The 66364-nt window shown below is 37.1% G+C and overlaps 5 protein-coding genes and 1 long non-coding RNA gene across 11 annotated transcripts in view; 5 read left to right on the top strand and 1 right to left on the bottom strand.

The window, feature by feature from the left end:
• The first annotated feature begins 6281 nt into the window (after positions 1–6281).
• Positions 6282–11622, top strand: LOC148550211 (uncharacterized). The gene is made up of 6 exons (XM_088494371.1): positions 6282–6354; positions 6511–6529; positions 8299–10147; positions 10458–11049; positions 11246–11322; positions 11416–11622. Exons 1-6 carry the CDS (start codon positions 6282–6284, stop codon positions 11620–11622), a joined length of 2817 nt encoding a protein of 938 aa, XP_088350497.1.
• A 47-nt stretch (positions 11623–11669) lies between these two features.
• Positions 11670–12083, top strand: LOC148550210 (uncharacterized). The gene is made up of 3 exons (XR_015892144.1): positions 11670–11712; positions 11841–11903; positions 12000–12083. It is a non-coding gene; the product is annotated as an uncharacterized LOC148550210 (long non-coding RNA).
• An 8593-nt stretch (positions 12084–20676) lies between these two features.
• On the top strand, positions 20677–23133 carry LOC107608824 (vesicle-associated membrane protein 711). The gene is made up of 4 exons (XM_016310562.3): positions 20677–21080; positions 21706–21896; positions 22315–22478; positions 22658–23133. Exons 1-4 carry the CDS (start codon positions 20864–20866, stop codon positions 22743–22745), a joined length of 660 nt encoding a protein of 219 aa, XP_016166048.1. The 5' UTR covers positions 20677–20863; the 3' UTR covers positions 22746–23133.
• A 10517-nt stretch (positions 23134–33650) lies between these two features.
• On the top strand, positions 33651–42145 carry LOC107608826 (Rho GTPase activation protein (RhoGAP) with PH domain-containing protein). Of its 2 annotated transcripts, none has more exons than XR_015892087.1 (22): positions 33651–34311; positions 35620–35656; positions 35839–35915; positions 36232–36302; positions 36388–36466; positions 36575–36719; positions 36932–37051; positions 37275–37352; positions 37437–37492; positions 37722–37791; positions 37905–37992; positions 38074–38317; positions 38416–38637; positions 38931–39269; positions 39472–39521; positions 39704–39764; positions 39844–39927; positions 40113–40226; positions 40318–40484; positions 40615–40777; positions 40881–41084; positions 41592–42145. XR_015892087.1 is itself a non-coding variant. In XM_088492998.1 (22 exons), exons 1-22 carry the CDS (start codon positions 34258–34260, stop codon positions 41778–41780), a joined length of 2619 nt encoding a protein of 872 aa, XP_088349124.1. In that variant the 5' UTR covers positions 33651–34257; the 3' UTR covers positions 41781–42145. The 2 variants fall into 2 exon arrangements, 1 of the variants encoding a protein (XP_088349124.1); XM_088492998.1 differs by having other exon boundaries at positions 40615–40684.
• An 8133-nt stretch (positions 42146–50278) lies between these two features.
• On the top strand, positions 50279–52359 carry LOC107609853 (Phospholipase A2 family protein). 5 transcript variants are annotated; one of them, XM_016311903.3, is made up of 3 exons: positions 50279–50422; positions 50905–51563; positions 51935–52359. In XM_016311903.3, exons 2-3 carry the CDS (start codon positions 50951–50953, stop codon positions 52057–52059), a joined length of 738 nt encoding a protein of 245 aa, XP_016167389.1. In that variant the 5' UTR covers positions 50279–50422; positions 50905–50950; the 3' UTR covers positions 52060–52359. The 5 variants fall into 5 exon arrangements, with proteins under 5 accessions (XP_016167389.1, XP_016167385.1, XP_016167384.1 ...); XM_016311899.3 differs by having other exon boundaries at positions 50281–50422; positions 50900–51563; XM_016311898.3 differs by having other exon boundaries at positions 50318–50474; positions 50992–51563.
• An 11240-nt stretch (positions 52360–63599) lies between these two features.
• The window catches only part of LOC107606469 (uncharacterized), a 4209-nt gene continuing 1444 nt past the window's right edge, over positions 63600–66364 (bottom strand). The window contains exon 3 of the mRNA XM_088494370.1: positions 63600–63764. Within this exon, the coding sequence (XP_088350496.1) occupies positions 63600–63764 (165 nt within the window). The remainder of the gene's footprint in view (positions 63765–66364) is intronic.

Raw genomic sequence — 66364 nt, 5'->3', positions numbered from 1 at the left:
GGCCAAGGAGCAAGGGAAGAATGCCATCTTGATGACCGAAGATGCCCTGAAGGCTCAGCTGAAGATTGCTGCTCCTGATTTCGAGACGTCGTCAATTGGTGTTTTCAAGACTATCCAGGACGGGAAAATTGTTGATATGCCGAGGAAATGAAGTCTCGTAACTTAGGATATTTTGTAATACATTTGCTGAACAACCTGTTGATACTTTGTCGTTTTGTTTGCCTTGAACAATTTACTTGTCCGTTCCGTATTTTGACGCTTTATAAGTTATCGTCGTTTGATTGCTATGATTTTTGCTTGTTTCATTATTTTGTCGTGTTTCCGTTATCGTGTTACCGTTTATTCTGGGCGGGCTTATTTCTTGTGCCCGTCTCGCCGTTTTCGCATTTGGCAGCAGTTTGGACCGATTCGGTCGCGTAGTCGTCGAATTGGTTGAGGCCTATGAGCCGTCTGGCTCCCGGGGTGATCAATCCCGGGGTGCCGTTTTAGGTTTTGGTAATGAGAAACAGATATGAAGTAAGAAAGTTTTAACAAGTAAAAAATTTGAACAAGTGAAAATTACTCGTCAGTTGGGCAAGTATTTGACAAAGTAAGTAAACAAGATGAATTAATCATGTGAACAGGGCAAATATTAACTATTTGGCTAGACTCCCTGGTCGGTGAGCCGGTGGGTCAGGAGTAGAACCTCTTTAGGTTACCTGCGTTCCATGTTCTGGGTACTTCCTTGCCGTCAAGTTTTTCGAGTTTGTAAGCGTCTTTGCCAAGTACCTCCCTTACCCTGTAGGGACCTTCCCAATTTACCGCCAGCTTGCCTTCCCCTGGGGTCGGGACGCCGATGTCGTTGCGTCGCAGGACGAGGTCCCTTTCTTCGAAGTCTCGTTTGAGGACTTTTGCGTTGTAACGCAGGGCTATTCTTTGTTTCAGCGCCGTTTCTGTTAGGTGAGCCATCTCCCTTGTTTCCTCGATCAGGTCTTTCTCGACCGCTTCGCTCATGCCCGCGAGTAGTAGTCGGGGGCTTGGTTCGCCGATTTCGACTGGTATCACCGCGTCGACCCCGTATGTTAGGCGAAAGGGGGTTTCCCCCGTGGCGCTTTGCTCGGTTGTCCGGTAGGACCATAAGACGGAGGGGAGTTCGTCGGCCCAGTTTCCCTTCTTACTGTCTAGGCGCTTCTTTAGACCAAGAAGGATGACTTTGTTTGCGGCCTCTACCTGCCCGTTTGTTTGGAGATGTTCTATTGAGGAGAACTTTTGCTTTATCCCCAGGCCAGAGAGGAATTCCATGAACTTCTTGTCGGTGAACTGGGTCCCATTGTCCGAGATAACGGCCTCCGGGATGCCGAAACGGGTTATCACCTGCCTCCACATGAACTTCCGGCAGTTGGAGGACGATATCGTGGCTAGCGGTTCAGCCTCTACCCATTTGGTATAGTAGTCAATGGCTACAATGAGGTATTTGACTTGTCCTGGGCCGACCGGGAAGGGTCCCAAGAGGTCGACTCCCCATTGTGCAAAAGGACGTGTAGTCGTTAGCGAGCTTAGCTCGGAGGCTGGTGCCTTGTGGAAGTTGGCGTTTTGTTGACACTTCGTGCATTTTCTGACAAATTCCTTCGAGTCCTTCATCATTGTTGGCCAGTAGTATCCTGCTCGGATGAGCTTCCTTGCTAGGGCTTTGCCCCCGATGTGGTGTCCGCAACACCCTTCGTGGACTTCTCTAAGCACGTAGTCCGTTTGGTCAGGGTGCAAACACTTCAATAGGGGCTGGCTGAGTCCCTTTTTGAATAGTTGTCTCTGTATGATTGCATATCTGGCCGCCTCCCTTCTTAAAGCTTTGGCTGCCTTCTCATCTTCAGGCAACTTGCCGAGTTCCAGGAAGTTGGTAATGGGGTCCAGCCATGAGGGGCTCGACTCCGTCAGGTGGAGGGCGACCGTTGGTTCCTTCACCATGCCCTGGATGAGCGACCGGTTACCCGATCCTGGCTTTGTGCTCGCAAGCTTCGACAAAAGGTCTGCTCGTGTGTTCTTTTCTCTTGGAACGTGCTGGATAATGACCTCCTGGAACTGGCTTGTCATTTGCTTAACCTTTTCCAAGTACTTTTGGAGGAGGGGGTCCCGGGCTTGGTAGCTTCCGTTTATCTGCGAGGTGACGACTTGGGAGTCGCTGCATACTTCGACCCTCGTCGCCCCGACTTCCCGAGCCAGCATTAGTCCGCCTAGGAGAGCCTCATATTCTGCTTGGTTGTTCGACACGGGGAACTCGAACTTGGTCGATTGCTCATAGATGACCCCTGCTGGGCTTTCCAAGATGACCCCTGCTCCTCCGGACGTTTGGTTGGAGGCTCCGTCCACATGAAGCCTCCACCGTGTGCCCGTTTCCTCGGGAGGGTCGCCCGTTACCTCCACCAAGAAGTCTGCCATTGCCTGGGCCTTGATTGCGTGTCGAGGCTCATACTGTAGGTCATATTGTGAGAGCTCGATGGCCCAGGTCATCATCCTACCAGCCAAATCAGGTTTTTGCAGTATTTGCCGAATCGCCTGATCTGTCCTCACAACTATACGGTGACTCTGGAAGTATTGTCTTAACCTTCGGGAGGATACTAGGAGCGCCAGCGCCAGTCTTTCCAGTTTGCTATACCTCAGCTCTGGTCCCTGGAGTGCCCTGCTCACGAAGTAGACGGGCTGTTGTGTCCTTGCTTCTTCTGTAACGAGGACCGCGGCAAGCGCTTCCTCGGTTACTGATAGGTAGAGGTAGAGCGGTTCTCCGGCTCTGGGTTTCCCGAGGACTGGTGGTGCCGCCAAGATTTGCTTGAAGTGGTTGAATGCCTCTTCGCACGCTGGTGTCCATTCGAACGTCATTCCCTTTCTCATTAAATTGAAGAAAGACAGGGCTCTTGCTGCCGATGCGCCGAGGAAACGGGACAAAGCTGTCAATCTCCCAGCAAGTCTCTGGACGTCTTTGATGCAACCCGGACTCTTCATTTGAAGGACCGCTTGGCATTTTTCGGGATTGGCTTCCACTCCTCTTTGAGTGATCATGAAGCCCAGGAACTTTCCGGCCTCCATGGCGAACGCGCATTTGAGCGGATTAAGCCTCATGCCGTGTTGTCGTAGGGACGAGAAAATGTCGTTAAGGTCGCTCAGGAGATCGTCAGGTCGGGCGGTCTTTGCGAGTATGTCATCTACATAGACTTCCACTGTTTTGCCCAGGAGTTCGCTGAATATCTTATTCATCAACCTTTGGTATGTGGCTCCTGCATTTTTTAGACCAAATGGCATTACCTTGTAACAATAGATGCCCCCTGGCGTTATGAACGCCATTTTTTCCTCGTCGGGTCGGTGCATCAGTATCTGATTGTACCCTGAGTAGGCATCCATGAAGCTCAGGTATCTGTACCCTGCCGCCGCGTCGACAAGCGCATCAATATTAGGTAGGGGGTAGCAGTCCTTGGGACAAGCCTTGTTGAGGTCAGAGTAGTCCACGCACATTCTCCACCTCCCGTTGTGTTTTTTAACTAGAACCACATTTGACAACCAGGTCGAGTAATCCAGTTCCCGGATGAATCCCGCTTCTAAGAGGCTGGCCGTTTGCTTGGCTACTTCGTCCGCCCTTTCCTGCGACATTTTCCTCCTTCTCTGGGCCACTAGTTTGGCTCCTGCCTTTACGGCCAGGTGATGCGACATGAGCTGGGGGTCTATTCCTGGCATGTCGGCAGGTGTCCAGGCAAAGAGGTCGGCATTAGCCCTGATCATCTCCATCAAAGGCTCCTTTATTCCGTGCGGGAGGTTTCTGTTTATGAATGTGAATTTATCGTCCTCCTCGCCGACTCTGAACTTTTCCAAGTCTCCTTCTGGCTCTGGTCTGGGTTTGTCGTCTACCCTGGCGTCCAGGTCGGCCAGGAAAACCCCTGACGCTTCCTTGAATTTTTTCCTGAGAGAAAGGCTGGCGTGGTCGCAAGCGACCGCCGTTTCCAAGTCGCCCCGGAGGGATCCCACAGATCCGTCATCGGTGATGAACTTCATCACCAGTAGTTTCGTACTGATAGCTGCCCCCAGGTCGTTAATGGTCTTTCTCCCCAGGATGATGTTATAAGCCGTCGAATCTCGTAATATTACAAAGTCTGCCATGATTGTCCTCCGTCTTTGCCCTTGTCCCACAGAGGTCGGGAGTGTGATGATTCCGTCTGGCTTGATGAAGTGGTCTCCTAACCCTACCACACCGTGCTGGTGGGTCGTCAGGTCGGAATCTCTCAATCCCAGGGCATCGAAAACGTTTCGGAACATGATGTTTGAGTCTGCCCCCGTGTCTACCAGGATTCGTTTGACGAGGCCAGTTCCGACCCTAGCCGTAATGACCATGGGCGGACTTTCCGGCACCTCGTCAAACCATTGGTCCTCCGGGCCGAAAGAGATAGGTGGGAGACCTTTAAGACTTCTAACAGGTGAGGTGGAGACCGCTAGGACCTTGGCATCTTTCTTCTGCGCCGATTTCGACCTCGGGGCGGTATTCCTGGCCGTCACCACGTTTACCACTGTGAGACCGTGGTCGTCACCCTCTGGTTCTTGTCGTCGTCTTGTTGGTCGGGATCTGTCTTCGTTGTCGTTGTCCCGGTTGCGTCTCCTTGGTTCCGTTATAAGGTGGGAGAAGTCGGCGAGTTTGCCGTCCCTGATAGCTTGCTCGAGGGCATCCTTTAGGTCAAAGCAATCTTGGGTCTTGTGCCCGTAACCCTTGTGATACTCGCAGTAGAGGTTCTTGTTTCCTCCCGTCCTGTCCTTCAGTGGTCGGGGCTTCGACAGTATCCCCTTTTCTGCTATCTGTTGGTAAACTTCAGTGATCGATGCCGTGAGGGGGGTGTAGTTGGTGAACTTCCCAACTCGGGGGAATGGTTTGGGTGGTTTACTCGGACCGCCGTCCCTGGCGTGTTCCTTTGGTCTTTCTCTGGCTTCGAAGTGCCGGGATTGGTTGTAGGCGGGCTGCCGTTTATTGGCAGCCACAACCCGGCTGACTTCCTCGTCATTAATGTATTCTTTGGCCACGCACTGGATCTCTTGCATTGTCCAGACGGGCTTTGTGGTGAGGTGTTTCCTGAAGTCCTCATTCGAGAGTCCGTTCGTTAGACACAAACTTGCCACTGAGTCCGTCAGACCGTCAATTTCCAAGCACTCGTCATTAAAACGGTCCAGGTACTTCCTGGTCGGCTCTCCGGGTCTCTGTGTTACCCCCAGCAAATTAATCAGGTGTTTGGCTTTGACAATCCTGGTTGTGAACTGAGCCAAGAAGGCGTGGCTGATGTCGGAAAATTGGGTCACCGAGCCTTGCGAGAGGTTGTTAAACCACCGTATTGCTGGGCCCGCTAAGGTGACTGGGAAGGCGCGGCATCTGACCTCATCTCCCACCCCTTCTAGGTTCATCCTGGCCTCAAAGGCCGTCAAGTGTTCCAGGGGGTCTTGCGTTCCGTCATATTTCATGTCTGTCGGTTTGTCGAAGTGTTTTGGTAGTCGGACCTCGAGTACAGAGCGGTGGAAAGGGGTCGCTCCTATTATGACGGGTCCTCGGGTAGTTCTTCTCGACTCATTGTTCTCGCGGTGGGCTTCCTCGTCGCCCCTGTTCGACGCGCGCCGCCTTTCGTGTCGGGCGTAGATGATGGGGTCGCGACTTCTCCTTCTGGGGCGTACTCGCCCCCCAGTGCTCTCCGACTCGTACTGGGGGCTCGGCGTGCGCCTCGAGCGGCTCCTCGAACGGGAATGGGTGGGGCTCCGTTCTGGGGAGCGTTGGTCGCGCTCTCTTTCTGCTAGCCGGCGCTCTAAGTCCTGCATTCTATGGCGTAGTTCTTGCATTATCCTGGCGTGGTTATCACCCGTCCCCCCGAAGGGGCGTCTCTCGTGAGTCTGTGTCGCATCCCTCGGGGGCGACCGTTGCTGTTGCCGGGATTCCGTCGCGACGGCGCCTCCCCCGAGTATGGGAGGCGCTATCTCGGAACCTGTCCCAGTCTGGACCAGCACGAAATCCATGAACGATCCCCACAGACGGCGCCAATGTTCGGTAGGTCGGGTACCGGACGGTTCGGGTTAGGACCCTGAGGTCAACGCTTGGGATGGTGGAGAGGCTCGTCTGGTCGTGGTTTCCTGGTCCCGGGTGTGCGAGGTCCCGAGCACTTCGTATGTAGAGGGGGGGTGCCACCTGCAAAGACACTCCGACGCTCTTGTCAGAATATGTGCAGGCGGAAAGGAGGTGGTGTAAGAATGTGACGTACCTTGGGGGGAGAGCCAGTCTCCCCCTTATATACATGTCAGTAGTGGGCCCCTTCAATGGTCAGGCCCATACCCTCAAGGGCGCTGTTCTTCGGCTGTGTGCAAGCCGTACGGGACGCGTGTCCGGGTCGGGTGGAGGGCGCATTACTGGGCCGGCGAGAACTCGGGTCGGTTTGACCCGCGTGAGTTTGGGCCAGGCCGTAACATATATATATATATATATATATATACAAAAATTTGTAATCAAATTTATAACCTACAAAGACATTGAATCCATATCCATATATTTATTATAGCTTACCGTTATAAACAATACAATAAATTTATAACTCCAATAATTAATTTATTAATTTTTCTAAATAACTCATTAAATATAATAAACATTCATATTACAAATGTAATAATAATATTATTAATCATAATAAATTTTACGTTACAAATATTCAAATTCCATACTATTTGAACTACTTATATAAGTCTCTTATCACTATTTCTTCAAATGACATCAAATTAGCATAAAAAATTTATTTCCGAATTACACAGCATCTCAAACTTACTCAATGGAGCATCATTCTTTGGACAATATCACTAAACAAAAAGACAATTAGTTTATCAAAGTTTGCGTGGTTCATCTATGAAAAACATTAACACCCACAAATGAAGAAGAGTCTATTTGCTTAGAAATGATTATATTAGATGAAAAGGTACAAAACAAACATATTTATTATATTTTTAAATTGAATTTACAAAAAAAATACTTTAATTATTTTTGCTTTTTATACTTTTTATATTATTTTATAATAGTTTATATATAATTATATTTTAATATCGTTAAAATTATACTTCTTTTAATATGCTATTTATTATTCTTTTTTAACTAATTATGAATTATGATTTGAAGGAAAAGTCTATACTATAAAAAATTTAAAAATAGAAGATACAAATGATTTGTATAAGCCGATTAAAGGTATAATGAAAGTAAACTTTTTACTCATAATTTGTAACGGCCGAAAAATGAACCATGACCGGCGCTCAAGGAAACAGTTCCCTAGCAAGTCTATCAAACTCAAATATAAATTAAATAAGAAAGTTACAAAGATTTTGAATAATATACAAGTTCTAAAATAAATAGTTATACATTTTTAACAAAAATTAAAATAATTAAGAATGGTTGAATTCTGTCTGTGACATATGGAGCATACAACGTCTAGAAACTCAACAAAGAACATATACCCATTGCAGATCAGAATTCTTGAATAGAAGGGCTCACATATTCAAGTATTTCTTCCTGAAAAAATATTTAAAAAAAAACGGAATGAGTTTTGCAACTCAATGACTAGACAATACATCTATAATTCACATGAGACCATATAAACATTATTATAAAAATAAGACTAAAAGACAAATAGGTCCCTGACCTTTTAAAACGGGGACATTTTCGTCCCTCAAGATTGGAAAATACATTTCGATCCCCCACGTTTTAAAACGGGAGACAATTATACCCTTCCGTCCGTTTTGGGCCAAAAACGGCAACGGACCCAGCTGACATGGAGGGGCACTGAATGACGTGGCCGTTACGCTCGCTGAGGTGGATTGGGACGAAATTTAAGTGGACAAATTAGTCCCTGAAGTGCCAAACGACGCCGTTGCCACCATCCCCCATATTTGAAGCTTCGCATTCCCCATAACACCCAACCCTTACTCCATATATTACAGAAAATCCTACCAGAATAGAAACGCCCTTCTCCCTCCAAAAAAAGAACGACTTCCTACAGTTGAAAGCGGTGGTGTGGTCAGTCGAGGTGGTTGGTATTGAAGGTTACGGCAAGCTTTGCGTGGAGAGGAAGCTGCCATCATCTACAGAGGTAAGGGTGATAATGAAGAGTTTGTGTGTTGTTTAACTGAGAATGCATGGGGTTGGGTTATGGGGGGACTGCAGGTTTTTTTTTGTTTTGTTTTGGGGTAAAAGAATGAGGAAAATGTATGTGAAGTTAACTGATTTAGAAATTTTGATTAGGTAGAGTTTAATCTCTGGTTTATCTACCTGTGGACAATGCAGATGGATGATATGTATGTGGTACCTGTTTTTCACCACGGAGGCCGTTTTGCTAGAAAACCCAGTGGAACTCTTGAGTATATTGGTGGGAAAGTTGAAAAATTTCCGAAGATGGACTTAGACTTTGTGAATTTTAGGGATTTGGTGACATTGTTCAAGGGTTTGGGGTATGCATCATATAGGACAGTATATTGGTTTGACCCAACTAGCAGTGATCTTGAGGGTGGACTGCACATTCTGAGAGGAGATGCAGGCATCAATGAACTCCGAGAGAATAAGATGAAGAATTCAACGACGGATGAATTCTACATTTACTTCGACCATCCAGTTGATGAGCCAGAGATAGTGGATGAAGCTACTGCGGCAGAAGCAGGGGTGGAAGAGTTTGATGACCCAATTGATGTGGACAGCATCATGAGAAAGCTCCAACCATCACCATCCACAGAAGCTTATGGGCAAGAAAGTGAGGAGGATGAAATGTATAAACCTCCTCCGAGTGACTCAGAGACTGTTTCGGATGAGGACTGTTCCAGTGTTGATGAAGACGATGATAGGATGAGGAAAAAAAGAAGTGTGAAAGGAAAGGAGAAGGTTGTGCCAAAGACAAATAGCAGTGTGAAAGAAGGGACAGGGGCAGAGTCAAGTGGAGTTAAAAACAGAGGTAGAGTAAGGAGTGCAAGGGGTAGTGCTGCCAAAGGTGATGGGCCTACTGTGAAGACCAGAGGAACAGCCAAGCCCAAAGAAACTGGGCCAAGAGAAAAGCCCAAAAAGACCAGGCCTGCTCCGAAGCCCAAAAGGAATGGGCCTAATGCAAATCAACAAAGAAGTAGGCCTGCTGTAGATGCTGAAGAACCTCTTCCTAATGTGCAACCCAGGGATCTGCCTCCAATTGGACTCTATGTGAGTGAGGAGATTTCAGATGATGATGATCCGATTTATGAGTATGCATCAGAGGAACTCCACACACCAGTGTCTTCAGAGGATGAGGGAGAAAAGCATGAGTTTCCAGTTTTCAATGAAGAGTATGGGTTCGGGGAGGGTAGGTTCGAGATAGGAACAAAGTTTGCAACAATTGATGGGTTCAAAGAAGCGGTAAAAGACATGTTCATTTCTGAAGGGAGGGAACTGCTGTGGATCAAAAATGATAAAGAAAGGGTGAGGGTTGGCTGCAGAGGTGAAGAATGTCCATGGCTAGCACATCTATCCTACAACAAAACATTGTTATGTTATCAGGTAAAGACTTACAAGGCAGAGCATACATGTGCTAGAGACCTGGGCAGCAATGCAGCTGATCAACACTGGGTCAGCAAGAAAGTGGAGAAGAGAATGGCTAGTCAACCTCATATGACTACTAATGAGGCAATTGAGTTTCTTAGAGAAGACTTTAATCTAGTGTTGCATCCGAAGATGGTCTACAGGGCAGTGAAAGAGGCCAAAGAGAGGATTATGGGAAATGAAAAGGAACAGTATGGGAAGCTTAGGGACTATGCCATGGAGATCATTAAGAGTAATCCGGGATCGACTGCAAGAGTTGATGTGATCCCAATTCCTCAATCCCTACCTGTCTTTGACAAAATATATATCTCCTTTGAGGGTTGTAAGCAAGGCTTTAAGTCTGGGTGTAGGCCTTTCATCCATCTAGATGGAGCATTTTTGAAGACATATCATGGAGGCCAACTACTGTCAGCGGTGGCACAAGATGCCAATAACCAATTATACGTAGTAGCATATGGAGTTGCAAGATCGGAGACGAAGGAATCCTGGAAATGGTTCCTCACACTGCTTCAGGAAGATCTGGGCGATGCACATCAATTTGGTTGGAACTTTATGTCCGACCAACAAAAGGTCAGACTTCTACATCACTGCATATTAGTGTATCATGTTAAATTACTACATATTAGTGTAGGATATTAATATAATGCATGTATGTGGTAGACATTAAATTTCTACATATTGGTGTAGGATATTAAATCACTGCATGTATGTGTTTGAAATGGAATTTAGTGCATATATGTGTTTGCAATGGATATTAGTGCATAGGTGTGAATGATATTTTGAATACTGCAAATATGTGTTTGTAATTGAAGTTATTGTAAATTACTGAATGCAATTTAAACTACTGCATATGTGTGTATGAAATATTATGTGTTGGCAGGGTCTGCTACCAGCCTTAAAGGAGGTAATGCCGAGAGCACATCATCGAAACTGTGTGATGCACATGTGGAAAAACTTCATAAATAGGTTCAAAGATATGCACATTAGAGACATCGTATGGGACTGTGCTAGGTGCACCACTGAACCAGAGTTCAAAGAGACCATGGAGAAGCTGAAGGGGGTGAATAAGGCAGCATGGGAGTATCTGATGAGGTTTGAACCAGCCACTTGGGTTAAGGCTTTCTTCAGTCATGGCCCCAAGGTGGATAACCTAACTAACAACATGTGCGAGGTATTTAATTCAAAAGTCGTTAAGTACAGAATGAAGCCAGTTTTGACTATGTGTGAGGAAATTAGGTGCTACCTAATGCGGAGAATGACCAAGCATATTAGGCTGTTAGAGCACCATAGTGGAAAGCTTGCACCCGTTCAGGAGAAAAGGTTGCAGAGGCTGATAAAACCCAGCAGCAGGTGGATTGCCGAATGGGTGGGAGATAACGAACGAAAGAGATTTCAAGTTAGCAGAAAGCAAACCAAAGTAGATGTGGATTTGATCAAACACACTTGTTCATGCAATGTTTGGCAACTGACCGGTATATCTTTAATTTTGAGTGATTTTCTTTAAGGCTGATCTACTATAATGCTAGGTAATATGTTTTGAATGATTTCAGGGCTGATCTAGTATAGTGCTAGGTAATATATATATTTTGAATGCTTTTAGTGATGATGTAATATATTGCTATATAATATGTTCTGAATGATTTTAGGGCTGATCTAATATAATGATAGGTAATATGGTATGTGGTTTTGATTCAGGCATGCCATGCATTCACGGTATTGCTGCAATTAGAAAGAGACATGACCAGGTAGATGATTATGTGCATCCCTGGTTATGTATGGAATCTATTCACAAAATATATGCACATTGCATAAAACCAGTTCCAAGTGAGGAATTTTAGGTAACCACTGACCAGCTGAGGCCTGCTCCACCACCCATCAAGCGACCTATTGGGAGGCCTAAAGTACACAATCGTAACAAGGATCCTGCTGAGGCTCATATTCAGGGTGACAAGCTTAAGAGAAGCTTTCAAGTGACATGCAGCAAGTGCAATGAGAAAGGCCACAACTACAAGACATGTAAGGGAGCACCAAGCAACCCAAACTGAAAACCAAAGAAGAAAAAAGCTAAGAAGACTGATGCAAACACAAAACCCTTGGAGCAGCTTCCCCTATCACAATCAGCCCCTCAACCAGAGGTATCCCTGCTATTGTTTAGGATCGATCTGTACATTTTAAATTTTGTCAGTGGTTACGATGTCCTATTAACTTTTTTTTAAGGACTAATTTGTCCATGTTCTTTCCTTGTTTGATCTATGTTGCATAGGATCAAAGCCAGACACAGACTGAAAGTTTGGCTGAGAATAGTGCTGTGCAAGAGAAGTCTACAGTAAGCATCCCCACCCTAAATAATACACTCATAATCACAATCACTTTATTCATGTCAATGCATTTGAACAACTGAATAAGTCGGTTACTTTTGCAGAATCATGTCATCAGCCAGAATGCTGCAGCAACAACACCATCCGCTCCAGTCCAAATTCCATTCAAGCCTCCATCCCAGCAGCCAAGAATGGGGCAACCCAAAACCCCAGCTACTTCCTCCAAATTCAGACCCAAGCAGACAATCAGAAGGCCCCAAGCAAGTGCAAATCCACCTTCAAATCCACCTGCAACTCCACCCCCAGATACAACCCAGACTCAAAGCACCAGTGCCAGTGTCGCTACATCAGAGGAGACCTTCAAAGTCGCTGGCAGTGAGGCCATAGGAATGAATTTCATCCCAACTCCTGGATCTAAGAATCAGAAGAACTGAACACTACTGAATAAATTTCTGTTTTTTGTCGTAGTCTTCAGTATAAATTAAACAACACTGTCTACTTATTGTAGTTTGGCAAACTTGTTTATATGCCAACTAGATGTTTTGTTATTTTGTGGCAAACTTGTTTATGTTTTGGATTAAGACAGATACATTGTTGTTCATATTTTGCTCATAATATATGCAGAATTACTACCTTATGTTAAAGCTGATTCACAGAATTACTACCTTATTTTTTGTTCAACAATGGAAATTTTCATTGAATAGCCAACAATGGCAATTTTCATTACATCATCAACATTGTACATCAACTCATCATCCTCACCACTTTAAGATACATACAGCAACAACAAAAACTACACTAATCAAAGCAATATGTCACATACTCATTTTTTTCTCCTTCTCCATACATAACAGTTTTCTCTCCAACTCTTTCATTTTTTTCTCCAGTTCCTGGCTTCGCACCAGTTGAATTTTTTCTTCCAATTCCTGACTTCGCACCACATGATCTTCAATGTCTACACCTCCAACATCATCCACAGCACCCAATGCTTCAGACTCCATGGCCCTAATTTTTTTCAAGTGTTCATCAAGCCACACAAAATACCGGCAACACCGTTCTTTAACCTGGAGCAATTTTTCAGATAACACCATAATTAGACACAGAACACTCTCATCCAACTACTATAAAAATAATTGCTCACCTTGAAGAATGGACACCCGAAAAATATTCTATTGGGATTAGATGCTGTTCTTGACTTGTAAAGAATGGCATAAACGCCGCAGAAGCACTTCGGCGCAACCCCACCTCGATCACAAGCTCCAGCAACAGCGGATGAAGATCCCCGTCCAGGTCTTGTGCATGAAGAACCCCCCCTCGCTCATCATGGACGATCGCACAAGCAGCGGCCATGACTTCCACCTTGCGTTTGGATGAAATAGGGCTCACTGGTGGCAACGGCGTCGTTTGGCACTTCAGGGACTAATTTGTCCAATTAAATTTCGTCCCAATCCACCTCAGCGAGCGTAACGGCCACGTCATTCAGTGCCCCTTCATGTCAGCTGGGTCCGTTGCCGTTTTTGGCCCAAAACGGACGGAAGGGTATAATTGTCTCCCGTTTTAAAACGTGGGGGATCGAAATGTATTTTCCAATCTTGAGGGACGAAAATGTCCCCGTTTTAAAAGGTCAGGGACCTATTTGTCTTTTAGTCTAAAAATAATTTTAGTTAGAAAATATTAATTTATATAAATGAGTGAATCAATAAGGGAGTTCTCATACAGAAATCAAATCAAATAGTCCACACTTGGCCTACACGTTAGGCTAGCAACGTCCCTGCTAGCTGAGGTCTCCAGATGCATCTAGGTTAACGTCATAACTGTCGTTAACTACGGTTTTCTAATACGAACCTCCCAAACCAATTCAAAACATATAATTTCAAATATAACAAATTCTTCGGTCTTCAAACATATAATGCATCAAATCAAATCAACTCAAATAATACTTTTTCATCCAAATCATTTTCAATCATATTTTCTCAATCTTAAGGCATTTCAAACATATTTCACAATTTTAAAATAAGTGAGTAACAATAAATATTTCAATTAAAAACTAAACTCATTAAAATCCAAACATATTAATAGTGAATAATCATTATCTAATGGAAAAGATATATATATATATATATATATATATATTTAATTAATATATGATCGGATTCGCGAATTGGTTTGGGTTCCGTACCCTCAGAATCGATACCCGAACCAATCACTAACATAGGTCATTGGTTTAGTTCGGGTTAGACCCGATTACCCATTGATTTCAAAACCAATTTAATTGATTCAGTTCGAATTCGGACGAATAATCGAGTACCCACTACCCATGCTCACCCCTGATTATCCCTTTCCCCAATACTTGCTTCCGCGCCTGTTTCAGAATATTTGTGTTTATTCTTATGTCAATATTTTTCATATAGTTTAGCCCACACCACACATAAATAAGAGAATAAAATACCATACCAAAACTTTAAGGAGAACTTATCCAAAATAGTTATTTAAAAAAAAAAATATGTTTTTGAGTTTCACTAATTTGATTAAACTTGTGCAATTGTGCTCATACAACAACCTCTTATACACCATAGTATATGTTTGGCTATACCCGTAAAACTTAAAGAGAAAAGGACAATTTTTTTTTTTTTTGGGGTCTCAGAGAAAACAACAATGATCATGCAAGATTTTGTTGAATTTAATAGAGCAAAGAACCCAAAAATTATAAATCAAGCCCAAAATCAAGAAGAAAAAGGATAAGCAACCAATAAATCCTGTCAAAATAAAATAAATAAATGTCTGGAGTTCGAATATTATTTTATATATACAACAATTCATTAGCTAGTAATAGACCTTTAAATGAAGCTCAAATTTGCGACGAATTAGTTCTTATCTTGTCAAATAGAAGATACTGTAGACAACAAAAAAAAACTTAAACAACCAATAAATAAACTAATAACGCATTTGATTGATGTATTTAAATTTACATTTCTTCGTAAAGCTTTCTTAGTATTTAGGTGTAAATTCCGTTGCTTAAATTTGACGGAAATAAAACTTGAAAAGTAAATAAAGATTTATCAAAAATAAAAATATTTAATTTAAAATTTGTTAAGAATTAATTTGAATATTTATTTAAAAAAGAAATTATATTGAATGAAGTTATTGTGCCTGGAATCCAATTTTACATGTAACATAAATACAAATATACAACAACAAAAAAGTGAAAAGGAAAGAGCTGGCCATGGCCATCCCATTACACATTGTTTCTGAGCTCTAAATTATTTTGGTAGGCCATTCACTTTTATTTCTAATGAAAAGAAATTAATTAACATGTTTTAGTTTTTGTTAGAATTTATTTATATGATGTTAAACTTAAATAAATTTTAGTGTATCATAATATATGTTCTATGGAAAAAGAAAAACACCTCATTCAATTAACTCATTATGATTTCGAGTTATTATATAAATATGAAATTACAGCATAAAATATTATTAAAATTAGATAATATTACACATGATATTTTGTTTATTTATCATGCTTATTCAAGTGTTTATGTTTATTCTCATTTTATAAAATATAACCGTGTATTATATAACTTAAATAGAGGGAAAAATAGTCTATATTTTTATTAATAGAAGAGATGTGGTGTGTAATACTTAGGGCAAAAAATCATATTAAGCCACATGCAGAAATGTGTAACTAAAATACGCCAAACAGAAATTTGTTTCAGCAATAAGCCAAGCGGCATATTTATATAAATCGAACCACCTAGGTTCGAACTCTATTAGCAAGTAATTCGAACCATCTAAGTTCGAACTACTACTGGCAGAATGTATATAATTCGAACCGGTTAGGTTCGAACCAGGAGAGCATGTAATTCGAACCGGTTGAGTTCGAATTATGTGGAGAGTAGGTTAGTGTAATAATTCGAACCAGGTTGGTTCGAATTATGGGGAGAGAGGTTGATTCATGTAATTCGAACCAGGCTGGTTCGAATTACATGTATCATGGTTCGAACCAGGTTAGTTCGAATTAGTAGGACTCAGAGCTCTATATAAACGCTGTAAACGTGATTTGCTCTCATTAGAGGGTGTAAGATGGCTAGTGAGGAGGAGAGTTTTGCTGTTTTGGTACACCACAGAGGATCCATCAAGAGGAAAACTCGGTCCGGAGTGAAGTTCACGGATAAGAATCCTCTCTATATTGTGGTGAATCGAACGACAAGCTATGATGACCTGGTTAGATCTGTGCTGATGAAACTTGGCCTGGAAGGTGCGAAGCGGATTAAGAAGTTTTTCTATCGCATTCCAGTCACGATCCTGCACGATACGGTGAAGTATGATTGTCTCACGATTGGTAGTGATGAGGACCTCCAAGTCATGTTTCTTTGTCGGAGGCAGTTTCCGGAGGTCCGCACACCAGAGTTGCTGGCAAAGCTGGTTGATGTGGTATCCAGCTCAGGGGGTTCGAACCGGAATACCACCAATGTAGCCACGGCAGCTGGCTCCAGTTCCATGGCTGATGTGGCTTCTTCCTCCGTCCCAGTTTACGAGCCAGCGGCCCAACTTGTCGCCTCCCCGTCATTTGCTGTTGATTTGAATGACGGCGTCCGCGACGAGGTAGGATCCTTTGATGTTCTGCCAAACCCTTTACACGGCGTTCCACCGGTTGGCGTCGGAGACGGAGAATTGGGTGATCCTGATGAGGACGACGTTGAGCCCGAAACGATTGAGGATGATAGCGGGGACGAGGTTGTAGCGGCTGGGCCTGCATTGGCTGGCGGTGGTTCTAGCTCTGGCACACAGCAGTATCCACCATATTTTTCTTCGCTGGACCTGGACGCCATGACGAATGAGGGTGCGTTAGGGCACGCTGTTGGATTCGGAGCTAGAGATGCGGAAGGGAATGCTGGTCTCACAGAGTTCCAGGTTGGTCAGCAATTCCAGGATAAAGATGAGGCCCTGTTAAGTGTGAAGACTTACAGCATCCGGCGAGGGGTACAGTACAAGGTGGTGGAGTCCGATCACCGCCGGTATGTGGGCAAGTGTTCCGAGTTCGGGAATGGGTGCACATGGTTGATTCGACTGAGTCTCCGGAAGCGCAAGGGCATTTGGGAGGTCAAACGGTACAATGGCCCTCACACTTGCCTGGCCACATCCATATCAAGTGATCACAGAAGTTTGGATCATTCTGTGATTTCGGCGTTCATTATGCCAATGGTTAGGGCCGACGCATCGGTTAGCATCAAAGTGCTACTGAACGCCACGGCAGCGCATTTTGGTTTTAGGCCGACTTACAGGAGGGTATGGATGGCGAAGCAGAAGGCCGTTGGCCTCATCTACGGTGACTGGGATGAGTCATACATCGAGATACCTAGGTGGGTGTTGGGTGTCCAGCTGACGATGCCTGGTACTGTTGCGGTCCTCAGGACGAGCCCGGTTCGAGTTGGAGGACAGGTGGACGAGTCTCAAGCTTATTTCCACAGACTTTTCTGGACTTTCCCTCCGTGCATCGAGGCATTCCGGCATTGCAAGCCGCTAGTCAGCATTGACGGCACACATCTATATGGTAAGTATGGGGGAACGTTGCTCATTGCGATTGCACAGGACGGGAACTCCAACATTCTACCTGTCGCATTCGCACTAGTAGAGGGTGAGAATGCGGAGTCCTGGACATTCTTTCTCTCACACCTTCGGCAGCACGTGACCCCGCAGCCCGGTCTGCTGGTTATATCGGACAGGCACAACGGCATCAAGTCTGCGCTTGAGGCCCCGGACGGAGGTTGGTTACCGCCATCTGCGTACCGTGCATTCTGCATACGACACGTAGCGGCTAATTTCGCCCTTACCTTCAAGGGCAAAGATGCTAGGAGGCTTCTCGTGAATGCAGCGTACGCTAAGACTGAGGTTGAGTTTGATTACTGGTTTGATATACTGCGGTCTGAAGACCCGGCGATGTGTGAGTGGGCGAACCGTATTGATTACTCCTTGTGGACGCAGCATCGCGATGAGGGGAGGAGATTCGGTCACATGACGACGAATATCTCCGAGTGTGTGAACTCAATCCTCAAGGGTGTAAGAAATCTTCCTGTAGCATCCCTGGTGAAGGCAACATATGGTAGGCTGGCCGAACTCTTTGTTCGCAAGGGGCGAGAGGCTGAGGCCCAGGTGGGCACCGGACAGCAGTTCAGTCAGCATTTGGTGAAGTGTATTGAGGCCAACTTGAAGACGGCCAGGTGCTTCACGGTGACGTTGTATGACCGTGATAACTCCGAGTTTACCGTAGCGGAGACCACTCCGACTGGTACTTTCTCATTGGGTACTTACCGAGTATCGCTTGCCTCCCGGACATGTGACTGTGGGTACTTTCAGGCGCTTCATTTCCCGTGTCAGCACGCACTTGCATGTTGTGCCTACGCACGTGTCAGCTGGAGCTCCTATGTTCATAGCGTCTATCAGATGACCTCGGTGTTCAATGTCTATCGGATGGGATTCACACCTCCAATCCCGGAGGGCTTCTGGCCACCTTACGATGGGCCCACCGTGATTCCGGACCCAAACAGAAGGCGTGCGAGAGAGGGGAGGCCTAGATCCACAAGGATACGGACAAATATGGATGAGGCAAATCCGAACAGGCAAATCCACAATAGAGTATTAACATACACGCAGATCTGTAAGTCATATTGAAAAAGAATAGGCCCAGTATAGTACCTCGACGCCAACGGCCAGCTGAAAGTCTCATATCCTGCAGGCCTAAACTGAGGAAACCGCCAAAAGATCCAAGACTGCAGTAGCTGAAGCGGGCCCGCTAACTTCACAACATGTCTGTTTGCCACTATGCACATGCACCGGTACAACCAGGCCAGTGCTGCCGAACCCCAGCTGTACGTACCCAGCTCCTCCAGCCTCGCTACATACGGAAGCCATCTAATGTGAATCCGGTTGCCAGACTTGTCCGCAAACAGTTGCGTGCCCAGCAACATCATGATGTACGCACAGACATATCGGCGAACAGTGTCATCATCTGCATCCTCAGGGCACTCACCAAAGGTCTCCTGAAACCAGCTGCAGTTCACTGCGTACTTCTGAACCTGACTGGGAGGAGGTATAACTCCTAGCAACTCCTGGAACCAGACCCAGGGTGGACGGCCGCCATCGATGTATATATGGAACTCTGACAGGCACCCGCTCACGTAACGGCCATCCACTGGCAAACCCAGCTGGTATGCCACGTCCTGGAGTGTGATCGTGCACTCTCCGAACGGCATATGAAACGTGTGCGTCTCGGGACGCCATCTCTCCACGAATGCACTGACGAGCGCCTCGTCTAGCCGGAACCACCGGTCGTTCAGCCTTGCAAGATGGTATAGCCCTGCCATCTGCAAGTATGGAACGTATCTGTCATCAAGACGCATGCCCTGCTGCCGCCTCATGCTCCTAATGCATCGCTCGGGCTGCGCATGAAAAGAACCGCATACTGAGATATATAACTACACAGGTTTTACAGTAAACCGGTTCACATAAACCGGTTTACAGTAAACCGGTTTACATAAACAGGTTTACATAAAACGGTTTACATAAACCGGTTTACATTAACCATTTTGCTAAATTAAACAGCATAACATTACATGAAAGATAACTAACTGGAAAACAAACCCTAAACCACACAACTAAACCGCTAGCATATACCACAATTAACGAGATCCATTAACAAGAAACAAATTCAATAAACCGGCTTACTTAAACCACCTAGCATGAAACAACTACCCTAAACCACATAAAAAAACCGCTTGCAAAAACCGCTAACAAAAACCGCTAACATAAGCCACCAACATAAACCACTACCAAAAACCACTGACTTAAACCACTAACAAAAACCACTACCCTAAACCACCACCCTAAACCACTAACATAAACCACTAACTTATACCTCTAGCTTAAACCACTATCATAAACCACCTACATAATCCCCTCACCTAAACCACCTACATAAACCACTAACATAAAGTACCGTCTAACCAAGATGCAAAACCACTAAGGCACAACTAACGCTTGAATCAAAAATATTTCCGTACTAACCTCGTCGTTGATGACCCCGGCTATATGAGCGACTCCGTCCAACCGATATAACCGTGCCGGATCGTCCCCCATCAGCAGAGTAGTCCGTTCAGGTCTTCCTCGGAGAGAATCTGGGTCGTTTTCTCTGAGATTTTGTGGGGTAGGGGGAGGGATAATGGTTCGAATGAGGGTGATTCGAACTCCTTATATAGTCGAATCACACATAATTCGAACCAGCCTGGTTCGAATTATGAAGGAGTGCACTAGGAGTAATTCGAACCAGCATGGTTCGAATTACATGAATTCGAGTTCAAAGCATAATTCGAACCACCCATGTATGAGAGAAGTTCGAACCTATGTGGTTCGAATTATTCAAAAACGGTGAAGACTAAATCGAACCATGTTGGTTCGAATTATGAAGGAGTGCAATTCGAACCAGCTTGGTTCGAATTATATTAAAATACAGTTTGGCTCATTGCTGAAACGAAATTGGATTTGGCGCATTTTGGTTACAGGATTCTTGCTTTGGCTCAATATGGTTTTTTGCCCTTAAAATTAAATTTATATATCTATCAATTATAATAATTAATAATTATGTTATGTAAATACTAAAAATTAATAATTAAATTAACTATTTATATAAAATATATATTAAATTATAAAATTTATATTATAATAAATTAAATAACAAAACAGAGAACAATAACAATATAATAAACAATGATGATTGACATGGAAAATAAAATGGTAAAATAATGATGATGGATAAAGTTTTTTTTTTTTTTTTTTTTGAAAGCTTGAAAAAGAAAGTGCATAGGGACAGGAGAGAAAGCCAGATAGATAGAAGAGAATTGAAAATTTGAAAGGCTTAAGCGTGTGACAGTTGACACCAATCTCAATTTTGAATCCCAATCTGAATCTGAGATAAATGGGGATACTCTATGCCTTGGTGGCACGTGGATCGGTGGTGCTGGCGGAGTTCTCCACCACCTCCACAAACGCCAGCGCCATCGCCAAACAGATTCTCGACAAGATCCCAGGCACCAACGACACCCACGTCTCTTACTCTCAGGATCGATACATCTTCCATCTCAAGCGCACCGATGGCCTCACCGTTCTCTGTATGGCCGACGACACCGCCGGAAGTTAGTATCTTTTTCTTCTTCGTCATAAACCCTAATTTTTGTTTTATGTTTTTTGTTGAGGTTGATGCTCTGTGGTTTCGATTCTTGACTTTGTTGTTTTTGTGATTGTGATCAAAGTTAGTGTCTTTTTCATTTGGGCATGCTGTTTTTGTGGCTTAAGCTTAAGCCTTTTTTTTTTTGTTTTGGTTTTGGGTGAGTTTGCTTCAATTTGATGTGATTCGAGCTCAAGGCTTTGATTTGTTATGTTTTTTTGGATGATTTTGCTCTAATTTAATGCCTTTTATTCTGAAGCTGAAAGCTTAACTTTTAAAGGTTGCTTTTTTTTACTATTTAAAATAAAATAAAATAAAAAGTTAAGGATTCTATGTGATCGGAGCTCAAGGTATAGATCGCTTAGCTTGATTTTTCCTTTTTATTTTATATGGAAAAAAAAAACACTGATGAATTTATGGTCTAATTTAAGTTTAAATCACTTGGCTTTGGTTGAGTGTGCAAAATTAAGGGATCAATTGCTTGGCTTAGTTCTTCTGAATTTGCTAAAATTTGGTTCTCTGGGATTTGAGTGGTTTTGCTTTGCCCAATTGAGTTTGCAAAATTTGTGTTTATGTTTTTACTTTTCTTGTAGGGAGACTTCCTTTTGCATTTCTTGAGGAAATTCATCAGAGGTTTGTGAGGACTTATGGACGTGCAGTTCATTCAGCTCAGGCTTATGGGATGAATGATGAGTTCTCAAGGGTTTTGAGCCAGCAAATGGAATATTACTCTAATGATCCTAATGCCGATAGGATCAATAGACTCAAAGGTGAAATGAGTCAGGTAATCATATCAATTTGAATAAATGGAGCTAGCTAGTTTTATTTATTTCTATTTGTATCCAAATGGAATCAGCCACATTGATGCAATTATTAGATTAGGCTTCTTACATTACACCCTTTGGTTGAGGTCCTTCCCCAGACCTGCGCTTGTGCACCAAGCTGCCTTTTTTTTTTGTATCCGAATACATTGATTTTTTTTATGTACCAATTACAAGTGTGATATTTGCTTTGAGGAGTATTTTATAGTGAATATTTGTTTAAATCACTTGCATTGCTATTTTCTCGGAGGGATAGATGTTCGCATGAGTCATGAACATCATTTCTTTTTGTTCCATATTACGCCTTGACTTGTATCTGTAATGTTTGGCGCTGTTGGTTGTCCTGAATTTCTTCTCTTTTTGATTTGGGTTTTGTTGTAGGTAAGAAATGTCATGATAGAAAATATTGACAAGGTTTTGGATAGAGGTGATCGACTGGAATTGCTGGTGGATAAAACTGCTAACATGCAAGGAAACACCTTTCGCTTCAGGAAGCAAGCTCGTCGATTCAGAAGCACAGTCTGGTGGAGAAATGTTAAGCTTACGTATGTTCTCTTTCTAAAAGTGATCCTATTACTCGTTAACAATAGAAATTTTTGTAGCAAACAACATACACGCCGATTTCATACACAACTCATAATACGATACATCGTTCTTCAAATATATAGTTAGGATGCTAACTTCATGGATCCTAAATTGCTGACAAAACGATGCCATGTTTCAGGGTTGCACTCATAGTAATCCTACTTGTGATAGTATATATTGTGTTGGCTTTTGTTTGCCACGGACCTGCGCTGCCATCTTGCATATAAGGGAAGGTTCCGATCGACAAGTGAATTTTGAGTGTGCTGCTTCCTTGGCGTCTTCAGCTTGCATATGTCAGTTTTCTTCTCAGCTTCCTTTGTTTATAGAGATTTCCCATTTGTTCAACTTTGGTTGAAGATTCTCTACTTGTGTGCTGGTGAATTCTTTGTGATAGATTGGAAGTGTTTTGGTTGTACTTTCATTGTGGGGGGGGGGGGGGGGAAATCATGTATCATGCTCAATTATTGGTGTAAATCATATCATTTTCAGCTTCATACTGCCATGGATGTGACAGATGCTTGCTTAAAAGTATTTACAGTCATTAGTTCTTATTTATAATGTTTAAAAAGTTATATGAAAATTCAAAATTGTGAGGCCATGTTAAGGTTATGGCAATGATACCAGATGTGATCGTTAAATTGTATGAAGAAAAAGACTATGCATTTGACAATTGATCAAAAGTTCAAAACCATCTTTCTTCAATCATGTTTAGATAATTCTAATGCCTTAACATCCCCACATAACTCATATGTATTTGACTGTTTATTTTGATTCTTAAGTTTGAGTGCTATTGCCTCAATAACTCTTTCTTATGAGTGAATTCACCAACTAAAATTTTTTTATGAGCTTTTGCAAGATAACATAGCATATCATCAATTATCAAATAAAATAAAATGCTAATCAAATTCTAATGATTTTTAAAAGAGGTCAGTTAGGGAATTAATTATTTTTCCTCTAATATCCATCTTTTTAAAATTTTTTTTTTCAAAATTTAAAATTCAGAATTTAAATCTTAGAGAAAATAATAAATAGCTTCCTGACTTTTTGTTTCATAGACATTTAGGTCGTTGAAGATTGGGATAAAAGGCCCCTAAATAAAGATAAAAAATCACACTCTGTTTCTCCCTAAAAAATTTGTGTTAAAGTCACACTTACATTCTAAATCTTCTAAAAAGTTTGTGTTAAAAAAAATTAATTTTGTAATTAAACAAATAATTAATATTAACTAGTTAAAAATAAATTTTCTGTATTTATTCTGTTTTAAAAATATGAAAAGATGTTAAAAAAAAATGCTCATAATACTTAATTTGAGACCAACAAAGCATGCAATATTTTTTCATTAAATAATGATGCATCAAAAGGAATAAATAGATGGATGTAGACTTATGTTCATATTTAGGAATTACTTGCAACTTTTTCTCTCTATGCTTGTTTTGCACTCAAAGCATGTTATGTTTATTTCATTCTTTCATAGGATGCATGCTAATCTATAGGTAATATCATACCCCTTTTTTTCTATTATTATTATTATTATTATTATTTATGCATGGTATGAACATGGCTATTCTCAACAATTATTCCATCTATAAATACCATTTCAAGACAAAACACTCAACTTATACATTATTATTATTATATTTTTAATTCTTTTGCATTAATTATATTGTCTAACAGTTTTGTAAGTAATAAGGTAGAGGAACAACTTCACTTATTACTATAACAATAAAATACTACCAACTTATAGTTCTCCATTTGGACCACCCCTTATAATAAATATGAAGGGGAAAGAGAGGGTGAGGGTGGTGGTGGCAATGTGGTGTGTGTTGATGGGGTTGGGTGCTACCAAAACTAAAAGACAATACTTTAGTTTACAACCTCATTCATTCATGGTATCCTTGTTCCAACCGATACAGACAATTTTTCCAGACCAGCATTCTCTACCGGTCACCTCCAAAACCGGTAACCCCTCACAACTGCTCCATCTCACTCTTCTCATCATTTCTTACACGCTTTTAATTTTAGTTAATCAGTTGGTCGAGTAGTCAGTTCACTCGTTCGCTTAAATAAGTATCGGAGTTGAATTTTGCCTTGACCAATGATAGGCTCTTAAATAAAGTTCAAATTCGCGACGGATTAGTCTATGACCTGAACGAAAAAAATTAATTATCTATTTATTATATTTTATCTATAACAATATATAATGGCAAAATCTATTTTGGTGTCCAATTTTTTTCCCAATTGTACCCTTTCTAATAATCTACATTAATGTCAGTTATTCTACGTTAAAAAACTTCCACTACTTCATCTCTCTCTTATCATATACATTCACGTTCTCTCTTATCTCATTAATTCACATTCACAGAACCTCTATCATTATCTCTTACCTCCCTTACTATCTATCATCTCATATTACTATCATCTCATATTACCTTTACTGCATAATAAAAAAAACATTTTTTTATCCATCTTCTTTTGCATCCTTCTCATTTCACTTAAATATACCGTAAAATTTAATATAATTTGTCTGAAAAAAGTTAAGTAATTTTTTTATCTTATAATCATTTTATATTTTGAGATTCAAAATTTTGTATTTTATTTTTATTCAAGGTTTATTTTTATGTTTTATTTTAGTTTTATTAATAAAAAAATATTAATATTAGTTTTAATATTTAACCTTTAAGATAAATAAAAAGACGAGACTTTTTTTATAAATTAGATGATTGAAAAACTATTTATTATAAAAAAAAAGTTAAGTCTGTTTCTTGATTATAGAAATATATATAATTCACTCTTGGATTTAATCAAAATAAATATATGTTTATTTAATTTTTTAAATTTTACATCAATTATTAAAATCATGATGATATAATAGATGTATTCCAATAAAAAAAAGTGAAAATAATTTCATAACTATTTTTTTTTTGAATGAAACATGACTTAATAACTATAAAGTTTAATCTAAACAACTATAGATAAGTAAAATAAGTAATAAAAAACGGACATAAAATTTAACGTTTTTGTTATTTAGTACAAAAATAAATATAATAAAATAAATCACTATTCTCATACATAATGACATAAAATTTAACATTAATCTTCTCTAGAGCCATCTATTTTTTTAGTTTTTATCCTTATTTTTGTACTTTATTTTAATTTTATTAAACCAAAAAGTACTAATGTCATTTAATTTTAATTTTCAACTTTTATCATAAATGAAAATATGTGACTTTGTATGCATTAGATAATAAAAAAAATACTCATAATAAAAAAAAGTTAAATTTATTCATTCGTTACATTTATAGGAGTGTAGATGATTCACATAAGAGTTAAAAAATAATTTTTTGAATTTTATTTTTAAATTAGTATTCACTTTTGAGTGTAATAATTATGAACTAATATATGATGGTAACTAACTGCGATTGAAGAGAAGATAGAAAGAGAATAAAAAACAGAAGAAGAAAAAGAGAGCAAGCTAATATAAGAATGGTTGTGAGACATATGTAGATAGATAAGGGTAAGAAAAAAGAATAATGAAATTAAAAATTAAAAATTCTAAAAAAATAATAAAACTAAAGATAATTTAAAATGTTGAATATAAAATTATAAGAAATAAAATTTTTTTAGCTATTAAAATTATGCGAAAGAAAAAGTAATTTAAATATAAATTTTTATAAATTTATAATTGAGAAATGAATAAATTTAGAAATATTTATAAATTTATATCTTTATTGTTATATATAGTAACAACGTAATAATTTTAGTATTATATCTAAATTAATTTAAATCTAATTATTCTATATATTAAAAAAATTAAATAACTTATAAATTTTTTTTATTTTATTATTTTATACAAAACTTTTGAATGCTCGATATCTTAATTTTTTTTTAAAATGATAAAATATGACTTAACAAATAAGTATGAAAAATAAGTATTTAACTATTTATATAATAGTTATAGATCTAGATATCTAAATTAAAGAAGAAAATAATTCTTTTAACAAATCTTTAACAACTCAAAAGTTAACACAATGGATATGTATGAATCGAAGTGATAAATAAAAATGAGAGCTGCGATAATGGTATGGTGATAAATGATTGCGATTGGGGTTAATAGAAGAAGAAAATAAGGAAGGACAATAAAACAAGGCAACATAATAGTGACTATGAGACAATAATAATTATACATGTAAAAAAATAATAACAGAAAATAATAGTGTATAGTATGATGAGATGATATAATCAAAATAAAAATTAATAATTTTAAAATAATAATAAAATTTAAGATAATTAACGATGTTTAATATAAGATTAGATAAATAATTTTTTATCTATTAGAATTGTGTATCTTCTAAAAGAGTGTTTTGAATATGAATTATAAATTTATAAATTTATTCTAAATTAAATAGAATTGAGAAAATAATTAAATTTAATATATAAATAACTAATTTATAAATAATATTAGTAAATCTTTATCTTAATTTTGTTACACATAATAATAACATAATTTTTTAATTTTTTAATTTAAACTTATTTATTTTATACTTTCTACATATATTAAATAATTTAAAATATTTTATTTTTTATAATTTATTTTTTAATTATTGATATTAAATTTATAATTTTAAAAATTAAAATATAAAAATATTTTTTTAACTCAATAGAAAAGCGGCTGAATAGGCACGGCAGTGCCTGTTGGGATGCTAATATCAATAATTTAGATTTAAAAGTTATACTATAGAGTTTGGGATTTAGATTTAAACTTTAGTAGGTTTTATTTTTTATTTTTTTAATCTTTAATAAGTTAATTTTTAAAAAATATTGTGCTTTTCATGTTTTTTTCAAGACACGATAGTATTTGTCGTTGCGTAAATACAATCACAATTAATGAACTTTTATTCGGTGTTTATTTGAAAAATATAAAGATATCAAAATTCTATTTGATAAGAGATAATAGGTTTTTTTTTAAATCTTTCTATTTCTGTATTTATATTATTTACTAATGATTTAACACATAAAATATGAAATATTCATAACCATAAAAACAATCTAAAAGACAAACATTTTTTTAAGAGTATAGTTAATATCTTACTTACCCTTATTCTAATGTTATATTTTTTTTAATCTTAATACTATAGGAACTATATAGTAGTACATATTATTGTGAAGGAATAATATAGATTTTAATGAATGCATTAAATGAATGAACACACAAACCAACTTAAGTATTTGGTCTCTTCTACTTGATATTTATTTGAAGACACATGTGGTTATAGAATCACCTTATTATAGTTTCTCTACTCCTATCTATAAAATATAAACATATTCATCACATGCATTAGATTAGATTCTTTCACCGCACGAGGCAATGACAAGTGCTCAAGGACCAATCAGATGCTGCCAAATAACTTTTCTACATTTTCATTACAATAAAATTAAAATGAATTTAATCAAGTTGGGTTGATATAATGGATAACTCATTAGTCTGCTTAAGTGAGTGTTGGGGATTTAAATCCTGCCTTTACATGCAGCAAATCCTTAAAAGGAGCTCAAATTCGCGATGAATTAGTTCTTAACCTATCGAATTAATAATACTATTGAAAATTAAAAAAAAAAGAAAAACCTAAAATAGCCTCTGACAATTACCTCGAAAGACAACGAGACCCTTGACAAAAAAAACCCAACTCGGCCCCTGACAATTGCCTCGAAAGGACAACGAGGCCTCTGTGCCAAAAAAAAGTCAATGTTATTTTTTTTTTTTGCACAAGAACTAATCAGTCAAAAAAAAATCAAAAACCGGATTAGGTGTTTTTTTTTTTGGACCTCGTTGTCCTTTCGAGGTCAAAGACCGGATGGAATATTCACTCTAAAAAAAATTAAAATGAGTTTCCCTTTCTATGTAAATATACATCAAAGGGATTTGTTGTAGTGGAAGCTAAGCTTCAATAAATGTATGATTTTTGCTTTGACAACTTCCTTCATAATGAAAATCAGAAGAATAGAAACAGTTTGATTTCTTTTTTATTTTAATGAAGGCTAGAAATGGCAACTAGCATCACACTATGATTAAGATATATGATTATATGACTTGTTTATTCTTTTTATTTGTTATTGTGTTTCTTTTTTATATTGGGAAATTCTCTATGTTGCTGTTGAAGAAAGCTCATGATTAATCATGGTATTGCAATTATAGGATTTGTTAATTTAAAAGTTTATTTTCTCATTTATTCGAAAAAAGGACAAAAGTTGAGATCTAGTTCGAACATAAATTAAAATAAAGTAATATTACTTTTTTTATACTAATAGTGCATCTGTGAATATTTAAAAATTAAATTTATTTTCATAATTTTTATTTATATAATTGTTTTTAATTATATTTAGATACTATGGTTAAGAAGTAGTTTTAATAAAATCTATTGCGTTTGAACTTTGAAATGTATGAAAAAAAAATGTATAATGGGTTATTGAGTTACAAAATGAACATCTCTCATACTATCTAAAAGTTTAAATTAATTTTGGGGTTCATTAAAGATCCAACTCTTGACCTTTCAGATCTAGTATTCTAATACCATATCATGATACCACTCATCCCAAAAGCTTCAACTGATGGGAAAATGTAACATTAATGGTTATATCTCTAATACTCCATAAACCTCCATTGTAGTCATACTTTCTCTAATACAAGTATTTCATTGGCTTCTCATACTTTCCCATTTTTAAATTGTATAATTACAAACATAAATATGAAATTATTGTTTACATTACTTAAGATTTGATATTTGAAATCAAAATTAATAAAATAAGGTTAAACTACACAGTTAGTCTCTGTATTTTTAATAAAATTATAATTTAGTCCTTATACTTTAAATATTTATAATTGGATCTCTAAACCAAATATAATTTTGTATTTAGATCTTCATTAATATTTAACATTTCAAAAAATATTAAAGTGTATTTTTACTATAACATCTTTGTTCTGAAACTACTCTAAAATTTAGGTTCATAACAAAAACTTCCATCTGATTTAAAAATAATGTTAACATTTATTGGCTTAAGTTATAGTGTTAACTCACATGATCTAATTTGAAAATATGCGAAAAAATATTCTATTAATTCTAATATTTTTTAATAGACTTAATTATAAAATTATATTTAATTTAAGGGTTTAATTAAAAAATTTTAAAATGTAGAAACGAAATTATAATTTTATTAAAAATGTAGAAACTAATTATATAATTTAATCATAAAATAATTACAATTTATAAATAAATAATTTTTAACATAAATATTCTTCGTCTAAAATTTTTCTGACATAACCACAAAATTTATCAAAAGACTAATTTATCCACTCCTAAAATATTACCATTAAGGATGGAAAAATTAGCTAGGACTGAGAGTTTATACTTACTATCAAAATTTGTATTAACTACAATCAAAAGCTAATACAAACCTATTGAAAATCATCATTATTAAGAGCATTATCCCAAATGCATAACTCTTCATTTCGAACAAATATAGCAATTATGTGAACACTCTTATTATTACTAAGGATCATACATAAATTCAAAACTAGCAAAAGAGGGTACAATTCAAAGGATGTTTATTATGTGGTTAGAAGCATATGATTGTTTAGTTGTCTAAGATATTTTTAACTCGATAAATTAAAGACTAATTTATATTTAAGTTTAAATTTATTATTAGCCAATAAATTGCTACATGTATAAGATAAAATTTGAACCCCGAAAATTTGAACACTTGCTTAAACATGATTGTACCTCTTTTTGTTAAGCATCTCCATACAATAATTGAATTTGCATTGAAGATGACATTTACTAGTCAAACCCTAGTAACATGCTTGTTCAAAACCAGCAAAAGTAGGGTTTATTTTACCCAACCTTCTCTTAGTTTGGACCATTTTTATGTAAACACTTGATTGCTATAGCTTGTGTCTCCATCTTGAGTTAAAGCTTTGTACTCAACTTTCTTTGATATGGCTGACCAAGCCACATAACAAGCATTGCTAACTTGTTCCTCCTATTCCTATTTTGGTGTCTTCGTATCATATCTCATAAATTCTTTTAGAATAAGTATTAAAAAAAATAAATTTAATTCGTTACATTTGTCAAATCTTTATTATAAAATTAGTTTTTTAATTTTCATTTTAAAAATATTTAGGTTTAAAATTTAAGAATTACGATTTAGTGTAAAGAATAATTTTAAAAAATTTGTTGATATTAACTGAATTTTTTTCTAATGAAAATTTTTATTTTAACTCAAGATTCCGAATCCTTAATATCCACGGAATTTGAGAATCTTTGTAAGAATTTCTTACATTTGAAAACAAAATATTATTTAATTTTCTTAAATATGTTATAAATCTTATGATTGAGAAATGGTTCACGGGAAGTACTTTCCTTTTCTGGTGGAGTCCCATACACATAATGTTGTATTGTACAGTACTCAAAATAAAAACAAATAGTCCCTAGTAATGTCAATTAAAATTAATTTTGTTTAAAATAGTGGAGTCATAAGACATGAAGGGTGTATACGAAGCTACCTAAGGAGATATTAGTATTTTTATTTTTTAAATAAAAAAAAAGTTAGAGAATACTTGTGATAGTTCAAGTCACGATGTACTTTTAAATTCAATACATATTTAGATGCACCAACAATTACTATTTTCTTACGGTAGCCTAGCATATTATTTATTAATAAGAAAATTCAAATTTAAATATAAGTTATAATAATAAGGCTAGAGAAACATGCAAACTCTATTGGCAAAATGGCAATAATTAGTTATTTTAAGACCATAAATAATGGAGGATGCTCCTATAAAGATGCATAAAACGTTTTTTTTGTAAAGACATTTATACGTCGTATTATTATTAGATGTATTAATGAATCGGTTATTTTTGAATTTTTTAATAAATTAAAATAAAATCGATTTTTTTATAACAATAATAATAAATCTAATTGTTATCAGATCTGGTCGAACCGACCAATTTACATAGTCCACTGGATTATGTTTTTTTTTAAACAAAAATCAGGGATATATTTGTCTTTTTATCAAAAAATTTAAATATGATTCGGTTTAGATTGTGTAAATCGATTGGATCAAATCGGGTCTAATAATTATAATGCGGACAATCGGGTTTATTATTGTTGCTATAATAATCTTATTTTGTTCTAGTTTATTAAAAAATAAATTATTAACCAATTTAATAAAGATGTCCAATAATATCGTGACACGTATAAATGTTTAAAAAAAAATATTTTTAGTGTCTTTGTCGAAGTAGTCACCATAAATAATTACTATTTCAAATTTACAACATTCCAATAAACATCGTTTTAATATTTATAAAAAAATAATTTTGAAGTAGGCATCATCATTTCAAACTTTTTGGATTTTCCAAATTATTCTTGTAACTACATCAATGTTTATCAACTTGATGTAACTAAAAAAAGTATTTACATTGAACTATTAGTAATTATAGGTATATTCATTAATCACCATTTTAATTAAGCAATATATTTTACTAAAGCCTAGATTCCCTTATGTTTGTAGTGGTACTAATTCTATTTCTTAACAATCTTTAAGAAAGAAATTAAATCTTGGAAAGAAAAATTGATTTAGGTACCTATTCATAAGTTGACTCAAGACATCCTCTTCCTCTATAGCATTTATTGATCATACCCTAAATTGGGTTATCTTTCATCATAAGTTACATATTTAAAAAAATGATATAAGAAAAAAGAAAGAGAGAAAAAGCATATATTGGATAATACTGTAGAATTAGATGGTTCATAGTTGCTCATGTGCACAGCAGGAGGCAATCACGGATTAGAAAGGTAGCCCCATACATTATCTCACTTTTTTTTTTTATCAATTTTTTTGCCCATAATTCTACAGATTTAAGGGGAAAAATAATAGTTTTTATTATTTCAAAACATCCACAACTTACAAACTTCGATCTTTTTCTTTCTCTCTAACGCATAAATAAAAGTTTAGAAACATGATTAAAAATATTATTTATACACCAAAATTAGCCACTAAAATTAGTCACTAATGTATTTATATATAAATATATGTGCGATTTAATTTATTTTTAATGTGTATTTGTATTTTAACATGTATTTTATATTGGTGGCTGATTTTGATAGTTGATTTTGATGTACACGTAGTATAGTCCAACATTATATATACACTAAAAAGGGTAAAGTATTATTTTGATTCCAACTTTTGGTCGAATCTTAATTTGGTCCATAATGTTTTAAACGTCATATTTCAGTTCCAAACATTTTTCAAACGTCTTATTTCAATCTCAAAAATTTTGTAAGTGGGTTTAATATTGTCCCACCATTAAATTTGACCTAAATAATTCTCATATTTAAGAGCTAATAACATTTGATTTTAGTATGTAAGTAAAATCGATCTACCAATAATTACTAATATAAAAATTTTTTCTTTGATCTTGAAGTGTTAATAATTGATTGTCAGGATTTGGAGTTTTGTATAAAAAAAATTGAGAAAAAAAAGTGTTACAATAAAGTTTTTATTATGTTTTTCTAACAAAATATGACTTAACTAATATCATTATTAAAGTTTATGTCACTTATTATATTAATTATTAGTGTCAAATTTATTGGTAAGACAACATTAAACCTATTTAAAATCTTTTAGGATAGAAATAAGATGTTTAAAATGTTAAAGATTAAATTAAAATGTGTCCCAAATATTGAAAACTAGAATAATATTTTATCCTATTAAAAATTAGTCTAAAAATAATTATTATGTATTTGTGATATATATATATATATATATATATATTAGTTTATATCTTTTTATTTAAATAATTATTTATTAGAATAATTACTTACAATAAATAAATAATTAAATTTATTTAAAATAATAAAATAATGATTTTAATAAAGTATCAAATATATATTTTAAAAAAAACACATTTTCCCTCCTTCCTTTATAATTCTTAATATTTGAAAACCTTATTTATGGGTTTAGGTAACATTCATAATTTACGGCTCTAACTCTGTAACAATGAGTGACGTGGCAAATTCTCATTGGTCTGTCACATGACCAGACTCAAACTCGACTATAGAGGACCCCAATCCTTTCCCTCAATTTCTCTCTCTCTCTCTCTCTCTCTCTCTCTCTCTCTCACTAACCAAAACACACAAACACATACTGAAGACACCAGAAGTAGGTGAAAAGCAAAGAACCCTCTTTCTCTCTTCAGATTTTCTCACATTACCACCACAAACCGCTGTTTTTCCCCTTCCAACCTAATCCGATCGGAAAGTGCGAGAAAATCTCCGAGAAAGTGACATAAAAATCTCACACCCCAGAAAGAGGAAATTAAGAAAAATACCAACTTTCCCTGTTGGGATTTTCCCATGAGGGTGAAATGAAATCAAGTCTTGATTTTTGAAGTAAAGGGTTGAATCTGGTGCCCCCTTTTGATCCTAAGCTCTGAAAGTTTGCGGCTTTGTGTTCAGATCTCCGTGATTCAAGTGACGTTGGAGCTAAGTGTTGGATCTCCTTGATGGGTTGACTGAATGGTGGAGCTGGGGCTTTTGGTTTTGGATTTTTTGGGGTTTGGAATGTTGAGGAAAAGTTTCAATTTTTGATTCTGGGTTTTGGTGGTGGTGGTGGTGATTGAGCTTTGAGGTCAGTGGCAATGGTGGTTCTTAAGTGATAGTGTTGTGTTTGTGTGTGTGTTGGAGAAAATGTCTGCTTCTTTAGCTGCTTTTGAGAGGCCTAGACATGGAGCTTCCAATACGGTATGTTTTATTATTTCATATTCTGTTTTCATCTTTGATAGAATCAAATAGCCCATAAATATATAAGAAATGTTACTGTTTAAGTAATTTTGAGCTAATGCAGAAATGATTTGATGGAAATTTGAGCTCGAGGAGGAAGTTTTAGTTTTTAAAGTAGTTGATTTATTGGTTGAGGTGTGAGAGATTTGGTTTGCTGTGTGTCTCCTTGAAAATATTGCCAAAAGAGTGAAAATAGCATTTGGAATTGGTGGTTTAGTATTCTTAGTTAAGTGTTGGTTTTCATGATGCATTGCAATTTTCTCTAGTGTATTTAGCTAATTAGCTTATTCTAGTAAGTATTGAGAATTTAGGACAGGGGCACTAATGAACTAGCTGAATCTAGGTGTCATTTACCATATATGTTTATATTTTAGTTTCCTTAATAGTTTAGGACCATTTCTTGTTTAACATAATCATAAACATGATCATAATAAAATAGTCAACAGTTATGATTTTATGCTGATAATGGCTGGCATGCCGGAGGTTGTGATTTGCACCTGACGATTTGATTATCATAAAATGAGAATGGTATCTGTTCAAATATGTTAGAGTTATAGATGTCATTCAAAAGAAATAGCTGCTTTTAATATAGAAGATTTGGAGGATGAGAGTATAGATCAAACTGATTGAGTAGTCGCTATTCATAAATTGAATGCATTAAACAATTGAGTATGCTAAATAAAACCACCAATACACTCATATACTGATCTGCATTGTCCATGCTGATTTTTTTTTCTTATTCTTTTTCTTTCTTGTGTTAAGTTGCACCAAAATGCATGTGTTCGAGTTAACATGTGTGCCTCCAAAAGATCATGCTCTACATATTCCTTTTAAATTGAAGAAAACAAAACCAGAATTTCTAGGTAGTTGGACCCTGGCAAAACTTAGATTTTCCGGAAGTACAAAAGATTTATATCCATCCATATATCCCAAATGGTGGGACAATGCAAAACAGCTGAATACTTGTCTCAGAGCCAAAAAATGCCGAAATTTTTAGTTGGAAAGAAATGGGAAGACCAGTTGTGCCAGTTTAAAATTCTACAAGTCATTGACGCAGTCTAAAGGCCATAGAGCTTGTCATCTAGTTTCTTATTATAGGTTGTTGTTATCTTCGAAGAAGCTATATTGTTCTTGAATAATGATAACCTGTGTTTTCTGGCGCATATGTACTTCATTTCTAGCTTGTATTTCTAATACAATTGCTCAATTTGAAAGTAGATATCATGAGAAGTTATCGAATGGCTCCTAACACATCTTGCTATTTGGCAGGTTTTCAAAAGTGGCCCACTTTTCATATCTTCGAAAGGTAAGTATTTGTATTTTTTTCTTTCTTTCCTTCCCAAGTATGCTTTCTTTTCCTCCTTACCTCTTTTGTTCTCGCTTGATTTTTTTCCTCCTTTCTTTCGGATATGGTTGTTGATATTTTCATATCCAAATAAGTTAATGATACGGGAATTTATCCTTGTTTTCTTGTTTTGAATTTTGTAGGTATAGGCTGGAAGTCTTGGAAGAAGCGGTGGTTTATACTCACGCGCACATCATTGGTTTTCTTCAAAAATGATCCGGTTAGTATCAACTCTCTCCCATTATTTTTTATCATCTTTACTTAAATAATTTTCTCTGTCCTTATATTCCAGTTCTTCAGATGATTGTATTCCCAATTAAGCATATATAGCTGCAGAACTGTCAATATATCGTGATCGGTCAATCCTCCTTCCTCCATATACCTTTCTGTTTGAAAATGTGAATATGGACCTGTTTTAGATGATTGTGTAAAACTACACAAATGTTTGCTTATTTGGCACCTTTATAAAATAAAATAAAAAAAAATTGTTGGTTGGTCAATTTCTTTGACTATCTTTACTTTGGTTGGTCATGTAGAGTGCCCTTCCACAGAGAGGTGGTGAAGTAAACCTGACACTGGGAGGAATTGACTTAAACAATTCAGGGAGGTACGTTTCTTACATTTGAATTTTTTTTATTTTTGAATTTTCATCATTCAATGATCATCTTCTAAATTTTGAATTTATATTTCAGTGTTGTTGTTAGAGAAGACAAAAAGCTGCTTACAGTATTATTTCCAGATGGACGTGATGGGCGAGCATTCACCCTGAAGGTGATACACTTACTACTGCAATCTTGAGTGGGTGGAGTTCAGTTATTACTTATTAGTTATTAGATGTTGCATCGTTTAAGTTATCTTATTGTTTTTCTCCAATATCAGGCTGAGACATCGGAAGACTTGTTTGAATGGAAGACAGCTCTTGAACAAGCCCTTGCACAAGCGCCAAGTGCTGCTCTTGTTATGGGACACAATGGGATTTTTCGGAGTGATGCGAGTGATTCCATTGAAGGGTCTTTCCATCAATGTATATACTCATTGTTCTTTGCATCCTCTAACCATTTTTTCTGAAAAATTATATTAACTTATTTTAGTTGTATGTTGATTTTGCAATTTTGGGTTGTTTCTGCAAGCTTCTGAACCTTCCCCTTCCCCTTCATCATTAGAAATATTCTATTCTTGTTCTGATAGAAAGTTTCTGCCATCCTCATTTGTCTATATTCTTTGCACTGCTTCTAGGGAGGGACAAGCGTCCAGTTAAGTCTTTGGTTGTTGGAAGACCAATTCTTCTAGCACTGGAAGATATTGATGGAGGTCCTTCTTTCCTTGAAAAAGCTCTTCGGTTTCTAGAGAAGTACGGTATGTTAGATCTTCAAACAAGTATCTAGTGCAACCAGATTTCATTTCAGTTTTCATCGTCCTTGTCTCAAATATTTGGATTTAGATGTTTAGTTTTGTTTCCTTAGTTAAATTGATATTCTATGATTCATATATATTGCAAAGCCATGTTGGGAAATGGAAATGCACTTAACTGTACATTGGGAAAGAGAAAAAATGTGAACTAAACGAATCATTTGTGCAGGAACTAAAGTTGAAGGAATTCTAAGGCAGTCTGCAGATGTCGAAGAGGTTGATAGGAGAGTTCAAGAATATGAGCAAGGTAAGATGGAACCATTAATATGACGGTTGATAGTATTCAATGCTTTTGCTATGACACATGAAACTAAGGACTTATTATCTGCAGGCAAGACTGAATTTGGTTCTGAGGAGGATGCCCATGTTGTTGGTGACTGTGTCAAGGTACATAACATTAGTGTCGAATAATTTTTGGTGTTAACAAACTAACAGTGAATAACTCAAAGCCATAAGTCAGTTATGATCCTTTCATCAACTTTAACTTTGAAGGTTAATGACCTTCTGATATGGAAGAAGCTATATTTTCAAGCAGTTATTATAACGATCCTTGATTTTTTAAATGCTCTGTTGGATTATTCATTTGATTAACCGTCTTACATTGGCATGTTCACAGCATGTTCTAAGAGAGCTGCCCTCATCTCCAGTTCCAGCTTCATGTTGTACTGCGTTGTTGGAGGCTTATAGTAAGTTTAGCTGTGTCCTTTCTTGATAACCATATGCTTTTAAGAATAGATGGTTTTTTGGAAGTGATTATATGATATAGAACTTCATCTTATGGATACTTTTATTTTGCAAGAAATTGATCGCAAAGAAGCTAGGATTAATGCAATGCGCTGTGCTATAGTGGAGACCTTTCCAGAGCCAAATCGACGTTTGTTACAAAGGTCCCCTCCCTCACGCAGATATAGTAAATATTGACCTCATCTTTTGACCTGATTAACATGAGAAAATTTACACATTTGCAGAATTCTGAAGATGATGCACACAGTTGCTTCCCATTCTCAAGAGAATCGGATGACACCGTCTGCTGTTGCTGCTTGCATGGCTCCCTTACTCTTGCGGCCTCTGCTAGCAGGAGAATGTGAATTGGAGGATGAATTTGATGTTAGTGGTGATAGCTCAGCTCAGCTTCTTGCTGCCGCTAATGCTGCGAATAATGCTCAAGCAATTATTACTACTTTGCTGGAGGAGTTTGAGAGTATATTTGATGTGAGAGACTTTCTTCTTTGATTAGTTGTGACTTAAAGTCCTTTGCTGCATTTATGTTAGTTGAGTCTGATGTATCCTGTTTTCTTTTGTTGTTTCAGGAAGAAAATATTCAGAGATGTTCAATTTCAGCAGATTCTCGGGTTGAGAACAGTGGGACTGAAGATTCAACCGATGATGAAAATATAGATGTGAAAGAAAATGGATACCATGATGCAGAGAATGAAGTTGATCAAGAGACAGAAGATGATGCCGATCGTGTACACAGTGGAAAATTGAGTGAAAGTAGTGGTTATGCTGGCAGTGATCTTTACGATTACAAGGTATGTCATGCAACTTCTATATGCTCCCCTCATCAATTGTCATTTACCGATAATGTTTTAGCTTAAACAAAAAATATTCTACAATAATTCAATTTCTACTCTCTGTTCATATACAAATCTCAAATTTCTATGTAGGAATATCTACAGAGAACTCATAAATATATAGAATGCTACACGTCCATAATTCTGCCGAGCTAGATTCAATAAGCAATTTGTTCATAATATTTGTGGTTAAATGTCACCCATCTTTTTCATTCATTTTTGTTTCCCAAACACAATTTGTGCCTATGCAGGCATTTGGAGGTGATGATTCTGATGTTGGATCCTCCAATGGCCATACCAAGACTGTCACTACTAATCATAATGCTGATCCTGATCCTCAAACTCCTCAACTGTCTGAGGATCAAAACAAGCAAAGAAAGAGCAATGAGAACTCAGTTGATGAGAAGGACGCTCCAAATTTGTTACCTCCCACTGAATCCTATCGTTCTATGGGTGAGATTTTATCTTCTATGGACCCCGCCAACCATTTACCCGTGCCTCAGATAGAAACAGGTTCTGCAAAGCAGACGGGTAAAGCTGGTAGCAGTAGTTTCAGTTCCAAACGGTCATCATTCTGGGGAAGGAGTAACGTGAGTATTTATTTTTTGGTCATACCTAAATTGTTTTTCTACTTAAAAATGCATGGTATGATCCTTTTATGTAAGATGTACTAATCCGAAGGAGTGGACTGACTTAGTTTTCACGATGCGTGGGAAAATTGAGATGTCCCAGTCACCTTTTATGCAGCAGAGTCAATATTTATCATCTGATAATTCATTCTGATTTATGCAGGCAAGGAAGACACCGTCAGTGGAATCTGTTGATTCTTCTGGAGAAGAGGAGTAAGATATTTAGCTTTGTACTTACTTTTTCGTCGTTGTTGAATGTGTCATTGCATTGATATTCTGTATATGGTCCATAGTTGCTCTGGGATCATCGGTCTTATATATAATGATTCGGCTTTAATATTTTTTTCCATCGTTTGCTCTTGAAAATAAACATTGAATTATTTTTATTTGTGTAGGCTTGCTATTCAAAGGCTTGAGATTGCAAAAAGTGATTTGCAGCACAGAATTGCAAAGGAGGTAGGTTTTTTTTGGTAGCTCATTTTGTGCAGTATTTTATAGTTGTTTTTATCTTAATGGAGTTGTTCTTTCATTTCAGGCTAGAGGCAATGCTATTTTACAAGCAAGCTTAGAAAGAAGGAAGCAAGCTCTGCACGAGCGGCGATTGGCACTTGAACAAGATGTAATCATTTATTTTTCAATATATGGTCTTATTTACCGATATTTCTTTCTTTCGTATTTATTTTCTTTTGATTTTGTTTGCTAGTTCTATTCTTATCTTCCTTAACCATCATATCATGCATTGACATTACCACATTATACTTATTTTTTGACATTAATGAAGTCTGCATGATATTTATTATTAAGGTTTCAAGATTGCAAGAACAATTGCAAGCTGAGAGGGATCTTAGAGCGGCATTGGAAGTTGGATTGAGTATGTCTTCAGGACAGTTTTCCAGTTCACGCGGCATGGATTCCAAGGTTCTTTCATTTCTAGCAATACTTGATATTCTTTTTCCATTCTGATCTCTTTCCCTATATACACAATCTTACAAAATCGACTTATGCGAAGACAAAGGCCGAGCTGGAGGAGATTGCACTTGCTGAAGCTGATGTTGCCAGGTTGAAGCAGAAAGTTGCGGAACTTCACCATCAACTTAACCAGCAGCGACAGCATCACTATGGTTCACTTACTGATGTGGGTGATCGATACCAACATGCCCAAAACCATCCTCAGCAGTAAGTATGCCCAAGCAATGCTGAAACCAAGTTCTAAATCGCGATTCTTTAATTTACAAGGACCTGCTTTTTGTTTCAAAACTGGGATCTCGAGTTGAATACCCTATGTAACTTGATCTGATTTATGCAGGAGATTTCTTCAGCAAGATTTTGATTCAACTCTTGCCTTTTGTAATCATGAAAGGAAACAAAGGACCGAGGTAATTTTCATTCGTGAAAACTTGTTCCGCCCACCATTAACCTCCTAGTTCGAGCGCCGCCATTTTCTCACTTGAAGGCCAATCTTTTCTTTTGTATGTTTTATTTATTATGATAAAATCTGGCCATTGTTATGGATTTATGGTTTTCATAGCTTAAAATAACATGGCTATGCATTTTTTCTTCCATTTTCCTCAGGAGGGCTTGTTGGGCACAGATTGGAGAAATCTCAAAGGACAAGTATTGGCAGCCGGTAATGGCAGTCGACAACCTACTCGAAAGCAATTTATGGACTCAAGTCCTAGTGATTCAAAAAGTACCGAGGCATCGACAAGCATGTCTGTAGATGAGCTTGGTGCCGTTGACTCCGCTGCTATGCCCTCCACCTCAAGGGCTGCAGAGGTAAGAATTTAGTTCTCAAGAATTGTGCCTTGGAAAGTGCCTCTTATTCAAAATTCCATTAACATGTAGAACTATGAAAATTTCTTATCCTATCATCAGCATTTTGCTCCATCTTTTCTGCTTTTACTCTATCGGATGTTTATCGTATTCGTATGCATGTCTCATGTCTGCATCAAATACTGCCACTGCGCATTTGGTTTGTGTTTTCATTTTCTGTTTTTAGAATTTTAGGAAGTAAAAAAGAGAGAACAGTGACAATAAAATTCAGTTTTCTGTTTTTACCTCCTGGTGTTTCTTTTTTCCTTCATAAAATTCTAAAAACAGAAAATACCGAAAACAAAAACAGAAAATAAAAATACAAACCAAACACACTTCTCAAATTTGTGACTGATTTTTTTCCCGCTTAAAATTACCATAGTTTACATATCACATTCATATTGATATTCATTACTCATATTTGTATTTGTGCAACATAGTTTGGAATTAACCTATCAGCACTGATTTCAGGGGACAGAATATGGAAGACATCCATCTGTAGCTTCCTCAACATTAGTAGAGTTAACGACTCGTCTCGATTTTTTCAAGGAAAGACGTTCGCAGCTGATGGAACAGCTTCATAACCTCGATTTGAATTATGGTTCCACCACCACCTCCCAAGATTTCGTCTATAAACCGTCGTCGCCATCATGGAGTTGATTGGCCAAATTGGTGCTTCATAGGATCATATCCATGTGGAAGAGGAATAATTTTGGCTGACATGTTTGTATATCCTTTGACTCATTGCATATAATTGTATCCCTTTTTTATGCTCTATGCACTGTTTTTTCATTCTCAGTTTCTATTTAATTTCTTTTTTAACTTTTTGGCATTTGTTAGTGAAAGGTCATTGGAGTTGAGATGAGAATCTTTCAGTTTTTTCCTCTATTGAGTCTTTTTCTTCTGAATTCCTTTGTTTTCTTTAGGGGAAGGAGTGGAGTTTGTTGTAATTATATCTTAATGTCTATAGTTGGGGAATTTTGTTGGTGAAACAAAACAAATACAATGAAGAAATTTTTACTTCATTTTGTTTTTTTTTTTAATTATTATTTTTAATTTTTTTAGAGAGGGTTATGTTCTAGCTCTATAAGTTATTATTAGGAATATTTGTGATGGAACATAAGAAGCATGGACACTAATACAAGCACACGAATTTTAAGTTTTTACAAGATACGAAGAAATGGTATATATATGAAATATAAAATATTTTTTTAATGAATTGTAATATTTTAATTTTTTATTAATTATATAAAGTATTTAAAATAATTTTCTTCGTTAGTAAATGATAATATATTATTTTTGAATTCATTTTAAGAATATAAGTTAAAAATAATGTTGGACATGACACGTGATGATATTTAGATATGTTTAAGTGTGTTTGGAGAAGTATTTTGTATTTTTTATTAATACATGGATGAATAAGGAAGATATGTGTATGTATTCAAAATATATCTTTAAGAAAGTGTCTGGACTTAATAAATTGGAATTAATTAAGTATACCCTTAAGTTTTTTTTTTTTTTTTTTTTTTGTGAGTAAACCCTTAAGATTTTTGATAAATTGAGTGAGTGATTAAAGACTTCTAATGTAGGATATTTGTCTCTTCAAAATATTTTTACATTCATAGTATGTGCAGATTGGATTTAAACAAATTATCATTAAGTCATATTATTATATGGGCAAAAGCCTCTTACCTTTCCAGAGATGTGCCGTCTAGGGGTTTTTACGTGAGGAGTACATACTCCTTCATTTTGTTTTTGCTAAGATTTTTTCTAAAATAAAATTTTTGGTGCGTCTATGTCAAAATTTGATTTTTGTTAATTTCTTTTTTTAATTCTTTTTTTTATTCCCTTCTTTATTCATTTCTTTTAATTTGCCATGAAAGTTCTTTCATGAAATTGTCGCGATTTGGGAAGACCCTGATAGCTTAAAGGGATGTACCAATCTCACTCCTCTCAGATTGTATTTCTATGTGAAACAAAAAACCAATCTCGTCTGGTGGAAAGTAAGTTGAGATCTTATCATTTTACGGATTGGAGGATTGTTAGTTTGACGGGTACAGCTAGTGGATTGGCTTTAGCATGGAAGGAGGGCACAATGGTTAAAATTCTTGCTGAAAAAGAGTTTTTCATAGCTGCCAAGGTATCTGATCATGCTTTGAACTGTTATTGGGGGCTAATTGGGGCACATTTAAATAGCTTGGATGGGATTCGGTCTATCCAATACACAGAACTTTTCTCTTTTGTACAACGTTTCTTTGGAAAAGTTGTAATTATGGGTGATTTTAATGCTATAGTGAGCCTCGATGAGAAGCAAGGAGGGGGGAGGGTTAAAATCAGCTTCATCTACTTCTGAATTTGTGAATTTTATTCATGGTGGTGGATTGAAGGACTTGAGTATGATTGGAAGAAGGTTCACTTGGACTAATAGGCAATGAGGGCAGGACCAGATTAGGGAGCGGCTTGACCGTGCACTTGCAAACGGTGAGTGGATGGATTGTTTTCCATCAGCCTCACTGTCTCAGGTCGCAAAAAACGGTTCAGATCATGCGTCTATCCTCCTTGATACAAATCCGATCATGGAAAAATCTAATTGGAGGTTTAAGTTTCAGGAGAGATGGTGTGGTTTAGAAGAAATTCGGGTAATTATCGCTGAAGTTTGGAAGGAATAGGTGGATGGCTCAACAATGTTTGTTTTGGCTCAAAAATTGAAGCATTGTAGGCACCGTATTGTTCAATGGCAGCAACAAAACAAATCTAATTCGAAGAAGGATATTGGTGAACTCACATGTCAACTTGAAATTCTCAGAGAGGAGGGTATTGCAGGGGGAGAACAAGTTGAAGCCTTGGAAAATAAACTTGAGGATGCTTACATTAGGGAGGAAAGCTATTGGGGGGGAGAAATCTCGAGTAAAGTGGCTAAAAGAAAGGGGCAGAAATACAAGTTTCTTTCATCAATCATTCCAATCCAGAATCCGGAGAAATAAAATTTGGAAACTGGAAAAGAATGATGGTACGTATGCTACCACCCGTGAGGAAATTGCACAAATAGTTAAAACATACTTTAAAGCAAGGTTCTCAAAATCGGACCGGATCGGCCAGTTCGACCGGGTTAACCGGAAACCGATCAGTAAACCGGTCCGATCAATGTCTAAAACTGGCCTACAAAAAACCGGCCGGGTTTTTTGAAGGTCTGGTTCTCCTATTCAGCATAAAACAGCGTCGTTTTGGTTAAATAAAAAAAAAAAAAACGCGTTGAAAGCCCCCAATCCCCTCTCCCTTCTATCTCACTCTCAGTATTCACCAAAATGGCGAAATCCCTAACCCTATCAGAGCAAACAGTCGCCGCTACTCTGTCCACGCCGTCGTCAGCCACCTCTTTCTCATCATCAAAACGCCTCTGTCTCCGAGCCATCTCTCTCTGTGTTGAGCACCACTCTCAGTGCGTAATGCGAACGTACCCGTGCCGCCCTGGACTCTTTGCCGTCGCCGTGAGTTCTTCAATCTTCGCAATTCTTCAACATCTCCTTCGTGCTCTTCTTTATTTTTATTGATTTCCTCCCTTTTTCACTTTAGTTTTTTATTTGTTTCCTCGGTTGTGGTGGAACAAGGTATTGGTTTTTCATTTTTTTTGTTAATTTTATTTATTCTGATTTCCTCCCTTTTTCACTACATTGTGCATGTTGAAGATGGCCGATCCGTCACTCACTTAAAAATCCAAGATCTCATCGCCATCACTTCCTTTCTCCCTCGCTGCCGGTACATCAATTTATTTTTGCATGTTTTCAATTATTTTTAATAATACTGATTATGTGATTCTGAGTTGCTGGGTTTACTTGAGTTAGTATAATACTGATTTTGTGATTTTGTGATTCTGGGTGCGTGGGATTAATATTCTGAATTGCTGCTGCTTGTTTGAGTTACTTTTGTTGATGGTTAATTTTGTTAGTTTCTGATTTTCTAATTTGGAAGATGCAATCACAAAATGATTTTTCTAGTTAAATTCGTTTCATACAATAAAAATATATATTAATGTTGTTTTTTGTTGTAGAACATTATGTTATTTTTATGCATTTTGATTTTGTTTATTGATAAATTTTGTTAATATATGTTTGTTATTTTTTGAGACTAATTGATTATGGAGGTTGATTTGTTTGAATTTGTGTAAATTGTGTTGTTTTGTTTTGTTTTGTTTGGATGGTGCAGGCTGAAATTGAAGGAGCATATGCAGTACTGCATTGATCACCCTGAGGAGATAAGCAAGTTTGCCAAGGTTCAGAAAAAGGTCTCTGAAATTAAGGGTGTCATGATCAAGAATATTGAAAAGGCTGTAGAAACGTGAGAACTTTGTTTCAGTTAGATATGCAGTATTATTTTTTCCATAGTATCTGTTGATTTGGTTTTGAAACTTTAATCAAAATAAAATAGGAAACTTTAATTTTGCATGTAGCTTAGCCAACTAATTTAGAAAAAAGGAAGCCTTTGGACTTTGGAGGAATAGGGCCAGGTGGAGCAAGGAAAATTTGGTATATTTAAAATTATGTATTGAATTTTTATATAATTTTAGTGTATATTTAATTAAACCGGTTCGATCCCGATTGAACCATTGAACCATTAAACCAGTTGTTTGACCGGTTCAATAACCAGTCCGGTTTTTACAACCTTGCTTTAAAGAGATCTTCACATCGATTAACCAAGTTAATCTAGCACATGCATTCGAAGATTTTGAAACCAAAGTTTCAACAACCATGAACATAAAATTAACTAGACGGGTCAGTTTTGATGAGGTAAAACGTACGGTCTTTAATGTTTACCCCAAAGCTCCCATGGTGATGATGGATTTACGGCTAAATTCTTTCAATTCTACTGGAATTTAGTATGGGAGGATGTTTTTAAGGCTGTCTATAGTTTCTTTGTCAGTGGTAGACTACTAAAGAGTTTCAACCATACACAAATCTGTCTCATTCCTAAGATTTCTGATGCAAAGGATATGACACAGGTTAGACCCATTAACCTTTACTCAGTTGTGTATAAGATTATTTATAAAGTACTAGTCCATCGGCTACAGAAATTTATGACTTTGCTGATCAACCCTAATCAAAGTGCCTTCATTAAGAGTAGATTGATTTCAGACAATATCCTAGTCGCTCATGAATGTATGCACTATCTAAAGACAAAGAAGAGGGGCCTATCAAGAAATGACTGTTAAATTGGATATGAACAAAGCCTATGATCGTGTTGAGTGGCATTTTCTTTGGTTCATTTTGGAGAAGTTGGAATTTGAATCTAGGTGGATTAGTTGGATACAGGAGGTGGTGATTACAATTTCTTACTCTGTCGTTGTTGAAGGTCAACCTTTTAGTTTTTTTTTTAAACCAAATAGAGGTATCTGTCAAGAAGACCCTCTATTTCCCTACCTTTTTCTTTTCTATGTAGAAGGATTATCCTTTTTGCTAAATAAGGCAGAGAAAAACGGTCTCATTGAAGGTATTTAGATTAACTGAAGATGTCCTATTGTTAATCATTTATTGTTTGCGAATTACTCAATCATTTTTTGCAAAGTGTCAGAAAACAGTTGTGAAAATATTCTCAATCTTCTTCCGTCATACGAGGGGTTTAGAGGCCAAAAAGTTACTTTGCATAAATAAGCTCTATTCTTTAGTAAGAATACTCCTCCCGCTGCTCGATTACTACTAACTCGGAAATTGGAAATTGTTCATATTAGTGCACAGGATAAATATTTGGATCTTCCATCTACAGTCCAAAAATAAAAAAAGGCCACCTTCGGAGAAATCAAGGACAATGTGAGGAAGCGAGTTCAAGGGTGGAAAAGAAAATTTCTCTCCTCTGCAGGTAGGCATGTTCTAATCAAAGCTATTGGGAAGGCTATCCCAATTTATTCATTATCATGTTTTCGTCTTTCTGACACTTTAATTAGGGAGATTTACAACATACTCTCCCAGTTTTGGTGGGGTAAAAAAGGTACAGAGTGAAAAATGGTATGGGTTAGTTGGGATACTATGATAAGACCGAAACTGGAAGGTGGACTAGGTTTTAAGAACCCAGGGGCTCAGAATTTTGCCCTATTAGCAAAACAATGTTGGAAGTTGCCTCTCAGCCACAGTCACTCCTATCTAGACTCCTCAAAGATAAATATTTTTGATACAGTTCTATAATGAAGGCAAAGATTGGAACAATACCTTCGTGGGGGTGGCGTAGCATATTGGAAGGGCGTAAGGTTGTTGAAAAGTGGCTAGTTTGGCGAGTTGGTGATGGGTCCAGTATCGGAATCCTCAGCGATCCTTGACTTGCTCCTCCACATCCTTATGTTGTTTCTTCATCTATTGATGGTCAAAGATTTAATACTTTCTAATGGTCAGTGGAATCAAACTCTAATTAGAAGTATTTTTTCTTAGGGCACTAGTCAACGTGTGCTAGCAACAACAATTGGGGGTGGAAAAGATAAAATTTACTGGGCCCTTAATAAAAGTGGTTTGTATGAAGTGAGTACTAGACACCGTGTGACTTATGGATTCTCGCATCCTCCCATTGAATTTTGCCCAAAGATTATGAAACAACGAAATTTGTGGCGAGAACTACGAAAGCTAAAAATCCCAGCGAAGATTAAGATTTTTCTCTGGAGGAGCTTCCATGAAAAGCTTCCAGTGCTGCAAAAGCTTCATCATCGCATCCCATCGATTCAACCTACCTGTCGAAGATGCCTACAATTTCCAGAAACAATCAATCATTTCATCTTCCATTGTGTAAAATCAAAGGAAATTTGGTCAAAAATGGGCTTACCAGCTACTAGAAGGGACACCGAAGACTCTAATTTCTATGTTGAGTAGAATTTGAGAATGAGAGTCTTGCGTACCCAACCCAATAGCTCCTCTCAGAGAATGATGATGGTGATTTTGAGCTGATTTTTATGGAAGGCTAGGAACAGGTTCATCTTTGATAATGTATCAACTAATGTGGAAGAGATAATGACGTCGACTTTGAAGCTGCAGAAAGAGTTTCAACAAATTCCCACTTCCTAATTGATGAGCACTTTACTTTTTATTTCTCTTATTAGATTATTATAAGATGTTACCTCTATAGTAGAGCAGTTGGGAGTCCTCCATTTTCTTTTATTTATCTCATATATGAATACATATATGTTTCTTTCATTTCATGAATGAAATTACTTGACTTTGGAAAAAAAAATCCTCTTACCTTTTCACTTATTATTTTAAAATTTTTGGAAATAAAAAAATACGGTTAGATGATTTTAAATTTGTAATATAAAGTATTTTTCATTTATGATAGTAAACAAGGTTGTCAAGTTTGAGTCTTGGTAAATTTATAGAATTTTTGTAAATTTATGAGTTTATTTTTTGTTAAGAATGATGATAAAAATATGTATAAATTTATAGTAAAAACAAAATTATATCGATTAATATATTTTATAATAAAAAATAAAAGATGTTAAATGTTAAATACAATTAGTCACTAGAATGGTTCTAAATCCATTTTTTATTATCTTCGGGTTCGGGAGTGTCTTAGTGCTAAGAAGGTTTGAAATCTTTCAGGCCTGTATTCAGATAACTCGAATTTACGGATTAATTCTACAGAGGTACAAGGAGTGGAGATGCTTTTCTTTTCTTTTCGACCATGTGGCAGATTTGGAGAAGCAGGAATCATGATTTGTTTAACATAGATTACTATTGGAGTGTTAGTAAAGTGGTGAGTTTGATTTGTAGTTCAGTAAGGGAGTTCCACACTATTTTTGCTATGCATCAATCTTTGTCTCCTCCTTCGCTTTGTTTGCATTGGGTTTCATCGCAAGTTCATTCTGTTAAATTGAATTGTGATGCTAGTTGTTTTGTTCCTTTTGGCTATGCTGGTTTTGGTTGTATCATTCGCAATTTTGATGGATGTTGGTTGAAAGGTTGCATTGAAAAAGTTGAAGTGTGCAGTGTTCTTTTTGCTGAATTGTATGCGATTTGGAGAGGTTTACTTCTAGTTTGGAATAGTGGATTTCCTGAGGTTATTTGTGAAACAGACTATTTAGAAACTTTTTTCTTGGTAAACCAAAGAATACTTGGTAAGGATATTCTAGAATGGGATTTGGCTAAGCATATACAGGAGGTTATGAATTGGAATTGGAAAGTCTCTATTCTTTTAATTCAGAAGAATGCAAATAGTGTTACAAATTGTATGGCTAGAGCAGCTGCTTTTGGCGCGGACATTCACTCGAATTGGAGTCAACTATGGAGTGAGTTTCAACATCTAATAAATTTAGATATGAACCTAGCCAATTAATTTAGTTTTGTGTCTGTTTTTTTTTCTTTCTTTTCTGTTTAGTCACACAAAAAAATACAACTAGTCACAAAAAAAAATGTTAAATACAACTTAAAAACAAAAATTGAATAAATTATGAATCTATGATGTTAAAAATAAAATATGTTAGGTTTAAATATTATACCTTTTTTAAAAAAGTTTAATCAAAAGTATTTCTTATGAAATTATACATTTTAATAGTTAAGAGATCAAAATTGAGTAAAAGTAACAAATTTGAGAGTTTAATTGAAATTATAGAGATTTACTGAGTTTACTCAAGCTCACCTAAGTTTATTTATTTTTACAATCAAAATTCTTAAACTTGTAAGAGTTAATTCCAGAATTTAAATAAAATAATAACGTAAAATCGATCTCTTAAAAAAATATTTTTTTATAATAATTCTTTAATCCAAAAGTAACTCTTAAAATTTTAAAATGAACAATTTATCTTATTTTTTACTGAACAAATTTTAAAATGAACATTTTTTTAGAGTAAAAAAAAATTATCATTAAATGATACATTTATGAAAATTTATCGAAGAACTAATATTTTATTTAATAATAGAAGACTAATTTTAATTTGTCAATCTCAAAATGACAATTGTGGGTGAAGATTCTTATCTGTTTGAACCTTGATGAGGAATATTCCTAAATCACCATTTTTCATTTCCCTTTTAGTTCCAACCAAGTCCAGTTAGTATTATCCCGCAAATATATAATAATAATAATAATAATAATAATAATAATAATAATAATAATAATAATAATAATAATAATAATTTATATTAGAAAGAAAGAAAAATAAATAATAAAAGAAAAAGAATTTTCTCGAGAAACTTCTCTCTCCAAAACTTTCTCTTTCACCCAGCTTCCATATTTCGTATTTTCGTAGCTTCGATCAATTTTTCGTTCGCCACGTACCACCCATTATTATCTCATGCCACCTTCTTCCTTATTTGTTCCATCAACCACACAAAAACACAGTGAGTTCTTCAAATTCTCAGCTTCTCATTCATTCTCAATTCACCTCATACTGTAAAGTTCTCAACTTTAAATTTTCCTTCTTGCTTTCTTTTTCTTTTTCTTTTTTTCTTCAATCCTTTCTGCAATTTCATTGGGTATTTTGTTAAATGCATAAAATTATGGTAAGGTAGTTATGGATAGTAATTGTTATCAAACTTGTCCATTTTCTCAATTGTGGAAAGATAATTGAGCTGTGAATAATTGCTATATGATCAAATATTGGACTGTTCAATTGGGGAACTTGAAATCCTAGTTGTTTTGGGTCATGATGATTCATTAGGGTTTAGGATTTAGGAATATGTTAGATTCACATGTGTTTCTGATGCAAAATGTGCTGTATAAACTTCTGTATGCTGTAAAAATTTGATTTCTGGATATATAATAATCTCTTAGGGTTTATGGTTTAAATTTTGAACCTTTTCTTTCCCTGTTGACAGAGTAGTTGAACATTTTGGTTGCTGTGGTGTGGCATAGTGATTTTGTCCCCCATGAATTTTGATTTTCTTCCTAAAATCATACCTTGGTTTAGGCCTCAACTGAATGCTACAGATTCAGCATCGATTTCGGTATCTACCTCCAACGTTTTCATTGAGCAGCCTAAGCAGAATGCTGGTGAAGGTGGCAAGTTGTTTGGAATGCCCTTGCCTTTGTTGTCATTTCTTCCTTGGGTGAATAATTCCGGGGTTCAGATCATTCGGAGGCCAACTACTATCAATAGGCGATTGAGGAGACGAGCGCAAACTCGCGGGAAGATCGACAAAGTTAGCGAGGTTAACCCTGCAAGGTTCAGGCCTTATGTTTCTAAGGTCCCATGGCATACAGGGCCACGAGCTTTTTTGTCGCAGCTATTCCCTCGATATGGCCATTACTGCGGACCAAACTGGTCCAGTGGAAAAGACAGTGGATCTCCGGTTTGGGATAAGCGACCGATCGATTGGTTGGATTTCTGTTGTTATTGCCATGATATAGGGTATGATACACATGATCAGGCCGAGCTGCTGAAGGCAGACCTAGCCTTTCTCGAGTGTTTGGAGAAGCAAAATATGGCAACCAAAGGAGACCCTCATGTTGCTCTTATTTACAAGACAATGTGTATAAATGGTAATAATATGTTCATCAAAATATTGTTGTTCCACCTTTCATCCACACATCCTTTGTTGTAGAATGAACCATCATTTTGTCCCTTGAAAGATTAGTCTTTTTGACAAAATAGTCTCCTACAAAAGATTGATAATACTTTTATGGTACCCGAAAGATTGGTTCTGGTTGACAAATCCACACAAAACGAGTAATTCTCGAGTTTTTTCGATACCACAAGACAACTATATCAATCTTTGAGGGAGGATTTCGTCTACGCACTAATCTTTGAGGGTCAAAATGGTGGCATACGCGCTCCTTTGCCGTATGAGAGATCGCTTTTTCGCATTCATTGTTATGCACTGACTGACTATTTTTTTTTATTTGAATGACAGGTTTGAAGAGTTTTCTAGTACCTTATAGAAGGCAACTTGTGAGCCTACAATCTGGGCAGCCATTGATTCAATTTGGATGGCTAAGCAATTTTAGATGGAGAAGTTGGAACTTTCAGAAAACATGATGATGATGATTAGGCTTATGTTTGATAGTTCAGATTTTTTCACTGCATATAATGTATTATTGTATTGTAATATTGTACATAGACTTATGCCTTAGTGTTAATTGGCATATTCTATCAATAATAGTTAGTCCTGGTTTAAGATCTTAGTTAATAATGTAATCATAACAGATCTTAACTATATTTAGGTCCAGTTACCTTAAATGTTGTGTATTCAAAGGGTAAATGGTAAATGTTTCAAACAACATACTTGATTTGATTAGTCGGAAGCTGTAACAGAATGGAGAAGTATTATTTTTAGTATTGTTAGTTGTCTTAAAATAGCAAAAACTAAATCCTTTTGGTACGCTGATTTCAATTACAAATTTTTTAAACTTAGAAATTATTTACAAATTTAGTATAATTATAGAGACTTTCAAATAACTAATTTGGATTGGTCGAGAAATTAGTTCACTAATCTGGTTAATTAAGTATTGGAGGGTTGAGTTTTACTTTATATATACAGAAAGTCATTGATTAATAGTAAATTTTTAAATAAAATTTAAATTCGTAGTAAATTAGTCTTTAATATGTTGGATTGTAAGATACAATAAGAATAAAAAAAATTGAAACATAAGGTTAAGGCTAATTTTTTTACATACGGGTGTTTTTAACGTGAAATACAAGAATATTCAATCATTTTAGTGTTTTACACCATAATGATAATAGTAGCAGCACAAAACGTCATTGACATTTTGTGGTAAAAATATTTTTTAATTATAAAAAGATAAAACGTTACTGACATTTTTTGTAAAAGCCCACAACAATGTATAACACATAGTTTAAGTTATTTTTGAAAAATTCACTCCTAATATATTAGAAAAAAAAATCTCAAATTAATTAAAAAAAAATACTATACTTGTTTGATGAGTTTGAATATTGAAACAACTAGTAATCACCTAGCTTTCATGAAAATCAATTAAAAGGAAAAATTAAGGATTAGTGATTGCAAATAGTGGCTAATATTTGTTATGAATTAGTGATTAATAAAAATACTCACATTTTGGGTTTGATCAAAAGACATATAACAATAACTATTATTGTGATAGGAACAAATTGAGCATAATGCTGAGCTAACTAACCTTTTAGAATGGTAGATCGGAGCTGAAATGGTGAGACTCAACACCAATGATAATTAAACACTATCTTATACCACCACACACAATTTTATTTCAATAATATAAAACTTTACTATAATTTACATAAAGGTGTTATGTCTCTAAGTACCAAGTTTTCCATAGCGTGATTTATTCTAACAAGGGGCCTTTTCGGACGATTAATCATATTAATGTTTACTATGAGTTTGTTTGAACGTCATTTTTTAAAAAAAACAAGTGTAATAACCCGTGTCATGTACGTGATAAGATTAAAATTATAATTTTAAGCTGTTGTGGTAAAATTAATTTCAATTATAATAATTTAATTAATAAAAAAATAACTTGTATGTATTATATTTCTTTTCTTAATCTAGTGTTAATTGTATTAACTCTAAAATAGTCATTAACCGGTTTTAGTAATCTACTTTCTTTGATAAATCAGACATATATACTGAATGTGACCATAACACTAAATGACAACCTAATAAACAATAAATAATTTAAACCCACTAAATGACAACCTAACACTATCCTTTGATGCCTGAAAAATATATACCTAAAACAATATTATATCAATGTTAGTATACAAAATTATATTATTAGCGTAATTATAAAATTGTTTATCAGAAGAATAAAATAATACGAATTTTTATTATAATTTTAATATTCTCAAAATATAAATATACAATAAGAATGCATTATCCATTAGCACCTAAAATTTGTCAATTTTTTAATCGATAGTAATAAAATTTAATAAATTAATAAATTTAATTTAGAAATTTCGTTATTACCTTTTCATAATAAACTCTCAAAAACTTCTCTATACACCACATTCATCGTGCAGTATCTTCCAAGTGTCCGTGATCTTGCAATAGCACTCGCAGACCATCTTTACTCGTTACTCTTGATAACACAACATACAATTGACCGTGGGTGAAAACTGGTCTTGGAAGGTAAATTCCAACTTTCGATAGAGTTTGTCCCTGTGACTTATTTATTGTCATTGCAAATGACAAAATAATTGGGAATTACCTTCTTTGAAACCTGACCGGTAATGTTTCATTATTTGGAATTAAATTCAGTCTTGGGATAAGAACAATACTTCCAGCTTTGTTACCGGTTAAAGTCTTGCATTCTATCACATGACTTCCCTCTAACTTGCATTCTCGTTCCATTGCACAAACCATTAGTTTGGTCTATATTTCGCAGCAACATAACAGGAGCGCCAACCTTCACAACCAACTTGTGTGGTGGTAGACCTGAACAATTTATTCCATTTAGAATCTCCAGCGAAAAAGCATCTAACTCAAATTTCATATTTCCCTCCTCAGCACACACAGAGTCTGAACTTAAGTAGACTATTTATTGTCTAGGTAACTGACGATTGGATTTTTGACGGTTTAGAAATTCACTAATAAAATCTCGTTGTAAAGTATAGTTTCCAAACCAAGCAATAATCCTTTCATACAAAAAGTTGTTTGTCACGAGTACAAACCCCTAAAATTTATAAACCGAAATATTGGACCTCGGGTCGTTCTCCCTAGGAATTACAATGAAGTGTCTTGTTATTGGTTATGAGTTATTTTGGGGTTTTGGATAAGAAGCATGAAAAGTAAATGGCAATGAAAATAAACTAACAACTATAAAAGGCTCTTGGCAAGATGTGAGAACTAGAAGTCCTATCCTAGTTATCCTTCTCAATTGTGATGAGAATCGTTCATTGCTACCACTTAGTTAACCCTTACTAATTATGGAGGAAAGTCAAGTGGATGAATCAACTTGATTCCACAAGTCCTAGCCAACTCCCAAGGGAAAGACTAGCTTTAGTGGTATCTAAATCAATTAGCAACCTCTAATTATCAATCAACAAAGACATTAGATAACTCAAGCGTCACTAATTACTCTACCATAGCCAAGAGGAACAAAATCTATACTAAAATCCAACCAAGCATTTCATCAAACACTTGGAAGGCATAAAAGAAAAGCAAAGTAAATTGATAACAAAAATAGAATCTAACAACAATTATGGCAATGAATTAACAACAACAATCAAAAGGAACACATTTATTATGAATTACCTCTAATTGAATTGGAAGAATATAGAAAGAACAATACTAGATCTACAACAAAATATAAGAACAACATAAAGGAAATTACAACAAAAGAGTAGAAGAAGATGAATGTAGCAACAAAGAATTGAGAGATAGAAGTGGAAGAACATGAATTAAAATCTAGATCTAAGATTATTGGACTAAACCTAATCCTAATTCTAGAGAGAAGTGAGAGCTTCTCTCTCTAGAAACTAACTTTCAAAACTAAAACTAAGCTAAAGTGATTAGTTAGTTGGGAATGGTGATTATCCTATGTGATGTTATATGCCTTCCCCTTAATCCTTCATCCTTTTATTCCTTTCCCTTAGCAATTTGGTGCCAAAAATGGGTTCAGAAACCCTCTCAAATCGCCAGGCACGTGTTGCATTAATGAGGTCATGTGCCATCATTGGCGCGTGCGCGCACGGTACGCGTGCGCGTCCCTGGTCGATTCTGCAATGTGCGCGCGAGCGCCTTGTGCGCGTGCGCGTGCATGGCTGACTTTGCTTCTTTGACTTTTTATGCTTCTCTCCACTTGTATGCTTCCTTCCTTGCTTCCTTTGATCCATGCCTAGCCTATTTCAATCCTGGAATTACTAGCAAACACATCAAGGCATCTTATGGAATCAAAGAAGAACTAGAATTCATCAAAATAAGGCTTAAAAGGCATGTTTTTACACTTAAGCACAAATATGGGAGAGATAACAAAATTATGCTAATTCCTAGGCTAAATGTGACAAAAGGTTATCAAAATACTCTGAATTCAATGCAAAACAAACCGTCAAATTGGGGTTTGTCAACCTCCCCACACTTAAGCCTTAGCATGTCCTCATGCTAAAATAAGAAGGAACTAAGGGTTATGACATTTATTGAATGCAACTAAACTATATGAGTCCTATCTAAATGCAATTATCTAAAGCAATTGGAAATGCTTAGTTCAAACAAATCAATTCCCAAGAGAGCATGTGTAAGCACAAGAGCTAGGTAATAAGGACTAAGTCCAAACCACAATTGTATTGAATTGTCAAAAAGAGTTCAAACTTGCAAGAATATAGATAATATAGGTGAATACATGTAATTGAACTTTTGAACCCTCACCGGATGTGTATCCGCTCTATTCACTCAAATGTTTAAGGGTTAATTCACTCAATTCTCTTCTAATCATGTTTTCCAAAATTTGATTTTCTTCTAACAATCAACACTTATTCAATGCATGCATACATTCATCATGAGGTCTTTCATTTAGGTTGTAATGGGGTTAGGGTCAAGGTAGGATCATTTATGGTCAAGTGGACTAGGATTTGAATCTTTGATTAGCATAGACTTTCCCACCTAGCCTATTTAATGACCTATACAAATGTGAGCTATTCTAATTACCCATTCTTCACTTTTTCTTACATACTCATGCATTTTCTTTTCATTTCTCAACACTTATGCATTGATTCTTAGTGAGCTTCACTTTGGGGCATTTTGTCCCCTTTATTGCTTTTCTTTTTTTTTCTTTCTTTTTCTATATACATTTTTTTTCTTTTCTTTTTTTTTTTCACTTTTATTTCTTTTTCTTTCAAACTATATACAAGAACATTAATGCATAAGGTCTCTACATTTGATCAATACATGAATATGTGCCCAATTCCTAAACATAGAAGTGTATTGCCCCTTTTTATCCCATCCAATGTTCCCAAGCCTCACCAACTTGAATAATACACACTCTCACTAGCCTAGGCTAATCAAAGATCCAAACAAGGACTTTTCATTGGTTTTCCGCCTTGGGCTTGTAATGAGCTAAAATAAGAATGAGTTGGTTAAGCATAGGCTCAAAATTGGCTAACAATGGAGAGTAAAAGGTTGGCTATTTGGGTAAGTGGCAAATGAAATAATGGCCTCAATCATATAAATGCACAAACACAAGAAATAAACGGATATATAGAATCAAGCAAATCAAGGATCACAATCATGGAAAGAGAACAATTTCACACAAGAATGGAAAATAAGTGGTTATAAAATGTAACCACATCAATAGGCTCAAGTCTCACAAGCTTGTGTTCTCAATTCAATACATGCTTCACAAGGTATGAAATTCCAGCAAGTTTCAAAAATTTTCTTTCAATCAATTGGGTTAATGCCCTATATTTAAACTTCTTGAAAAACCTCAATGTTTGACTAAGCATTGTTGTGATTGAAAAATTCAAAAATTTTCCTTAGTTTACCCTTTTCTTTTTCACTCAAAACCAATTTCTTATGCAAAAAGGGGTGACTAAGTTTCACTTAAAACATGATTTCTAATCACAACCACAAACTAAAAGGAAGAATATACAAAAGGAGATATGCAAAAATGTATAAAGAAAAATCAAACTAAAATATGGAATCTATCATCCAAAATATCTAAAAATATCCAAAAGCATCAAAATATCTAAAATCCAAAATAAGCAATAAAAGTATCCAAAGCAAACTAGAAATGCATCAAAATATATACAAAAATGTGCAAAATGAGATAACTAGGCCGAAAAAGTTCACCGGTTCCCAAATAATGCTACCGGTGCCCTCTCCACACTTAAAACCAAGCATCGTCCTCGATGCTAAACCGGAGGATCAGTGGGAGGTACAACGATAGGCTCTGGCTCTGACTGTGGCTGTGGGACCGGCTGAGGGACGGGCTCCTCCTGAGTCTGAGGTGGCTCTGTAGTGTCCTCCTCCTGAAGATCCTGCTCATCGGAGGCCGGAGAATCGGGAAGCGGAGGTAGCTCAGCGCCCAGAGAGATAAGTGCCTGGTCCATCCGATCCAAACGGCGTCTGACATGGTGTCGCTCTCGCTCTAAGAACCGGAAGAGACGCTGGACCAGGAGATAGGTAGGCTCAGGTGCTGCTGAAGGGTCTGTAGATGGTGAAGGAGCTGCGGGTGTCGAAGATGATGGGCCAGCTGTAGGGGCTGGTGGTGAAGGTGTCCCTACGACAGCTCTAGCCCGAGAGCGGCGTCTAGCAGGTGGCTTCTCGTGCACCCAAACACCCCAGGGGATAGTAACCTCCCTGTCATCTGCATCAACTGGTGGTGGGCGCACATCATCATCTGACCACAGGACATCAGCTAAGGCCGCCATACTCGTGACCAATGTAGGAAATGGAAGTAGGCCACGAATATGCGCCCGCCACATGCACTGTCGGATAAGTCTAGGGAAGGAGACATCCTTCCCCTCCATAACACACCCGATCAGCAGAAGCATCTCCATGGGGACATCAGAAAAGTGGGTGGTAGGCAGGACGTAGTGGGCGAAGATCATCTGCCAAGTCCTGGCCTCCCTAGTCAAATGAGTGAATAACATCCCCTTTGGCTTGGTGTTGCCCGCATCCATAACCCATGAAGCATCCGGTGTCCCAATCACGCGCCGAAGCGCCTCATAATCAAAAGTCATGGTATGGATGGCTATCTCAGCCTGATGATGGGCACACTGGTCATGCGGAATGTGTCGGCAATGTAATGCCTCCCCAATGGCGGTCTCGGTGAGCATAATCTCTCTACCCCGCACCTGAACTGAATCCAAGGTCGGACGGAAGAAGTTGCAGTAGAATTCCTTCACCCAAGATATATTAATGTCACCCAAATCCCGGTCAACAAAGTCAATACCTAATTCAAGGATCCGACCGTTAATGCGCCGTCTCACGTCATTAGGTAGGAGCAACTTCTTCTCAATATTTAGCTTCGTGGTTCGATATCTGGAGAACCGAAGCTCACAGTAGAGATTGGGGAATTTGCCAGGATTGGTAGAAGGCAACTGTTGATTCTCTTTATCCTCGTCCTGCAATGGATTCCTAGCATAGTTCTTGTAGATGGAAGGAATGGAGGGGGTAGAGTGTTTTCTCTTCTTAGAGGTGGTGGCTATGGCTTTGCCTTTATCCGACATCCTGAAAAATATGATAGAATATATAAAACATTTAGCATGTAACAAAGAAGACATGTTCAGGATACCAATATCGAAGAGCAATCATGATGTTGCACTGAATATGTAAAAGTGAACAAGTAAACATAAGTGAATGAACCAAGACTGTAATCTTCATTAAAGGCAACATCTCATATCCAAAAGGCAATAACACCATCATATTTTTGAAAGAATTGTTAAAGAGGGTTAAAGGTGAGTGGAAGTAAAACGGTTAAAGAAATTAGTAAGTTAGAGAAGTGGATTAGTGATATGATGATATATAGGCTCAATTGAACGAGAAGTTGCGGTTCATGTTCACAATGATTGTGCAAATCCGGGAGGTCAAAAAGGAAACGGAAATTTGCCCAAAACTGAAATAAAGATCAAAATGAAACTAATTTCCTTGAAAATCGGGCAGCATTCCGGCTTAAAATTGGACGTTCCCAGATAGCAGAATAGCACAAACAGTAAGAAAGCAGCATCAATTAAGCACAGCAGCAGTGGTACAGCATTCAGGCAACAAGAAGTGCATAAAAAGCAGTCCAAAATCAGCATACAACATTCAAACAGACAAACAGCAAGTAAGCACATACGGAGCACTTATCAGGCCTAGAATCAATGTTCTGAAAACCGGACCGGACCGGCCGGTTCAACCCGGTTAACCAAAAACCGGTCATGTAGCCGGTCCGGTCCATGAACAAAACCGCGCTGCAAAAAACCGGCGAAAAAACTGGCCAAACCGGTAGTTAATCGGTGAACTGGACGAACCGGGCCGGTTTTTATACGTGCCGGTTTTTTCCCCTACTAGTCAAACGGCGTCGTTTCTTTAAAAAAAAAAAAAAAGAAAAAGGGGATGAAGAACGCGTGACTTGCTGAGGCTGCCACTCCCCAAATTGAAAACCCAAAGCCAAAATCCCTAATCTCTATTCTCCTTCTCCAAAATCTTCGAAGAAGTGAAGGCTGAAGAGTGAAGAACTGAAGATTGAAGAACCCTCCACCGCCACTCCCAACCATCAGCTCCACTCCCAATCTATTCTCCACTCTCCAACATTGAAGCAGCTTCTGCATACAACGGATCAGAGGACGCCGTGAAGAACACCCGACGTTCGGCCACCTTCGGGCACCGTCGCCGACGTCCGCGCACCGTCGCGCACCGTCGCCCACGCTCGCGCACCTGGGTTTCTGGGTTTCTCCGTTTCTGGCTTCTAGGTTTCTCCGCTTCTGGGTTTCTGGATTTCTGGGTTTAGGGCTTCTGGGTTTGTGGCTTCTGTTCGTGGCTTCGTGCTGTGTTGTTTTCTGGCTTTTCTTCGTTCTTCTCTTGAGGTAAGATCGGGTTTCTGGCGTCTGTTCAGTGTATACTGTTTCAACTTTTTTTTCTGGCTTCTGTTCTTTTATTTTTTTTATATGATTAATCAAATGTGGAATGAATTTGTTGTATACTTGTATGTTGGATTTGAGAATAAAATTGATGCATGTTGAAATTGAAAATTATGTTATGCTCTGTTCTTCAATTTTTATTTTTTTTGAATCTTTTCAAGTCTGCTCTGTTTAGTTTTTTTATTTTGTCGATTCTGCTCTATTGAATGCATATAAAATTATAAATTGTATGAACTTTGAACTATGAATTGATATATTGGTCTGGATTCTGGGTTGCTGGCATTCTGAATTTAGATGGAACAGTCAGAAAATGATCAACAACAACAACATAATGCTGGACAAGAATCTCAGACAGCTTCATCGGTTCTTGTTCTGTTTTTCAATTAATTTTTTTTATTTTGTTAATTATTCTTGTTTTGTTTTTCAATTTTGTTTATTTTGAATTTCGGTATATAAATTCAATTCTGCTATGTTGGATTTGGCTATATTGAGTTTTGTTTATTTCTGCTCTGTTGAATACTGCTCTGTTGAATTTTGGGGTTTAAAATTTAAATTCAATTCTACTCTGTTAATTATGTTGAATGAATGTCGTATGAGTTATATGGATTGATATATTTTTCTGGATTCTAGATTGCTGTCATTTTGAATTTAGATGGAACAGCCACAAAATGATCAGCAACTACAACATAATTCTGTGGGCATCTTCAAGGCTAGAAATTATGGAATTAGCCCTCTCTAGTTGCTTGTTGAGAACCATTGTGAGAACCATTGTATTTTGATTGACTTCATTTAGTGATTTTGTTCAGGTTCACTTTTCTTTTCAACAATCAATATTTAGTCATTGACTGTAAATGTATTTAATTTGTGTAAATTTGTGTTTGTAAATTGTAGTTGTTACTAATTAGAAATTTTTATTTTTGAAGATAGAACAACTAGATAGTGATCAAGCATTACATATATTAATTTTTAATAATTTTATTTAATATTTAATTAAACTGGTTGAACCTCGGTCAGACCATTGAACCAGTGAACCAGTTGCCTTACCGGTTCATTGACCGGTCCGGTTCTCGCAACCTTGCCTAGAATCCTCTATCCAGTCCTAGCTACCTAACCGCAAGTATTTCTAACTAATCCTAACATACAACATTCCAATTCTAACTAACTAACAGGAAATTAACAGAAATGACGGATTGATAGAAAGCAGAATTAGGGCAGGAACCTGGGAGCTGGGCAGAATAAAAAATGAGAAAGGGAATTGGGGTCGGAACGGAAGCAGCAGAATCAGTGAGTCTTGCCGCCGTGGGTGGTGGCGGTAATGGCAGGGCGGTGGTTGCGGCGGCGTTCGGAGGCGTGCGAGACTGAGCCTAATGGATGAGTGAGAGGGAGAAGAGAAAGTGAAGAGGTGTTGGTTGGTGGTGAGAGAGAGAGAGAGGTTGGGTGGTGATGAGGGAGGGCGAGTCGCCGGCGGTGAAGATAGCGCGGCGTCGAAGATGGTGGCGCGGTGGAAGTTTGGCCGGGAGGAGGAAGAGAGGGTGAGTGGCTGGCAGAGAGGAAGTGAATGGATGAGAGAGAGGGGATTGATAGTGGACGGTGGTGGTCGGCGGCCATTAGTGGTGGTTATGGGAGAAGAGAAGAGGGAGAAGAAAAAGAAAATGGGGGGAAGAAGAGGGAAGTGCGCTGCGGCGCAACGCTCTTCGCGTCTTAGGGTTCCCATATTTGGAATCGGCGCGAGCGCGCACATTGCGCGTCCGCGACTATTGAGAGAACGTGGGTCTTACGCGTGCGCGTACAGTGCGCTTAAGCGTGAATGAGCAAAATAGGAAGGGACGCGTGCGCGTACCGTGCGCGCACGCGTGCATGGAGTTGGGCTAGGGGCTTAGAGTTGGCCCAGATCAGGCCTAACTTTCTGGAAAAATGGCCTGAAGGTTGCGCTACTAGATTTGCGCGCACGCGGCAAGTACGCGTCCGCGCGCATTGAGGGGAATGGAGAACCACGCGTGAGCGTACAGTGCGCGCTAACGTGGGGTGGCATATTAGGCAGGGGCGCGTGCGCGTACCTTGCGCGCACGCGTACATGAGATTGGGCCTGAGGCTTAGAGTGGGCTTGAGGCACGCCCAACTCTCTGGTCCATGGCCTAGTTTGATAGCACCACGCAAGGACGCGCGCGCGGCAAGTGCGCGTCCGCGTGCATTGAGGAATTTGTGAAGTGGCGCGCTGGCGCGATGCATGCGCCCGCGCAGATCGGGTTGGGCCTGGGGCCTAGAGCTAGCCCAGAAATGGCGTAACTCTCTGGTTTTTGGCCAAATCATTTGCAGCAGCAAATCGGCGCGGACGCGGTAGGTACGCGTCCGCGCGAACTTCCATGTTCTAATAATCGGTGCGCCCACACGTAGTGCGCGTCCGCGCGGGTCAGGTTGGGCTCAGGGCATAATGTTTGCCCAAGAGAGGCCCAACTCTCTGGAGTGTGGCTCGTGGTGCATGCGCGTCGGGACGCGGGCGCGTACGTTGTGCGCACGCGTCTTTTTTTTTTTTTTTTTTTTTAGAAGAAAAACTTGCTGGGTGCTCCCCTTAGTGTTCACAACTCTTATTCACGCAACCATCATACAATTCACAAAAATGTAATTTTTGATATTATTCATCTACTACTAAACACAACATGCATGTGACTAAGCTAACAATTAAGTTGTACAAACAAATTCGTATGAAACATCTACCTACAATGGTAACTCAAATCACTTATTAAGTAAATTTAAAAGAGTGGAAAGAGTTTACCATGGTGGGGTGTCTCCCACCTAGCACTTTTAGTTTAAGTCCTTAAGTTGGACATTTTGAGAAGCTTATTGTCATGGTGGCTTATGTTTGTACTCATCCTTGAATCTCCAAGGATCTTTGCTTCTCAATTGGTTGACAGAATATCCAACCGTCTTCACCAAGCTTGGGCAAAGTTCAACCCAAGATATGAGTCCCCATAGTTGGTCTTCATATAGCGAATCGGGATCCCATATCTTGTCTTCACACCCATCCATTAGTTGAGTTTCATGGTTTTGTCGGATGAGCGGTTGACATAAAGGTGATTGACACGTAGAATTCTCTTTACTCCACCAATGCTTCCTCCTAGATCCGTATAAAGTGAACCTTGTCCCAACATCATCCCTATACCTTGAGGCCTTGGCCTTGACAAGCTTAACACCTATTTTCCAACCACTACACAACTCGTTTTTACGTTTAATTCCACAAAGAGTTCTAAGTTGGCCATCCGTTTCAATCAAACCATATTCAAGCGAGAAAGTAAAGCTTATGGATAAGAATTTTACCCACTTGAATGTTGTGTTGGATGGTGACTCGGGAAGGGAGGCTTCCCCACACTTAGACAGTGCAAGGTCTACTTCTTTGTGCTCTTCTTTGTGTATTTCCACCTCTTTGCGAGCTTCCTTGATTTCAACATTTCCCCTTTTATCACATAGCTTGGTGTTGTCTTCAAGAACTTTGATTTCTTGCCTAATGGGAGGTGGTTCAATTTTGGATAGAAATTCATTGATGAATAGATCCATTTCTTGGTCAACCTCTTCATATTCTTCAATTTCGATATACACCATGCTAATGGTATCCTCTTGGTAGCTCTCTTTCTCATTGCTCACCAAGGGTATGGGAGGTTGTGCACACTCTTTTATACTTTCAACTCTATGTCCAATGGGAGAGGATTCCATTGTAGAGAGAAATTCATCCATGATTGAATCCATTTCTTGATAAACCGCTTCCAAGTCTCCAACGACGGTGTGCCTTAGAGGTTGTGCACCTTCTTCAACTTCAGTATTGAGCTCCTTGGAAGAGTGCTCCATGAGACTACATTCCCTTGGACTTTCAACATCTCCTAAATCTTCAACCACTTCTTCCTTTTCTTCAATGATTATAGGTTCCTCTAGTTGCTCCAATACAAAATTTGAGTCCTCTTTCTCCACCGAATTTTCCAATTTCACCTTCATACTTTGCTCTTCTTTTGACTTTTCACATGTGGTCACGGAAGTACCTTGAGTATTCAAGCATTGGTGGGCTAAAGTGTGCACCACCTTGGTCAAATTGGTCACAAACTCAAGTGTATCCCGCTTCATGGCTTCTTGTCCTTGGAGTAACAAAGTGAGAGGATCGTCTATTGGGGCTTGAGATGAATAGGAAGGTTCATTATTTTGGAGGGAGGGTTCATGGTAGGAAGGTGGTTCTTCTTGGTAAAGGTATGGAGATGATGAGTATTGAGGTGGTTCTTGGGAGTAATCTTGATATTGTTGTGGTGATTCTAGAGGTTCTTGCTCATAATGGCCATAAAAATATGGTATGGATGATTGGTTATATGATGGATGTGGATCATAGGGTGGTGTTTGGTGATGAAAGGCTTGTGAGAATGGTAGAGGTTCATGTTGAGGATGCGATTCATAGGCATATGGTGGTGGTGCTTGGAAGTCACAATGTGATTCACCATAGCCATTGAATTGACATGCATTAGGATGAGGGTTATACCTATAAGTGTCCGGAGGTTGATGCCAATAGGAGTGATCAATTCCTTGAGGCTCCTCCCGTCTTGGAGTGTTCCATCCTTGGTACATGTTAGCATTGAAGTTCACATTCCCTACAACACAATTAGAGCCAAACTCATAGCCAAAGTGAGAATTCATTATGGAAAAACAAAATAAAACTAACAAAATCTAGTAAACAAGCAAAAGACAAACTATTTACACTATTCACATATGTACAATAACCAATAACATAACACCATTGCAATTCCCCGGCAACGGCGCCATTTTGACGATTGGATTTTTGACGGTTTAGAAATTCACTAATAAAATCTCGTTGTAAAGTATAGTTTCCAAACCAAGCAATAATCCTTTCATACAAAAAGTTGTTTGTCACGAGTACAAACCCCTAAAATTTATAAACCGAAGTATTGGACCTCGGGTCGTTCTCCCTAGGAATTACAATGAAGTGTCTTGTTATTGGTTATGAGTTATTTTGGGGTTTTGGATAAGAAGCATGAAAAGTAAATGGCAATGAAAATAAACTAACAACTATAAAAGGCTCTTGGCAAGATGTGAGAACTAGAAGTCCTATCCTAGTTATTCTTCTCAATTGTGATGAGAATCGTTCATTGCTACCACTTAGTTAACCCTTACTAATTATGGAGGAAAGTCAAGTGGATGAATCAACTTGATTCCACAAGTCCTAGCCAACTCCCAAGGGAAAGACTAGCTTTAGTGGTATCTAAATCAATTAGCAACCTCTAATTATCAATCAACAAAGACATTAGATAACTCAAGCGTCACTAATTACTCTACCATAGCCAAGAGGAACAAAATCTATACTAAAATCCAACCAAGCATTTCATCAAACACTTGGAAGGCATAAAAGAAAAGCAAAGTAAATTGATAACAAAAATAGAATCTAACAACAATTATGGCAATGAATTAACAACAACAATCAAAAGGAACACATTTATTATGAATTACCTCTAATTGAATTGGAAGAATATAGAAAGAACAATACTAGATCTACAACAAAATATAAGAACAACATAAAGGAAATTACAACAAAAGAGTAGAAGAAGATGAATGTAGCAACAAAGAATTGAGAGATAGAAGTGGAAGAACATGAATTAAAATCTAGATCTAAGATTATTGGACTAAACCTAATCCTAATTCTAGAGAGAAGTGAGAGCTTCTCTCTCTAGAAACTAACTTTCAAAACTAAAACTAAGCTAAAGTGATTAGTTAGTTGGGAATGGTGATTATCCTATGTGATGTT

The sequence above is a fragment of the Arachis ipaensis genome, chromosome B7 (genome assembly GCF_059453495.1).
Source record: "Arachis ipaensis isolate K30076 ecotype BB chromosome B7, ASM5945349v1, whole genome shotgun sequence".
Taxonomy (NCBI): Eukaryota; Viridiplantae; Streptophyta; class Magnoliopsida; order Fabales; family Fabaceae; genus Arachis; species Arachis ipaensis.
The sequence above is the reverse complement of the archived record's forward strand: the minus strand, read 5'-3'. Positions and strand labels throughout refer to the sequence as shown.

Excerpts from the sequence above, each read along its gene's own strand:
- LOC107608826 (XM_088492998.1), top strand. The coding sequence starts at position 34,258 with ATGTCTGCTTCTTTAGCTGCTTTTGAGAGGCCTAGACATGGAGCTTCC. Across the intron at positions 36,720-36,931 it reads TGAAGGGTCTTTCCATCAAT|GGAGGGACAAGCGTCCAGTT; the intron begins GTATATACTCAT and ends CACTGCTTCTAG. Across the intron at positions 40,485-40,614 it reads GCCCAAAACCATCCTCAGCA|GAGATTTCTTCAGCAAGATT; the intron begins GTAAGTATGCCC and ends TGATTTATGCAG.
- LOC148550211 (XM_088494371.1), top strand. The coding sequence starts at position 6,282 with ATGTCAGTAGTGGGCCCCTTCAATGGTCAGGCCCATACCCTCAAGGGC. Across the intron at positions 10,148-10,457 it reads TTATGTCCGACCAACAAAAG|GGTCTGCTACCAGCCTTAAA; the intron begins GTCAGACTTCTA and ends ATGTGTTGGCAG. Across the intron at positions 11,323-11,415 it reads TTAGAAAGAGACATGACCAG|GTAACCACTGACCAGCTGAG; the intron begins GTAGATGATTAT and ends GAGGAATTTTAG.
- LOC107609853 (XM_016311898.3), top strand. The coding sequence starts at position 50,377 with ATGCCACCTTCTTCCTTATTTGTTCCATCAACCACACAAAAACACAGT. Across the intron at positions 50,475-50,991 it reads TTCTCAATTCACCTCATACT|GCCTCAACTGAATGCTACAG; the intron begins GTAAAGTTCTCA and ends ACCTTGGTTTAG. Across the intron at positions 51,564-51,934 it reads CAAGACAATGTGTATAAATG|GTTTGAAGAGTTTTCTAGTA; the intron begins GTAATAATATGT and ends TTTGAATGACAG.
- LOC107608824 (XM_016310562.3), top strand. The coding sequence starts at position 20,864 with ATGGGGATACTCTATGCCTTGGTGGCACGTGGATCGGTGGTGCTGGCG. Across the intron at positions 21,081-21,705 it reads GGCCGACGACACCGCCGGAA|GGAGACTTCCTTTTGCATTT; the intron begins GTTAGTATCTTT and ends CTTTTCTTGTAG. Across the intron at positions 22,479-22,657 it reads TGGAGAAATGTTAAGCTTAC|GGTTGCACTCATAGTAATCC; the intron begins GTATGTTCTCTT and ends GCCATGTTTCAG.